Here is a 72,089-nt window from a genome sequence, read left to right as displayed (position 1 = left end):
CCAGGGATCCCAAAACGAGAACCGATACCGATATGATAACCAATTTTAAATCATGCATTGCTTTTGATTTTAATAGATAAGTTTCTATTATTTGTTTAAGTTGAAATATTGCATGATTTTTTGAATAGTTGATATTGAATTATTGATTTGATATAAGTTTGTAGATGTTGATAGCGTGTCTTACTTGAATACAACATTTGCAACTTGATTTATAACATGTTGAGTTAATATGCCTTAAGTTGCCTTGAGTCTTATTTGTTGAATGACTGTTAATATGCTTCAAGTTGAATTACTTGAGTTTATGCATGTTTATGTTCTTTTATACTGGGATTAAATTTTCACCAGAGTCTCTCCGGCTATTGTCTTATTTGTATGTGTGCATGACAATAGGTGGGACTAGAACGAGTCCGGGAAGACCATGAAGAATTGAGATCAAGAGAAAGTAGATTGGTGATCCGGGTTTAGATGAGTTGTTGTCAAGTGTTGTATCAACTTGAGATATAGTTGCTTGTATGCTATGAATTTAGCTTATGTTGTACTAAACTCTATTTGATGTAAAACTAGTAGACATCTCCTTATACATGTTATTTTGTTGATAACCTTTTTATTGAGATCTTGAAACATGAAGTTAGCATGAGCTTGCTAGATTGTGATGGAATATGAATAGTAGATGTAAACTCAAGAGTATTGGATGAAATGAAACTTGTTTCAATGCATGTTGGGAATTGAGTTTATGTCTATATATATTTGAGATTTGATATATCTTGTCTAGATGACTTGGTGCAGCAATGAAGCACTTGTACAGCAGCTGAAGCAACTTTTTCTTTTTCTGCATCGTTGGCCTGCGCACGGGCGAGCAGCAGCTCGCGCGAGCCAACTAGCAGGGTTACTGGCCCGTTGGCCTGCGCCCGCGCGAGAGGTGAGCCTCGCGCGTGTGCAGGGCACTTCTTATATATAAAAAAAAAAATTGTGGCTTTTGATGCTTAGCCTTAATTCATGAATTTGGATTAAATGTTTGATTTGAGAGATTAGCGCCCGGGTCGTCACAACAGGTGGTATTAGAGCGTAGGTTTTGGACTGAATTAGAATGAGCAGGGTAGATCGAGTCCGCTTGATTTCTTCATTCGCATGTGATTGAATTCTTTTTGAGATTACTTGAAGTACATGCGAATATTGTGTTATAATTCCAGAACTGTATGATCGCATGATTTTGTGATTTTAATTATCGAGCATGCTTTACTGTTTTTCAAATTATATGATGCTATAATTATGTGTTCAAATGGTAAGAATAGCATGTCGTACAGATGCAAGAATTACATGCTTTCCTTATTATCTGAGTTGATTGGAAGCGTGTATTATTCGAGAATGAATCAGAATTCGATCTCTTGAGAATGCACGAAAGTGTTGAGAAGAGGAGGATTGAGATAGAATTGGTTTACATGAGATTGTATTATTCACTAATCTGTTTGAAATATCAGATATGCCTCCTCGTTGAATGATGAATAGACAGACAGAGACAGTTCCTCAGCCAGAACAGATGAATGTAGCCCCGATAGTGCCACAAACATCTGAAGCTCCGAGAATAGAGCAAGGCAGTACATTGAGAGATATGAGGGATGTCACAGCGTCACCAATGGAGATACTTCTGAAAAGATTTCAATCTTTTAAGCCGCCAACTCTGAAAGGAACTGAGAATTCAGTTGAATGTGAAGGTTGGTTAGAGGATATTGAGATGATGTTTGATTCCCTTGATTATGCTGATGATAGAAGAATTAGACTGATTGGGTATCAATTGCAAGATGTTGCAAAGAGCTGGTGGATTACAACCAAGAAGGCTCTTGAGAATCGAGGTACAACGATTAATTGGAACGTGTTTAAAACTGAATTTTATCATTGATTCTTTCCAGTGTCGTACAGAAAATATAAGAATGCAGAGTTTGCCAATCTGAAACAAGGCAATCTGAATATCGAGGAATATGTTGCTAAGTTCTCTACTTTGCTAAAATTCGCTCCACATATAGCTGAGAACGAAGAGGCTAAAGCTGATCAGTTCATTAATGGACTGAATCCAAAGTATTTACACTGGTGAATGCTGGTAGACCAAAAAACTTTGCTGATGCACTTGATAAAGCAAAGGGAGCAGAGGCTGGTCTGATGAAACAACGAGAAGCATTGTTTGAGTTACAGTCTCAAAGAGAGCCACAAACACAGTTTCAGCAACCATTTCCCAGATCTGAGGAAGGTGGTAGTAGTAGTGGAAAGAAAGATTCTTTGAAAGCAAGAAGAAAGCAGTTTAAGAAATCAGGAGATAGTTCATCTAGCTCCAGTGGACAGAGATAGATGAGTTCTGAGTATGCAGGAGTTTATTGCAATAAATGTGGAGGGGGACATCCTAGTGATCAGTGCAGAGGTGTACTTGGGAGTTGTCATATATGCTATCAAGCAGGACATTTTGTCAGAGTATGTCCACAACGTGGTTTGAAAAGATCAGATAGTGCAAGGTCATCGAGAGAAGTGACTCAGCCGGAAAAGCGAACATCAGATAATGTTTAGCAGGTAATTGTTCTTGTTATGATTATTTTGTGTATGTGAGTGAGGATATTGGAGCATCCCATATTTTATCTGTGAACAAAATTTCCAGATTATGTGCATTACCTGTTGATGTATTATCTACTGTGGTATCTATTCTTGAGTTTTAAGAAAGTGATATCTGTCCGAACATTGTATACTACAGTTTGAAGGTAATTTGAGAGAGATAGATTGTATTGTGCTTGGTTTGTCAGATTTTTACTGAATTATCGGTTTAGATATGTTAACCAAGTACAGGGATGTCGTAGATTGATTCAGAAAGTTATGAGATTCAAAATTGAATTGATAGGAGGATGGGAATTCTACGGTAATAGTTCGACATTTCGAATTCCTTTGATATCTATTCTATCTATGATTTGATGATTGTAGAAAAGAGCAGAGAAAATTCCTTATTATGCAATCGATGTATTGGAAGCTAGCTCAGAATTGGTTGATTTGCCAATTATTATCGAATTGCTGATATTTTCCAGATGAAATTATGAGATTACTTCTAGTCTGTGCGATGGACTTCGATATGTAATTGATGCCAGGTATCTTATTGACTTCGAAAGTACCTTATAGAATGGCACCAACAGAACTGCAAGAATTGAAAGAAATACAGATTAGTGAGATTTTGTGCTAATTATCAGAAATTGAATAAGGCTACGATGATGAATTGTTATCTTTTTGCCTTGACTAGATGATTGATTTGAGCAAATACAGAATTTTTCGATAGAATTATTGGTTCTAAAGCCTAGACTGTCAATTAATTAGACTGAGCGAGATCAATTTAATGCTTTATGAACAGATTAGTAGTTCAGAATCAAAAGAAGATCAAATTGCGTTGAATTTTATTCTGAAACTATCTATATCGATATGAGATTGTGATATAATATTTGATAGTTCTTACAGATGGCATGAGATGTTGTATTTGAAGCTATATACCATATGATGAAATAGCGATGAGATATACAAGAAATGTTATTCCTTGCTATGAAAGATCACCAAAAGAATTTGATTCTGGAATTGATATTACTTGATGATGCAGAGATATTGAAATCTAGTGTGTCAGAGTAATATTTGGAGTTCGATGGTACTGATGTGCTATTGATCGTTAAGAGTTTGCGATTTACTTGAAGTAGATTTCGACAAATATAAGAATATGTGGTATTGGATATGATACAGATATGAGAAGATAGCTGAAAAAAAAAAGTTAATGACATGATGAGATGACAAGAATTATTCAAATCTATTGTCGAGTTGGAAACTTTAGATTTATTTGATAAATTGTGGCATCGATTGTCAGATATTTTGAGTATTTGGTTGTATGTGATTTCATTCTACCATTCTCTTTTCGATGGATTGTCTGAGTTGAATATCCAAAATTTGAGGAGATGCTAAGAATTCTAATACCTGATTCAGTATTAGCTGACTAATATTGTCACTTGGAGATTGTAATTCCTGGAAAAGCTATTTAATGGTATTGAATATTCTTCTGAATTGTGAAATGATTAGAAAATCAGAAATTCTCTGAATTGAGATAGTATTTCAGAACTATTAATTATCAGATCAGATATGATTTGAGAAATGACAGAGAAAGAGAAGCTTATTCAGAAGAGAATGAAGATAGTTGATGAACGAGAAGAAAAACATATGAATATCAGACACTGATCTTTGTGTTTTGAACAGGGAGACCGAGTATGTTTGCCGATTTCTATTGTTAGAAGCATGGTCTGATTTGACAAGCGACGAATATTATCTCCGAGAATTGTTGAATCTTATTACACTTCTGAAGAAATAGGCAATCTTGTCTATCGACTTATATTGTCTTTATTGCTTTCTGATATTCGCGATGTATTTTATGCCGCGAACGTATTAGAATGAGACTTATTATGTACTTCAGTCAGATGAGATTGAGTTTGATGAGACATTGATCTATGTCGAACCGCTGATACGAATATTTGATAAGAAAGAAAAGCAGCTCGGAATCGAATCAGTGGAGTCGTTGTAGAACTGAAAAAACTATTTGAGAAGTTGAATCCGTTATGAAACAGTGTATTCTGAGTTATTTCACTGAGGTGAATTCTTATTCAGTATTTCTATTATCTCAGTATCTTATGTGTAGACAGATTGTTTATGATTTCGAGGACGAAATCCGATCTTAGAGGGGGAGAATTGTAAGGCCCATTAATTGAATTAATCCGAAAATAATTGAATTTTAATCCGAGTATATTTAATTTGGAAATATTTAGAGTTTTGATTTAAATTCTAATATTCATAAATTATTTAGGATTGAAATTGAATTAAAAAGATTTGTCGAGGACCAATTTGCAAATAAGCAAGACTTGAGGGGCCAAAGGGCAAATATGCAAAATTGACTTGGACACTTGGATTTATATGAGTTTGTACGTGTAAATGAAGGAATTATTCATCACTTTCAGATGCCAAAAACGTGAGAAATCGAGAAGCCATCCTCAAGTTCATTTTTTATCTTTAAACGTCCATAACTTTTGCTCCGGTTGTCCGATTTCAATTCCGAAAATAGTTCCGGACTCCTTGCAAGAAGGGATATCATTTGATTTAAGTTTTGATGAGATTTATGATGTTTTGAAATTATGTTATGGGGGCAGAAGTAAGACTTGATCATAGTGTGGTGTTTTTAAGCTTCTATAGCTTGATACATCGCAATTGAATCGAAGAACGGACAACGATTGAGTTTGCTATGCAATTCCAGCTTTTATTCGAGATTATATGCTTCTGATATGTTGAATTATTGCTGGTATACATGCTGATATGTGTGTGTTTAGTGAAGAGGATTGATATATATTTGACGATATTGAAGTTAGATCGAAGAATAAGTGTCGTTGGTAATTGCTACAGATTTTCAGCAGCTTATTCGAAATTCTTAACATCCGATTATGTTGGTATATGCTATATTATTGCTGGTTTGAGGTCTATATGAAGTTGATATAAATGATAGACTTGATAGAAAAGAGTTACGGCTGCCGACTTTTAACCGCAATGCCGTCGAGTCAAGAATTGAGTTGATTTGTGATATCTTTGAGTTAGCTGGACATTGATGAGTTTCTTGCTGATGTTCTTGTATATATATGATGTGTTTTTAGATTGAAAAAAGGGGACATCGAGCTTGTAAAGTTCAGCATCGAACCGAGAAATAATTAATCAAAGTTTGTGCACTTTATGACTTGAAGAGTGATTCATGGTTGAGCAGATTTTGACAAGGGACTTGTTGTGTTGCTTGACTAGGTTTGAAGAGCTTGGTGTGGGCAGATTTTGAAGAGTTGAAGAACTTGAAACCAAGATTGAAAGGTATAAAACAACCTTTAAAGAAATGACTTGCACACTCAATATGAATCTATTGAGTATCCCTTTCTAAAACCACATACTTTGTGCTTCTATTGTTAATAGATGCTTATATGATTACTTACTTGATCTAGTTAGTTCGTATTGTTGGTCTTCAATTGATGCGTTTGAGTTTGTTGCATTCATATTGGGCCAATTTTCTTTCGAGTTTTGAGGGCTGAGTTGCCCAGATAAAATGATAGGACGTTTGGACATATATTGAGGAGTTTAGATGATTGAGTTGTCCCTAATGTTTGACGGTTTGGGTGATTGAGTCATCCCTAATGTTCGACGCTCAATATAGTGGACCAAAGTCTGGGAATAAGCACTCAACATCGCCTCGAATGGAGAGTAGGTGGATGGGTTGACGTGTTGCTTTCCCAGGGATCTCAAAACGAGAACCGATATCGATATGATAACCAATTTTAAATCATTCATTGCTTTTGATTTTAATAGATGAGTTTCTATTATTTGTTTAAGTTGCATGATTGTTTGAATAGTTGATATTGAATTATTGATTTGATATAAGTTTGTAGATGTTGATAGCATGTCTTACTTGAATACAACGTTTGCAACTTGATTTATAACATGTTGAGTTAATATGCCTTAAGTTGCCTTAGTCTTATTTGTTGAATGACTGTTAATATGCTTCAAGTTGAATTACTTGAGTTTATGCATGTTTATGTTGTTTTATACTGGGATTAAATTCTCACCGGAGTCTCTCCGGCTATTGTCTTGTTTGTATGTTTGCATGACAATAGGTGGGACTGGAACGAGTCCGGGAAGACCATGAAGAATTGAGATCAAGAGAAAGTAGAGTGGTGATCCGGGTTTAGATGAGTTGTTGTCAAGTGTTGTATCAACTTGAGATATTGTTGCTTGTATGCTATGAATTTAGCTTATGTTGTACTAAACTCTAGTTGATGTAAAACTAGTAGACATCTCCTTATACATGTTATTTTGTTGATAACTTTTTTATTGAGATCTTGAAACATGAAGTTAGCATGAGCTTGCTAGATTGTGATGGAATATGAATAGTAGATGTAAACTCAAGAGTATTGGATGAAATGAAACTTGTTTCAATGCATGTTGGGAATTGAGTTTATGTCTATATATATTTGAGATTTGATATATCTTGTCTAGATGACTTGGTGCAGCAATGAAGCACTTGGACAGCAGCTGAAGCAACTTTTTCTTTTTCTGCATCGTTGGCCTGCGCACGGGCAAGCAGCAGCTCGCGCCAACTAGCAGGGTTGCTGGCCCGTTGACCTGCGCCCGCGCGAGAGGTGAGCCTCGCGCGTGCGCAGGGCACTTCTTATAAAAAAAAAAAAAAACTTTTTGTGGCTTTTGATGCTTAGCCTTAATTCATGAATTTGGATTAAATGTTTGATTTGACAGATTAGCGCCCGGGTCGTCACAAAATATGTTCTCATTTCCATCTCACGAGTCCTAGTTGTTGATAAAGTTCTCCAAGGCTTTGAATTCTAATTTAATTTGTCCACACATTTGGAACCTATCAACAATATTAGTGAAGTATTTCTTTATTCTACTCCCATTGCATCGAAATCTAAGGCTCATGATCGTAGTATACGCTCGATGGTCTAAATTTATCCCAGTATTCCCATTGAATTGTGGTTGATATAAAACGCTAATTGAGTTTCACCATAGAAACCATCTCTTGTTGGAAACTCTTCGAAATTTGTAATATATCAAATCTTGATTTGAAGTTGATGCGAGGTTGACACTTAACATCTTTTGGATAATAATCTCAATCATGTGATTTATTTAATTGAACTCACATTCGTCCTTATTGGTACTTCTTCTATTGGAAGAATATGGTCTTAACTTAAACTAAATAAGACAATGATTGATGCGATCATGGATAGCTCGCATGTTGATCACGTGGCTAAGGATCTGTTTGAGATGCCAAGAGGAGCAATTACGAGAGGTCGAGTTAAGAAATTCAAAGATGTGCTTCAATCGTTGGTGATGAGATGCCAAGAGGACCAATTACGAGAGGTCGAGCTAAGATATTCAAAGATGCGCTTCAATAATTTGTGATGAATTGTCAAGAAGGCATTGGAATGCTTTGAGATCACTTTGAGGGATGTTACAATATTATTGAAGTCCAAAGATGTCAAGAAAGTGGAGAAAATGACAAATAAAATACAAAAATAAGTGACATATTCCGTGAAGCATGTGCGCCCGCGCCTTGTTCCACTCGCGCCTGCGCGTCCTTGCAATTTTGATGATTGGGGACAGAACTTTATGCGCGCCCGCGCCTGTCTGTCGCGCGCCCGCGCCTGTTCCGAGTGTTTTCAAGATTTCCAGACATAATCTTATGCGCGCCTGCGCCTGTCCGTCTAGCGCCCGCGCCTGCATTCTCTTTCACACAGTTTAGCATTTTTGTGTGTGTGCGAGACTTTTGATATTTTTGGCATTATTTTCCTATTTTGAGTATTTTATTCCTACTAGTAAACTTTTAAGAGATATCTTTGATATCTTTAGATATATTTTGAATTATTTCGTGATATATTTTATTATTTGTAGTTGTATTATAAATACAACAAAAGCATTCAATATTGATATAGAATTCAGATTTTGATATTGTTCAATTAAAATTCTCTCTAGAATTTTTATTAAGCTTTTGCTTACCCAAACATCAAACTTATCAAAGTTCTTAAACTTTGTGGCGTTTTCGATTGATTATCCTGGTGGGTTGTCAGAAATAGGTTTTTTGAAGGTCCCGTTGTGATCAGTTGTTTTTTTCGTGATTGTTTGTTGTTAGTTTCAAGTAAGCTAGAGGTGAATAATCCAAAACTTTTACTTATTTTCAAGATTGGACAATTTCTTGATTTTTTTTGTTATTGGATTGAGGGTACGATGTTAATATAGTCTTGTTTGCCTTCCATACATTAAGAATTCATATCATTTGGTATTAGAGCCAAGGTTTTGAATCAAGTAAGCATCTATCTTCATCTCTATCTGTTCTTCTTGTTCTTCGTTCTTCATCTTTAGTTCTTCATCTGAGTCTATTCGTTTCCAAATTTCTAAGTCGTTTTTGTGTCAATATTGTTGCCCAAGTTTTCGTGTCTTGTGCTACAAGTTATCTTAAAAAATTCAAAAAAAAGGGGAAAAAATTGGTCAAAAAAAGAGAAAGATCGAAAAGCTTCATAAAAAAAATATATAGCAGAAGCAAGAAAACTTGTGGTCAATTTTGTTCTCTGATTCATCCTTAGTTGCAAGTCCATAATTTTCGTCTTCTTGTTTTTGTCAATCGTCGAGATTCAATCTTCAAGTGTCTACAAGTTGTGAACTTGTGAGTTTGATTCACTTCTACATAAAGCAAAAAGCCTGCATAAATTGAGTGAAAAAAGAGTGATTGAGTGAATTTTTTTGGAGTGTCTAGTGAGAATTTGTGTGAGAAAATTTTTTATTACTAACGTTTTCTTGCAGGTACAATGAGTTCTTCTAGCCAAAATATTTCTCAAGGTCAAATGGATGAATTGACCAAGATGATGATGGCGGCTTTGGGGCCAATACATGATAAATTGGATAAGCTTGAAGTTAGTGGGGGTGGTAGTAAGAGTAAAAAAAAAAAAAAAATTGAAGAAGAGGATGATGGTGGTGAGGATGAAAAGAGTTTGGGTGAAAGTTGGGGTAGAAATAGGAGGGCTCATGAGGGTGAAAGAAATAGAAGGGAAGCTGTGAGAGGAAGATACATCGAAGGGGGTCGAGAGGATGGTAATATTACTGGGATTAAGATAAAAATTCCTTCGTTTCATGGGAAGTCTGATCCGGAGGCTTATTTAGAGTGGGAGATGAGAGTGGAGTCCATATTTGACTTCCACAACTACAATGATGCGAAAACAATAAAATTGGTGGTTGTTGAGTTTGTGGATTATGCTCTTATTTGGTGGGATCAATTTGTTATTTCCATGAGGCAAAATTGAGAGCGTCCTATTGAGACATGGGATGAGATTAAGCAAATTTTGTGGAATAAATTTGTGCCAAATTACTACTATCGTGACATGTTTAGACGACCACAAAATTTGAAGTAAGGTTCAAAGAGTGTTGAAGATTATTTCAAAGAGTTGGAAGTTACTATGATCCGGGCTAATATTGAAGAGGATCATGAAGCAACTATGACTCGTTTCTTATGTGATTTGAATAGGGAGATTCAAGACCAAGTGGAGCTTAGACATTGCATGGATCTTGAGGAGATGGTGCAAATTGCCATGAAAGTGGAACAACAACTCAAAAGAAGGGGCATGGGTCGAAATTCGATTGTTGGAGGTTCTTCTACTCCTTGGCGTCCAAACGTTGGTAAACGAGAGGATTTTAAGCCGTTGTCCAAGCCAAAAATTGATACCAAGCAAGAAACACCAAAGCAATGAGTGCAAGGTAAATCTGATACTCCTATTAATCGTTCTAGAGATATCAAATGCTTTAAATGTCAATGTGTTGGTCATATTGCTAGTCAATATCCAAATAAAAAAATTATGATCATGAATGCTTGTGGTGAGTTTGAGTCGGAGAGTGAGGAGGAGAATATGATGGTATGCCTGCGTTGGAGGATCCCGATGATGAGGGATATGATGCGGTGGTTGGAGAGTTGTTGGTGACTAGGAGAGTGTTGAATGTGAAACAAAAGGAGAAGGAAGAAAATCAAAGAAAAAATTTGTTTCATACTAGATGCTTTGTGAAAAATAAAGTGTGTAGTGTCATCATTGATGGGGTAGCTGTACCAATGTGTCAAGTAGCGAGCTTGTTGAAAAATTGAGTTTGCCTACTTCAAAGCATCATCAACCCTATAGATTGCAGTTGTATAATGATAGTTCTGAAGTGAGAGTGACTAGGCAAGTTGTGGTGCCTTTCTCAATTGGGAAATATGAAGATGAAGTGGTGTGTGATGTGGTGCCTATGCAAGCATGTCATATCTTGTTGGGTAGACCGTGACAATTTTATAGGAAGGTGACACATGATGGTTTTAAAAATTGTTATTCTTTTACTATAAAAAAAAATGAATCTGTTGTATTGTTGCCTATGACTCCAAAGTAAATATTGGAGGATCGGTTAAAAAAGAAAAAGAGAGAAGAGGCCGAAAAAAAGAGTGAACAAAAAAGTGAGATGATCTTAGAAAAAAAGAATGAAAGAAAAAAATATGAGAAAAAAATTGAGAGGAAAGAGGCCGATAAAAAAATATACATGGCCCAAAAGAGTGAGTTGCGAGAGATGTTAATTGCGCATACTCCACTTGTGTTTATTTTCTAGGGATAATTCATTAAAATGTCCCTAATGTTTCAACGTTGTCCCAATTATGTCCCTAAAGAATTCTTGGTACAGAAATTGTCCCTCACCTTTTACTATGTGTCTCAAAAATATCCTCCCGTTAATTCTCTCGGTTAGAACTAATGGAATCAACACGTGCTTATCATGTGATATTCGGGATAATTCATTAAAATGTCCCTAATGTTTCAACGTTGTCCCAATTATGTCCCTAAAGAATTCTTGGTACTGAAATTGTCCCTCACCAGTATTCCCATTGAATTGTGGTTGATATAAAACTCTAAGTTTCACCATAGAAACCATCTCTTGTTGGAAACTCTTCGAAATTTGTGATATATTAAATCTTGATTTGAATTTGATGCGAGGTTGACACTTAACAACTGTTGGATCATACTCTCGATCAAGTTATTTTATTTAATTGAACTTACATTCGTCCTTATAGGTACTTCTTCTATTGGAAGACTATGGTCTTAACTTAAACTAAATAAGACCATGATTTACCTACTTTGTAAATTCTGAATTGGCATTTTCAAATTCTAATATGTAGCCTAGTTTCCTAACCTCCACTTTAATGGATTCTAGTCTAAACTTTTGAAACTAGTATTCAGAGGTGATACTGATGGAAGGGAATTGAATAGATTTTTCATAATGGAACAACGAGAATATTGACTAGATTTATGATATTTGAAACAACTTAACGATAGACAAGAAATAAAAATTAATTTAATTTTGTATAATCAATATGATTATGACAACTAAGTAAAATAATTTGGATAATAGAAGTGCGTTATGGATTTTATCATGTAGACGAGGAAGTGAATACGAAAAGCTCGGATATGTGAATTGTCAAGAAAATTAACCATATTGGTTAAACAAATGAATCAGCTACGTCAAATGGTATGACCAAGTAACGTAATCAATTGTGAGGAAATAAATCTAGTTGAATAACGATCTACAAAACTTTATAGCTCAAAAATATGCCAGAATAACTCAATCAAACAAATAAAATTAGGATGATAAATATATTTAATAATAATAAAAAATTGGATTATCTAGACTATGAGTAAAACAAATTAGCAAATAGGTGAAGCTGATAATCATATAAAGTTTATTATATGACTAGATAACATGGTTGGGTAAAATAATAACAATCAAAAGGGATATATTCTAAAAAAAATGCAAGTCGAAAAGTAGCAAATTTTGATATGAATATCTGAAGTAAAACTGAAATGATTTATGTAGACTAAAACAAGAAAACTAAAAAAGACGATATTGTTAAACGGACTTATTGGATCAAGATGAACGATAGCTTGACAAAATAAAAGTGATAATCGGAGGCGAAAGAAAACAAAAAAAAATGTATACAAAATATGATATAGACAGATATAATGTTTAAACCTTTGGGCAAAATGAAAAGAAAAATCAATTTAATAGGTTAGTTGAGAGGGGAAAAATAACTTCATAAAGATGAATATATATATATATATATATATATATATATATATAAAAATTACATATGTATATATTTTTTTAAAGACTAATAAATTATTTTGTATCTGATCTTATTTAATCTCAAAAATAATTTTGATACAATTAATCTCTATAAAAGTTTCCTTATTGGCATATATATACTAGTTGAACCCAATTTACTTAATATTACTTGGCTCTATCAAGTTCCAAAAAAAATCCTCTCGGCATGTTTATTTTAGCCGGACTTTTCTTAATTCTGTCTACGAGGATTACGTACCCAAATTCCTACTAGATGAATCACTAATAGTTGAATTCCTCTCTAAATATATCACGAACCATATTTTTCAATAGTTCAAACCTAAATTGCTTTAACCGAGTTTTTCTTAACTAGAATCATCCTTAATTAGTTTACCCTTAGCTAAACACACAAGATATTGTGCGGCAGATCTATGAATTAAAATTCCTAATTTTGGTGATAAGCTTAGTCTGTCACATTTCAGGCATGTCTACTTCTATTGACTCTTCTTCATGTGCGTTCTTTGCGCTAACTGATGTTGATTTGTAGCCAACTTGATTTGAGTACTTGCACGTCCCATAACTCGTTCAAGGACAAAAGTGAAGTCCATTCTAGAATCAGATTACTCTTCACAAATCTATTCTATCAGCCAACTATTTTGTGTTATCGGATTCTTTCTCTCCCAACTGGTCTATTGTCCCAGCTGGTCTATCTGAACTAGGGCTGCTTCACAACTGAATTGTTTTTCAGCAAGAAGCTCCTCCCATCAGGATTATGGAACCTGGAGGCTCTGATACCACTTAAATGTCACGCACCGAAAATGAGCCTAGTTGACATCGGCGTTGTTTAACAATTTAACATTAAAACAACAAGCCTCATAGTACAAATCATGCCAAAAACCACTCTATTTCATAAACCATAACTGTTTTTAAAGAGAAAAACACAAGTGCGACAATGCGGAAGCGAAACTGAAATTTAAAATAAAAAAATTTCTTCAACTTGGACTGATCCGTCCTCACCAGCCCCAGAACATATTCTGTTCTTCGTAATCTAACTCATCTTCATTCTTATCTGGGGATGAAGGTAAGGGGTAAGTGTTTGGGGAAACACTCAAAAAATGGGGGCCGATCGAGCATGATAAACACCAAAATATATTTACATGTGCACATTTATATTTCATAATCTCGAAATAAAATAAGCATGATGAATCTGACACAAATACGAATCAAACATTGCACTGTTAATTATCTCATTTTTCATGGTTTACTGATCAGTCCCCTATATGTTACTCCTCTAAGGAGCGAGGCGAAAGGAACGGTTATTATAACCCACCGAATCAGGGCCATATCAAATCAAATCAAATCAAATCATCGGAAATTTCTTAGCCATTTCTAAATAGACTCTTAACAGTGCGTTTCAAATATTTCCAAATAACTCTAACATGCTTCAAATAATATCACAAATAGCCAACAAATATCATATCAAAGTGAAACGAATATACGCATCATGCCGATTGAATTTTCAAAAACATAAGTAATTTATTTTATGAAGCTTAACTCACACACAAAAATAAATATAAGTGTAGAAAATTATATCACACAAAATATAAATAGAAGCTCACTTACAGTATTTGATTTTTAAAAAAATCATGTTGGAGTAGACATTGTTGGAGAGCCTCGAACTGGAGCAAATCTTGAACTAAGTTCAAGACAAAATCTGCTCGGTCTTAAGGAAAATTAGCTTCTCGGTTTTGGACAGAAAAAGTGTAGCTCCTTGATCACGTTTCGGCGCAACTTTGGATAGATTTCTAGACATTGATTGTTGCTAAATCTCCAATGGATGCTGCAGGTGTTGGCTTCGAAACATAGACATATTTAATGGTTTCAAAGCTGGACAAAATTTGATCAAACTTTGGACAAGAAATACGCTCAAGATTTGGACAGAAACTTTGTTCAATACGATGCCGAGTTCTTCGAGATTTCTGGGCAGCAACTTGATGTTTTGAATTGCTGCTGTGATGCTCCAAACTTGGGACGAAAATAGGCTATATAAGACCTCTGATCTAAGGATTGAATTTGACTTCAAGATCCTGCTGAAATTTTCCAACTTCAGCAGTTCTTTGCTCACTAGAAAATGAAAGAAATGGTGCTCGAAAATGGCAGAATATCGTATGGGATTGTGGTGCTCGAACTTGTTAGTTTTCCATCATCTTAATCCACAATATATAGGCTTCAAGTAGGTACTTAAAAACCTCCCATTAACAGTCATTTATCCGCCATAATACTCATTAATCTCCATTACATGTATGTTACAATAGCTGTTACAAATTCTTGGCCTCTCATCAGTTTCAGATTTGAAAAGTTTTCCCCTCAATCCATCGGTTATGGTCTTCATTGCTTCTGGAAATTTAGATTCTTACACTTTTTGTCACATTCTCATCTTGCATCTCTTCTAACTCTTTATCTGGCACAGAAGACTCCACCTCAAACGGTAGTTTAATATTCTCACTAATCTGACTATACTTTCCATCTGTATTCATTTTATATCTCAGTTTGGTTTCATCAAACTTTACATCTCAGGTGTTGAAGCACTTTGGACCTCTTGACTTCAGGTTCCAAACTTTATAACCTTTCACACCATCCAGATACCCAGTTAATATACATCTGACTGCCCTTGCAAGTTTGAGTAGTTTGCAGGTGTCCCACTTCACTTTTCCATTGGTGTCTTGAAACCAATTGCACTGGATGGGCACCTATTGACCAAATAGCACGCAGTAGATAATGCTTCTTCCTAGAAGGACTTAGAAAGAGAAGCATTTATCAACATACATCTGACCCTTTCCAAAAGAGTTCTGTTCCTTCTCTCTTCCAGGCCATTCTGTTGTGGTGTTCTTGCCACTGTTCTGTGTCTGGTAATGTCTTTCATCTTACATAGCTTAACAAAATTATCTGATAAGTATTCCAGCCCATTATCTGCTCTAAGGTGTTTCACTCTTCGATCACTTTTGTTCTCAATTGTCGGCAGCCATTCTCTGAATTTGTCATAAGCTTCATCCTTAGTCTTTAAGATGAATATTCATACTCTCCTTGAGTAATCATCTATCAAAGACATGAAGTATCTGCCTCCACCATGAGTTTCTGTCCGAGAAAGACCCCATAGATCTAAATGAATGTAGGCCAATGGTTGCTCAGTTGTGTGACTTCCTTGACCAAATGATACTCTTTTTGATTTTCCAAGAGCACAGCTATCACACAACTCTAGTGATTCGATCTTATCTCCACCTAACAGACCCTGTTTAGACATCTCATGTAATCCTTTCTCACTTACATGTCCAAGCCTCAAATTTCATAGCTTGGTGTTGTCCGACTGTCCTTGAACACTTGTTGTACTTACTGTGACTGTCTCACCTTGTAGTACATATAGGAGGTTCCTTTTGACAGACATCATTATAACCAGAGACCCTTTAGATACTGAGAGACTTCCTGCTCCTGATTTGAATCCCTGAGCATCAAATGTTCCCAATGATATCAAGTTTCTCTTCAACTCGGGCACATACCTCACATTAGTGAGTACTCTGTCAATCCCATCATGCATCCTTATTTTGATATTTCTATAGCCCTTTATCCTGCTAGATTGAATGTTCCCCAACAGTATCATCCCCAGATCAGATTCTTCCAACTTTTCAAACCAAGATCTTATAGGACACATATGAAAGGAGCATCTTGAATCCAATATCCATTCGTGGTTTACATCTCTTTTACAAATCACCAATACTTCTGTTGAGTCATATCCATCTGAAACTACAGCCAAAGTACCATCTTCTTTGGTTTTTTTATTGTTGCTTTCCTTTCCTTTCTGGACAATCTCTTCTTATATGCCCAACCTTATGACATGCATAGCACTTCACATTCCCCAAATTTCTGTTTTGGTATCTTCCTTGACTCTTCGATCTTGATTTTGGCCTATATTTCCCATTGAATGTCCTCTTATCATTTCTTCCCCTTGCCGTAAGACCCTCTCCATGTGATTCAGTGTTTGTGTTTGACTTTCTCTGAAGTTCCTTGGATTGAATAGTAGACATAACTTCTTCCAATGTTATCGTATGTTCTCTTCCATAGAGCAACGCATCCCTGAAATTTTCATATGCTTTTGGAAGTGCATTCATAAGTATCAAAGCCCGATCTTCATCCTCAAGCTTTACTTCAATATTCTCCAAGTCATCCGATATCTTGGTGAATTCTTCGATATGGTCTTCAAGGTTCTTATCATCCTTGATCACAAACGAATACAACCTCTGTTTCATGTACAGACGGTTAACCAGAGATTTTGTCATGTATAGATTCTCAAGTTTAAGCCACACAACTGCAGCAGATTCTTCTCTCGCCACCTCCTGAAGAGGTCTGTCACCCAGACAGAGAATAATCGCACTATGTTCTTTTCGAGCAATTCATCTTTGTTCTTGATATCATCAGATATCTCCTCTTTCTTCTTAAGTGCTTCCACCAATCCTTGTTGTATCAGGATTGCTCGCATCTTAATTCTCTAGAGCGAAAAATCGTTCTTGCCCGTAAACTTCTCAATATCAAATTTCATTGATCCCACCATATTTGCTTAGTTTCCCACAGAAGGCGCCACTTGTTAGGAATCAATCAAAGTAAATTCAATATTCAAAGAATTCACCACGTAAACACAGAAACAAGAACAATAACACAATCCCAGATGAATAAGAACACACAACTCGGATCAAACACCAAAACACGCGAAAGAGATTTAAACAACATAAGTATTTACGTGGTTCGACAATGAATTTTTCTAAGTCCACGGAAGAGAAACACAACACTTTTATTAATCACGAACAGAAGAAATCCAAGCTCAAAACCAGAGCTTATTACAGAGAAAGATCAAAAAACTCTAACTCTAGATACAGACGCAATTCAAGCTTGTTATCCTTGAATTTTCCCATCACAATCTGCGCCTCAGTTTTCTCCTCTCTGAAATCTCTCTTTTCTTCTCTCTCAAATATTTTCTGGAGGTTGAATAATTTGATTTTCTCTTGTCTTGGTTGGCGTAGCTTCGATCTGTACATATAGAGAATTACACCAACTTTCTTCTTGTACTTTAGGTCAAGAGCAACTTACGGCCCAATTATAAACTCAACATGGTCCAACCCGATAAGTCTTCTCACTTCCGTCTGATCTGCTCTAGTACATTGATCTACCTCCAAGATTCACTCTAGCTTTACGGACAATTCATCTGACTTCTAACCAAGTCCCAGTACTCGAGCAATCGATCTGCCTGAACTCATCCGAAGACTTATCTGACCATCAACTTCGATCTGATCCCAGTATTCGATCTGACCATAAACTCATTTGATCATTGAACTCATCTAATTTGTACTCTTCGATCTGATCTCTTCTCTATTCTCATTCAATCTGATAGAAGCACACTTCAACAAGTATAGTCGTAATAATTTGAAATGAACTCCCATGCGTTACATCCAATCAGTTGATTATAATATTATGTGCAAATTGCTCAAAAATCCCCAATGCAAACATGTTTTGCTCTGCACTCCCTAGCCACTTTTTTGTATCACGTTTTTTGTTAATTTGTACCACATCTTGTATGGTTTTGTACCACATATTGTATTGTTTTGTACCAAATTTTATGACTAGGGACCCCAAAGCAAAACATGTTTGCATTTGGGGATTTTTGAGCAAATTACCCATATTATTCACATAAATTAGAAAAAATGGAATGAACCCAAAACCATGATTCTCTAAAATTTATAAAGTGCAGTAAATATATATAATATAATTAATTAAATAGAACTAAATCTGAATCCCAGACAATAACTCAAACAAACTCTCAAAAAAGCCAACACCTTCTTCAACTACCGCCTCCATGTATTCTTCTTCTTCTTCCTCCTCTTCGCTCTCTTCTTCGTCGTAGTGTCCATTTTCCTCTTCTCCGTGGCGGTGTTTTCTTCCATGGCCGCCGCCGCCCAATATCTTCTTTTTGATTTTGTGCATGAACTGCGTTAAATGGCCGCCATGCTCTTTCTCCTCTTTACATTTGCCGCCGGAGTTTTCTTCCTCCTTGTGGTGGAGAGCATCACCCACTTTGTTCTTTATTTTAGACTTGATCTTATGCATTGTTTGGTTTGATATATTATTAATTTTTGTATAACTTATCTCAATCAATTTCGCCTATTTTCGTCATATTATTTATCTATTTATTAATTAATAATTTTACATCAATTAAATCAAATAAATTATAATCTATCCATCAAATCAAATAATGTATTAACTATTTTTTTATTTATTTTTAATTTACATTATATTATTTATATATAGATTACTTATCCTATCACTCAAACCAAACGGTGCGTAATTATTCTTACACTTCTCGCTGTGAAATTATTATATATATTCCTCTGTTTTATTTTTGAGGAATTGAAGAAATGGAATGCATTAAATTTCAACAAGGCTTCACACTTATATAAGTGTTAAGTGTGCATTAAATTAAGTTTTTTTCATTTGAATTCAGTTTTGCTAAACGCGTGGAACTGATTCAAGAAATTCAAGAACCTGTATTCTGACCCAAAAAAAGTTATCATTTCAATAACTTAAAACAAAAAAAAAAAAAATTCCGAGTGGATGTTCTGACTTAATACTTTGAAAGTCAAATTTGTGTACAGGCAAAAAGTCCAAATTGCTTGCACATGGTGGTGACACCACGAATGAGCCGACTTCCAATATTACTCTCTTTATTTGTTTGTATAAAATAACACTTGCCCAATCTTTTTTGTATCGCATTTAGTCCGGAAAAGTACTCTGGATGAGTACTTAGTAATAAGATTAGGTAGTACTTTTCGTACCTTTTTTAAACAAAAAATAAAAAATTTATTTGTGTTCTTAATTTTTTTGAAGGGGAAAATTTTATGTTATCATGTATGTATTTATTTAATTTTTTTAATGATTTTTTGGTTTTATGTGTTATCAAATTTTAGTTTAGTATTTTTTTTAACTTTTTTTCTTTATACTTTTACTTTTGTTTTGACGTGATATGTAATGTTAATGTGTCATCGACTTGACAATGACGTACATCTTATCATATTAATATTCTTGATTAAAAAAATAATTTTTTTTAATAAAAAGAAATATACATGACTAATATCGAAATTTGATAATATAGAGGGGTTAAAATTGCAAAGAAACAAACATATATACAATTAAAATTGCATTTTTTTTTAATGGACGGTGAGCACTGATTTTGGAAGTTCAAAAGCGGAAAATGTTGAAAAAATTAAAACTAAGCCGCATTAATATTAAATTTAATATCTAAAATTAAACAAACAGATACGGAAATAATGATTTCAAGTTAGCCCAAATTGGATTGGTAATCAATTTAGTCAAAAATAGGTATTAGTGCCCAATAACTTTGTTTACTGAAAAAAATCTCTGCCATAATTTTTTTTTTAAAAAAAAACATGACACAAATATTTTATCTCAGACCCCGAAAATTACTATTTTTATATTATTCCCAAAATTAAAATTTTCAGATTGAATAATTCAATAGCTTTACCATTGAGGTGATACCTACCAATTACTATATTATATGCTAGATAATCATAACAAATTTGGTTTTTAAATATTTACATGCTTCCAACTTGTCAAGTTGAATGCCTCAAAAATTCCTTTTTAAAGAAAATAAATAAATAAACTTGTCAAGTTGCTATTTCTTAAACAAATTAATTAAGATTCACATAGGCAACGAATTGGTTGGGAAAATAATATAATTCCTCATTATAATGATTGGTCTTTTGGTCAAAATTATACCCATTCTTCTGCAAGATTGAGTCAAGAATTTGATGCGTATCAACTATTATATAGATATCCAATTGAGAGAAAAAAAATACATATATGATGAGATTAAATATAAATTGATTTAGTTATATATTTTTCCACACCCCTTCATAAATATTATAGAATAAGTGAATAACCACGAAGGGGTACTGTACGTGAAATAAATGTACAACGTAACCATGAAATAAATGTTAAATTAACATGGAGGGATATTTTTCACAACATTCATAATTATGCAATTCCCTCAGTACAATTTATTTTCGATTTATTGTTGGGGTGCAATAATTTATCATGATAGGAGAGCGATCGAAACACATCATTTGGAATTTTGTAAGGTTTAAAAATTTTGATTTGCATAATTAATTATCATCAGCTATATATCATGATATAAGATTCGTGAGTTCGATTATCATGGTTGATAATTAAGGAGTGCAACTCTTAAGGAAAGAGTGATTGTTGGAAAATGTAATAATTATTTCTACTAGAAGACCAATCGGAACGTGAAGTTTTGGATGTTGTAATGTTTGAAAGATTTGATTTGCAATATTAACAATTAGGGATGGCAATTGACAGGGTTTAAATTAACCTGACCCGTTTTAAACCCATTCGGATCTGAGGCCGGTTTAACACGGGCTCAAGTTAATTTAAACTCTATCCATTGTCATGATCTCTTGGTTCACACCCGGTCAAACGGGTCGAGGGGCGGTTCGAGATCAACGGGTTTGGGGAGCATCCCGTGTTTGGATGGATCCGTCCTCTATATATATATATATATATATATATATATATATATAGTGATACTGTATATTTATATGAAACAGTGATACTGTATATTTATATTTCATATAAATAAATACACACATATATATATAATATTTATTTCTATTATAAATAATAATTTTTATTTAAGTTTTTTTGAAAAAAATTAAATATTAATGGGTTTGTGGATCCTAATCTGGGTTGGACTGATCGGGTTGTGAGGCGAGACGGGCGTGTCCGGGTTTTTTTTTTTTTTTTTGACGGGGCAGGTCTTGGGTTTGGCGTGTTCGATTCTCTTTGTTTATAAGAGTGCAATTCATGGGAAAGATGATTGTTGAAGTATAATAATTATCGTTTTTAAGAGAATCATCGAAACATAATGTTTTGTTTATTTGTTATAATATTTAAAATATTTAAATTACAAATGTACATTTTAATTAAACGGCAAATAATCAATCATATCCTAATTATAACTATGAAATAAATTATGTGAAAATATCCTTTCCGTCAATGAAATTTTATAGTAACTAACTTTAAGTTATTAAGCACTCATTAATATTAAAATATAAATAGGGCTCGTCGCTAGGATGAAGACGCGGTCGTACAAAGTTGATTTTCAAAGTATAACGTACGTACTTGCAATTGGGTTTATTTAGTTCCTGAAAAAATTAATTTTAATTTAAAAAAGTGCTTGTTTTTTTTCAAATAAATATTTTATTGATCGAGTCGCTCGTTATATTCTCTCACAATAAGCTACGTACGTAAATATATAGATAGGATGGACTTCAATATATATATATATATATATATATATATATATATATATAAATAGGATGGGAAACATTGAATAAGAGGGTGTTTGGGAGAGCTTAAAAGCTCTTGCAAACACCTTATAAGTTGTTTTAGAGCTTTTAAGCTCTCAAATTTTGTTTGGAAAATTTTTTTAAAAACAGCTTATAAGTTGTCAAAATAAGCTGTTTGACAGCTTATAAGCTGTTTTTAAAAAATTAAGGGGTCGGGGAGGTATTTTTTTCAAAAAGATCTTATTTTCATATTCTATCTCTCTAAAATATCCTTGAATATTTTCATAAATCTCCATCATATCATCCACCCATTAAATATTAAATATTATTTTTAAAAAAAATTACAAATCACATAAATTTTCCTAAAGTAAAATATTAAAATAATTTTATTTTTTAATATATGTTTATTCTAAAACTATTTTCGTGTGTATATAACCCAAAATTTTATTTTCATAGAATTATACCCTTTTTGGTAATTTTGACAATAAAAAAATCTTATAATACCAAACTTATCAACATCTTTAAGTTTAAAATAAGTTTACCCAAACACTTTAACATCTTATTTTTAAAATAAGTTCTAACAACTTATAAGCTCGTAAAACAACTTTTAAGCACTATACGCTTATAAGCTCTTTTTAATAAGTTTAGTCAAACACCCTCTAAACCTAATGTAACTTGTCAATATTTATTTTTTGATCCAAGAAGTAATCAAAATTTGATTTGTGTTGAAATTTATGCCTCCAAATATTGATAATGTGGCACTTAAAAATGGCTAGCATGATCCACTAGCAAAAAAGATGAAAATTTTATATATTTAGTAAAAAAAAACTTATCAGATGAAGCAAAAACAAACTAACTTGTAGGACTATTTTTGCTATTTTTTTGAATATTTTAAAAATCACAGACAAACATCTCATTTATTGTTACCCCCTATTTCTTGATCAGTCGATTTACTATCGACCAGTATAATCCATAATGGATGTGTTAAAAAAAAAACATTTTTTCAAACATTTCATCATAGGTCAATTATAGAAACACAAATATTTTTACGAGATCGTCTCATAGATCAATTTTATGAGATACATTTTCGACTCAACTCGATTAATGAAAATATATTAATTTTTATGCAAAAAATATTACTTTTAATTATAAATATAAATCAATTAAGAAGTCTCATTGATCCGTCGTCTCAGGAGGGTAACGTATCATATGTATCTTTTAGTCTCTATATATCTATTCAAATTAACTACTAGACGACCGGGTAACGCATTGTTTAGGGTCATAATTAAAATGGACGCTTCAACAACTCCACGCGTTGACCGACTCAAATTAATAATGGAATTTCACATATTACATTCCGCTCTTGCTTTGCTTGTATAAAAGTGTGAGCTGAGGGCTCATCAAAACATATGCATACATTCTTATGCTATCTGAAAAAACATATAATATCAAACGTTGTATATAATCATATATATATAAGAATATATATTGTGAATAGAAATTAAAGAAAAAATGTCGTCGGGGATGCGAGAGAAGATCAAGTCGAAAATTAAAGACAAAGTAGACGATGTCTTCCACCACGGCCATAAGGAGGAGTCCGATGACCACAAACCCGAGGAATATTCCGGCGTCGAGAGTAAGGAGGAGCATGGCGGCGGTCACTTGACGGGTTTTATGCACAAGATATTGAATAAGAAGGCGAAGAAGAAACTATTTGCAGGCGGCGGGCATCACGGCCATGGTGGAGATCAAGAGGGCGAAGAAGAAGAAGAAGAAGAAGAAGAAGAAGAAGAAGAAGAAGAAGAAGAAGAAGAAGAGATCGAAGCTGGTGGGGCATTGGAGGGGTTCTTGGCCGCCGAAGAATTCGAAGGTGGCGCTGCAGCGGAGGCTTTGGCGGAGGAGGCTGGCGGTGCGGTGGAGGCGTTGGCGGAAAGTGGTGGTGGCATATTGACGTTTTTGTCTGAAGTTTTGTCTTCGATTCAGATTTAGTTCTCAGAAGTATCTTGTGGGTGTTTAATTAGTATGATCATATATATGAATTAATGCTGTCTTTCAATATTGTTCATACAAAGTTGTGTACGGGTTCGGATCCATCCGTTGGAATTTGAAGTGGATCACAAATCCAATAATTTATTGTATTAGATCAAGTTGCCTTTACAATTAGTAATACAGGTATTCGACCGCTCTATTAAAAAAAGATACAATCAATCCAGAAATTATTATGAAAATTTTATAAAAATGCAGTATAATTAATCATGCTTTGAAGAACTAACTGAATCCTAGACAATAACTCATTTGTTATGTCAACCCTATAATATTAATTATGCATATGTGATGTGAACCCTTGGATGAATGATTTTGATATTTCACAGAGGCGGACCCAGAAATTTTTTTGAGAGGATGCAATTAAGAGCGGATCCACGTGTTGCTCCGTCGGGTGGTAGCTTAGGTGACCACTTTGTTTTCTCTATTTTGTATACATTAAATTTAGTTTATTTTGTCAATATATCTGTTAACAATTTTAAAATTAAAAAGATACAAGCTAAATACATTAAAAAATTGAGAGATCAAAAAAATTTAATTCAAGTAAAAATAAAAATATAACTATGTTAAACAATGCAATTCATAAAAAAAAAAATTACGAATGCATAATTTATATCATTAAAAGACAAACAGAAAATTTAAAATATTGTCATCAATACTTAATAAAATATTATATTATTTGATAAGTCACTAAATAATTTTATTTTTCAATATATAACACCAATATGAATTAAAATTGACATGTACTATATTTTTTTTAATTAAATAAATAATACAAATATATAATAAAAATTAATATGAAAAATTGAGGGGGGGCCGTGCCCCCCTGGACCCTATATGGGTCCGTCCATGATTACCAATATGCATGGTAGAATTTCATTAACCCCAAAAATGATTATGAAAATTTTATAAAATGCAGTATAATTAATCATGTTTGGAAGAACTAACTGAATCCTAGACAATAACTCAGACAACTCTAAAAAATGCTAACGCCTTCTTCAAATTCTTCACCTTGTTCTTCTTCCGATTCTTCCTCCTCACCTTCTTCGTCGTAGTGCCCATTTTCCTCTAGTCTGTGACTGTGGTGTTTTCTTCCATGGCCTGTTAGTACCAAAAGCGGCATCTTGAGATAGAAAATATAGAAATAAAAAATAAAATAGACACCGAGATTTATATGGAAAATTCCTAAAAATTATTAGGGTAAAATCACAAGAAAGATGAAAAGATTTCACTATAATAATTTTCTCCTGTATTAAGATAGTATTGTTTTTCTTTGGAAACACAGTGAGACATGCAACTTCATCTGAAACATAATCATTGCATTCACATGCAACTTGTCAATATTTCTCCCACTTGAAGATTTGATTAAGTATCAAATATATCTCAACACATCCTTTCGATCTTGACATTCCTTGTTGCTTACGTTTCTGCTAGGCCACTTGAAAATCTACACTATTCAAACTTATTTGTGTTCACTAGCTTGTTCAGAAAATCAGATACATTGTTCTTTGTATGTGACGCCTTAAACACATATAAATCTCGTGTATTGAGATTAATGTTTTTAATGCATTAACATGTCCCATTTTTTTTTTTTTGATGACTACAAAACTAGGTTAAATATTTCTAACGATTTCAAGTGAGAAACTTGCAGGAATAATTAAAATTAATTAATTTGAAGATATATTATGCAAGTCTTTGGATATATTTTTCGAGATAAAAGAAAAATTTGGCGTTGCCTTACCACAGCACAACGGAAGATCCGCTATACTGAAGAACGGAATGAAAGAGTGGGTGCCCGGTGAGCCAACTTGTGGCTAAGGGCTTTGATGACTCTATGTATAAACAATCTTTTGTTTAATATAATTTACACTTTTATAATGACGTTCACTTTATCTTTCTTCATATTGTTATATTGTGATATAGTATTGTTGTTTTGATAAAGACCTTGAATATACTATAGTGTATGTAAGATGTGGTAGTACATGGGGATGACTATCATGAAACACATCTTATAGTCACTGTATATTCTAAACAGTTCCTAGTCGATTGAGCCGTCCGTAAATAAGGATAAGGATCGCTCGAGATTGAGACTAGCATTTGCGATGCCGAGTACCACGTTTCATTGGTATGGAACATAGAGATGTTCAAAGCATGCAAATGGATATTCATACGATGAATGATCGAACTACCCTATCCGGATTTTCCAAGTGGTTATCACTTATCGAGTGGATAAAAAGTCCGCGGTTTTGGTTGTACACCATTAGTCCTTACTACTTGAAACATCATTGAGACTCTATATGCTAGTACTGTGCTTTGACTCGTTTACCGACTCTATTGGGGTCATCAGGTGTCGGGATTGGGTACGGTTACGACACATATAGGAGTCGATGCTTTGTTGTCAAGGATTCACCACATACTTGCGAGTGTGGATATCCTATGCAATCTGAGGAGATATTAGTGTTACGAATCTCTGGCAAGAGTACATGATGTGTTTTAAGAAATGGTTTCTTAGTAACACATGCAATGTCACTATTTGATCTTCAAAATGCATTGAATAGTTATCGAATCTCGAACGACTCTCGATTTACCAATGGTTGTTGATTCGATCGGGATATATGGATGAAGGGACCGTACTGTACGCTAACCAAAATCTATTGGTTCTTGCAGGCACTATCAGTGATACCTAGGGAATCATGGGGCGATGTTGCTAGGCGCTCTTACCATGATTCGATGGGCAAGTCGAAAATTGTTGTTCCGAGTCACAAGGAGTTGTGAGCCCACGGCTAGCTGTATCCCTGAACCATTGAGGGTCACACAAGTAATGGATTTTTAATCCCCGTTGAGATAGTTAAATTTAAAGAGTTAAATTTAATGAACAAAGAAGTGGGACTTCTTATTTAAGAGTAGAGGGAGTAAGATTTCCTAAAATGACATAGGGATGGACAATTTTGAAAATTACTGAATTCGGATTCAAAAAATTTATCTTGACTTTAAAAGATGCAGAAATGGTTTCTGTGCACATTGGTGAAATTGGTTTATCAATCTGAGTCACGATAAATTTTATATTAATTTTTGAACATGCGGGCTTTGCTTGTCAGGCTTGAACTTATGACTAATGGGCCCTAAGCTGTTAGCAGCCCACATTATAAATAAGTTATTGCAGTACAGAAATTAAAAAATAGAGGTCACAATTTTCGAAAACCCTAGCTGTTTTTCTCTCTAAGTGGCCGCCCCCCCTCTTCCTCTCTGCTCGAAAATTCCAGCCTGTGAATTTTGAATTTGCAGTCTGGTTTAATGGATCAAATTCGTTAATTCTCTTCGTAGAAACTTCTGATAGATTTTTTAGTGCAATCTATCAGAGGGATTAAATTTCCGTTCGTGGACCTGATTGAAGAATTGTTCGTCCATCAGTTCCTGGGATATACAACAAGAGCAGAGTAATCTGTTGGTGTCCATAATCTCGTTTCGAGATTGGAGGTAAAAATTTAATTGTGATTTAATTTTTACACGCACAATTTAATCGTAAAGTTTTGATACCCATTATGGAATCGTTCCATATAAAAATTTTTAAACTTTCGCTGCACCGGGTATCAATTCTGATTGATCTGATCTCCGTTCTCCAACAGTGGTATCAAAGCCAGGTTGCTCAGATCAAGCGATTAAATTAATCGATTGTACAAAAATTTTTAAGCCTCGGTTTTTGAAACAAAATAAATTTTTTAAAAATAAATTTTTTTTTTCGGGCAAAACACGGGCAGCGATTGGATCGCTGCCCGGGGAGCAGCGATGGTCGCTGCCCAGGGCAGCGCACGGCGCTGCACAGGGTAGCGCTCGGCGCTGCCCAGCGCAGCGCAGCGCTGGGCAGTGCACGGCGCTGCCCTAGGGGCAGCGATAGGCTGCCCGACCCGAGCCCCTTTGGGGCGCGGGCAGCCCGGGAGCGTCCCGGGCGGCCCGGGAAAATTAATTTTTATTTTTAAATTAAAATTTTAATATGTTAAAATTCTATTTTTGGTCTGATCAAAAATTATTTTGATTGGTCCATGAGGCGTCGGATCGAATTGTTCGAGTCCGAAAATTTTAAAATTGATTTTTGGATAAATTTGAATTTTTGGAAAATTTATAGATTTTATCCGTTAAATCAGATTTTATGAAATTAATTATTTTTGGTACAATTGATGATAAGATATGATCTTATGGAAATATTGAGTAAAATATGATTTTATGTATAAAATTGGATTTTATATGTAAAATATGATTTTATTTGATAAAAAGATAAAATATGATTTTGTATGTAAAATAAGATTTTATATATGGAATATGATTTTATCCTTTTAATTTAATTGCCATTGCATGTTATCCAATAAATTAATTTTGAATTAAATATTATTGGATAAGGATGATCGATTGCCATGACCAATTTTGTAGGTGTATGTTAGGAATTTACATTTGTTTTTATTGTTGTTGGATTTATTAATGGGTCTGGTTTATGGCCCAATATGAATTGTCATATGTAATAAAAGTGGGTCTGGTTTATGGCCCGTTCCCACCTCTTAAAATGTATCCCCTACTTTTCATAGTTATTTATTGTAAATACATTAGACTTAGTGGGAGATGAAGATTTGAAGACGGAGGTGGGCCCAGTAGACAATAAAGACTGAAGAAATGTAAATTGGAAGCTCAATGTAATAGGATTGCATTGCATACCTGCATATTACCTAGGATTGGACTTAGACTCGTGATTGGCAACCACGGGTCGATTAGAAATGGAATCGATCATCCTATATAATATATGATATTATCGTTGTATGCATATTTTAGACTAAATTGTATGAATCCCGCAAGCATACAAATTTTAAATGATGAGACAAATTTTCAAAATTAAAATCCCTCATTTTAAATATGATTTAAAATTGATATCAAGATAAATAAAAAAAATTTAAAATTGTTTAAATGTTCCTACCTTCCATCAACGATCAATGTATGAGATGCTACCCGCGGATACGGTCCGGCTCATATTATTGGGGGGCCCGTTCATCGAAAAGCTGTACATTGGATCGACAAATGTTGTAAGTTGGGTGGAACTCCCATGGGATCGGCTCATATTATTGGGGGATCCACATGGCGACCGTTCATCACAACTTAATATTGATGGATCATCTTGACATGTCACAATAAATAGCGTCATATTATTGGGCCCTTATTGGACATGAGGTAAAAACGTGGAGGTTGCTTTGGAAGCAATTGGGCTCTACCTTTTGAAAATTATGGTTGGCTGATATTATTCGGGACCATAGTTTGTCAATTGGACTCCATGTTCCCACTAAGGAAAACAGTTTCCCGTTTTCACTAGAGGGTAGTGAAATCGTTAAAATAGTGGGAGTGAGATTCGGTCCGTGATCATGGGGTACGAGTGATTTGGCTCATACAGAAGTTGGTAACGCTTGATTTGGTATTGGAGCATGAACTCAATGTGGGCTTATTACTTCTCTCTCTTCCTTTTTCGTTTGACGGATTTGAGGTGAATTTCAATATGAACAAGATAGAGGTCTCCCTTGAAGAGATGGTCAATATGCTTGTAACATATGAAGCCACTTTAAAGAAGGATAAACCAGTTCTCTTGGTGGGCTCCTCTTCTTCAGCTAAGAAGGGGCCAAATACAAAGGGTAAGAAACATTCTGCCCCACCCAAGAAAACCGGACCCGAGAAGAAGAACAAGACAAAGGCTTCAAACATGGAAAAGTCCAAGGATGTTTGCCATCACTGCAAGAAACCCGGTCATTGGAAACGTAACTGCAAGGAATATCTAGAGCAGTTGCGAACTGCGAAGGGTATGTTCTATATTGAAATAAATGTTTCACTTAATACTACTTCTTGGGTATTGGATACCGGATGTGGATCTCACATTTGCAATGATTTGCAGGTGATGACAAGAAGTCGCAAGCTTAGAATGGGTGAGACCCAGCTGAGGCTCGGAAATGGTTCTAGAGTTGAAGCTAAAGCTGTGGGAGATGTTTATTTAATTTTGCAGAACGATTTTAAGTTACTTTTGAAAGATATTTTTTATTTGTGCCAAAGATTTCATTAAAACATTATTTCTATTTCTATGCTTGATAGAGATGGGTTTTCTTGTAATTTTGTGAATGGGATTTGCCATATTTACAAGAATGAATGTTTGATTTGAAGTGAACAATTTAAAAACGATCTATATAACTTAAAATTAAAAGACGTTCCAATAAATTATGTTGATAAACCGGTAACAACGAACAAAAGGAAAATTGATAGTCAAAACCCGGCAAACCTTTGGCATGCTAGGCTAGGTCATATTTCCTCAAGGAGGATGAAAAAGTTAGTGGGAGAGGGCATGTTTGATATGTCTGATATTAACTCTCTACCTACTTGTGAGTCCTGCCTGAAAGGAAAAATGACTAAATCTCCTTTTAAGGGGAAACCTGAGCGTAGTCAAAATCTGTTGGATTTGATCCATTCAGATGTTTGTGGTCCATTTAGAATTGGTACTCAATTTGGCCACACCTACTTCATTACCTTTACTGATGATTATTCGAGGTATGGGTATTTATATTTAATGAAATATAAGTCTGAAGCATTTGAAAAGTTCAAAGAATTCAAGGCTGAAGTAGAAAACAAGCTAGGTAAAAGCATTAAAGCACTTCGATCGAATCGAGGTGGAGAATACTTAAGTACCGAGTTTTTGGACTATCTGAAAGAGAATGGGATTCTCTCTCAGTGGACTCCTCCTATGACACCTCAGCTGAATGGTGTATCGGAGCGTCGTAATCGAACTTTGTTGGACATGGTTCGATCCATGATGAGCTTCAATGAGCTTCCACCTTCATTTTGGGGCTACGCGCTTGAAACGGCGGTATTGTTGTTGAACAACGTCCACACCAAAGCAGTGGATAAAACACCATACGAGTTATGGAATGGCAAAGCTCCTAAGTATTCGTACTTGAGGATTTGGGGATGTCCTGCTTACGTGAAGCAGACAGTGGAAGATAAGTTGGATAGTCGATCCACCTTATGTTATTTTGTAGGGTATCCGAAGAATTCAATCGGATATTATTTCTATCATCCTACTGAAACAAAAGTGTTTGTTTCAAGGAATGCCACCTTCTTGGAGAAGGAGTTCTTATTGGATAAGAAAGGCGAGATGATGGAACTCGAAGAAATTCAAGAAGAACCCGAAATACAAAATAATGATCCCATACCTCAAGAATCTTAAGAGGACACGCCTATACTTAGAAGATCCGAGAGGACTTCTAGACCTCCTATTCGATATGGTCTTCTTCTTGAAGGAGATCAAGATGAACCCGACGTTGGATGTGATCCAAAAAACTTCAAGGAAGCAATTTCTGATGCGGATTCAAATTTATGGCTTGAAGCTATGCAGTCGGAAATAGATTCGATGCATACAAACCAAGTTTGGTCTTTAGTAGATCCTCCCGATGGAATTGTGACAATAGGGTGTAAATGGATCTACAAGAGAAAGCTTGGGCCTGATGGTAAGGTATTGACCTACAAGGCACGATTGGTGGCGAAAGGTTATACTCAAAGACAAGGAGTTGACTATGATGAAACCTTTTCACCAGTTGCAATGTTCAAGTCCATAAGAATCCTTATTGCCATAGCTGCTTGGTATGACTATGAGATATGTCAAATGGATGTGAAGACTGCATTTCTTAATGGAAACATTAAGGAAGAGATCTATATGACGCAGCCTGAGGGATACACATCCATGGGAAGCGAGCATAAGGTATGCAAGCTTCAGAGATCGATCTATGGTCTCAAACAAGCATCAAGAAGTTGGAACCAAAAATTTGATGAAACAATAAAGGATTTTGGTTTCATCAAGAACCCGGAGGAACCATGCGTGTACAAGAAAGTAGTTAAGGATGCTGTGACATTCTTAGTACTTTATGTTGATGACATCTTACTCATTGGGAATGATGTAGGGATGTTGCAGTCAACAAAGATATGATTATCAGGTAGATTTTCGATGAAGGATTTGGGTGAGGCATCCTATATTCTAGGGATACAGATCTATAGAGATAGATCTAAGAGAATGATAGGACTCACTCAAGCAACCTACATCGACACCATATTGAAACGGTTTTCAATGGATGGGTCCAAGAGAGGACATCTACCTATGTGTCATGGAGTTTCTCTATCCAAGCCTATGTGTCCCAAGACTGATGAAGAGATAGAGAAAATGGCACATGTGCCATATGCGTCAGCCATAGGTAGTATCATGTATGGGATGATATCTACCAGACCGGATGTAGCATTTGCTCTGAGTGTCACAAGCAGATATCAAGCTAATCCCGGTCAAATGCATTGGAAAGCCGTGAAGGACATTCTTAAGTACTTACAAAGGACTAAGAATATGTTCATGGTATATGGAGGAAGAGAACTGAAATTGGAAGGCTATACCGGCTCTAGCTTCCAAAGTGACGTGGATGACTCGAAGTCAACCTCTGGATTTGTGTTCATGCTCAATGGCGGTGCTGTCTCTTGGAAGAGTTCCAAGCAGGACACCATAGCGGATTCCACCACTGAGGCAGAATACATTGCGGCATCAGCTGCTGCTAAAGAGGCCGTTTGGATGAGGAATTTCGTCCAAGAGTTGGGCGTCATTCCTGAAGTTGTTGGTCCAGTCCCGGTGTACTGTGACAACACGGGTGCCGTTGCTCAGGCAAAGGAACCAAGGTCTCATCAAAGATCCAAACACGTACTGAGGAAATACCACATCATCCGGGAGATCGTGGAAAGAGGAGACATCACTGTCGAGAGAGTGGCCTCTGCAGATAATATTGCTGATCCACTTACTAAGCCCTTGCCAGGACCATTATTTGACAAACATCGCGAAGCAATGAGACTGCGTAGTATGACTAGTTGGCTTTAGGGCAAGTGGGAGATTGAAAGAGTGGGTGCCCGGTGAGCCAACTTGTGGCTAAGGGCTTTGATGACTCTATGTATAAACAATCTTTTGTTTAATATAATTTACACTTTTATAATGGCGTTCACTTTATCTTTCTTCATATTGTTATATTGTGATATACTATTGTTGTTTTGATAAAGACCTTGAATATACTATAATGTATGTAAGATGTGGTAGTACATGGGGATGACTATCATGAAACACATCTTATAGTCACTGTATATTCTAAACAGTTTCTAGTCGATTGAGCCGTCCGTAAATAAGGATAAGGATCGCTCGAGATTGAAACTAGCATTTGCGATGCCGAGTACCACGTTTCATTGGTATGAAACATAGAGATGTTCAAAGCATGCAAATGAATATTCATACGATGAATGATCGAACTACCCTATCCGGATTTTCCAAGTGGTTATCACTTATCGAGTGGATAAAGTCCGCGGTTTTGGTTGTACACCATTAGTCCTTACTACTTGAAACATCATTGAGACTCTATATGCTAGTACTGTGCTTTGACTCGTTTACCGACTCTATTGGGGTCATCAGGTGTCGGGATTGGGTACGGTTATGACACATATAGGAGTCGATGCTTTGTTGTCAAGGATTCACCACATACTTGCGAGTGTGGATATCCTATGCAATCTTAGGAGATATTAGTGTTACGAATCTCTGGCAAGAGTACATGATGTGTTTTAAGAAATGGTTTCTTAGTAACACATGCAATGTCACTATTTGATCTTCAAAATGCATTGAATAGTTATCGAATCTCGAACGACTCTCGATTTATCAATGGTTGTTGATTCGATCGGGATATATGGATGAAGGGACCGTACTCTACGCTAACCAAAATCTATTGGTTCTTGCAGGCACTATCAGTGATACCTAGGGAATCATGGGGCGATGTTGCTAGGCGCTCTTACCATGATTCGATGGGCAAGTCGGAAATTGTTGTTCCGAGTCACAAGGAGTTGTGAGCCCACGACTAGCTGTATCCCTGAACCATTGAGGGTCACACAAGTAATGGATTTTTAATCCCCGTTGAGATAGTTAAATTTAAAGAGTTAAATTTAATGAACAAAGAAGTGAGACTTCTTATTTAAGAGTAGAGGGAGTAAGATTTCCTAAAATGACATAGGGATGGGCAATTTTGGAAATCACTGAATTCGGATTCAAAAAATTTATCTTGACTTTAAAAGATGCAGAAATGGTTTCTGTGCACATTGGTGGAATTGGTTTATCAATCTGAGTCACGATGAATTTTATATTAATTTCTGAACATGCGGGCTTTGCTTGTCAGGCTTGAACTTATGACTAATGGGCCCTAAGCTGTTAGCAGCCCACATTATAAATAAGTTATTGCAGTACAGAAATTAAAAAATAGAGGTCACAATTTTCGAAAACCCTAGCTGTTTTTCTCTCTAAGTGGCCGCCCCCCCTCTTCCTCTCTGCTCGAAAATTCCAGCCTGTGAATTTTGAATTTGCAGTCTGGTTTAACGGATAAAATTCGTTAATTCTCTTCGTAGAAACTTCTGATAGATTTTTTAGTGCAATCTATCAGAGGGATTAAATTTCCGTTCATGGACCTGATTGAAGAATTGTTCGTCCATCAGTTCTTGGGATATACAACAAGAGCAGAGTAATCTGTTGGTGTCCATAATCTCGTTTCGAGATTGGAGGTAAAAATTTAATTGTGATTTAATTTTTACACGCACAATTTAATCGTAAAGTTTTGATACCCATTATGAAATCGTTCCATATAAAAATTTTTAAACTTCCGCTGCACCGGGTATCAATTCTGATTGATCTGATCTCCGTTCTCCAACACGGAAGCAGACCGGAAGCATGCACAACGGAAGCTCCGATGTGACAACGGAAGCTCCGATAGGCACCAAAAATCAAGGGATGTTTTCGAGATCTGTTGGCCGAAAAAATTTAATGTAGCAGCAACGGAAGCTTCAATGCAGTACCGGAAGTTTTGATCTCACCTAGCGCGAAGTTTTTTTTAATTTAAATCTGCTCAACAACGGAAGCTCCGATGAAGTACCGAAAGCTCCGATAGCAACCGAATTGCAACTATAAGTAGACGCATTCCGAGGCCATTTGAAGCATCCCATTCCATTCGAGTCTCGCATCCTCTCTAAACAATATTGAAAGCAATTCTTCAAGCATTCAAGCCTATTTCAAGTCCCACAATCTATATCGACTTGTAATAAGTGCTTGAAAAAATTGTTGTTGTATTCTCGAGTATGAAGCCCGAGTTGTTATTGTTGTTGCGGCTATCCTTGGGGCCCTTAAGGCCAAGTGTAATGAGTTTTGTCGGCGCGGTGATCGTGTTGAGTTGTACGACTATCCTTGGAGCCATCAAAACCAAGATGTTCGAAGTGCTAGTGGATCCTTGGTTAATCGACCTTAACCAAGAAGGGGAGACGTAGACGATTTATTTTATATAGTATTGTTTGATGTTTGTTGTATCAAATATTCGAATATTGAGGATTGAATGTTGTCATTGCATGTATTTTATACCTCGTTATGTATTGAATAAATTTCGAGTTGAAATTTGGTTTGTAGAGCAAAAGCTGGTTTTTAATTACAGAACTGGTCTTGCTCGAGCGGCGGTTTGAGCTCGCTCGAGCGAGCATTTTTTTTTGTGTGCGAGGCAGAGTTTTTCTCGCTCGAGCGGGTGTGTTCCACCGCTCGAGCGAGCGGTCTTCAAGAAGGCGGGCAGAGTTTTGCTCGCTAGAGCGGGTGTTCTTTACCGCTCAAGCGAGGATCTGTCCAAATGAATTTTTTTTTATTTTCTTTCAATCTTGAATCTTGTATGCTTATTTGATTGTTTAATCCGAGAATAGATGTTTAGAATCGAGGTCTCACATACGGAAACGTAGATCAAATGTAAATCCAAAAGCCACCCGACATAATACAACCGGTCACCAAAACATAAACTCAAAATAATTGTTATACAACCATACTGAACTGCATCTGGAAACCCAAGAGATAAAAATAAAGAGAAAACAAGACGAATAACCTCCATAAACGTTCACTGGCTCCGCCTCTAAACTTGTTCGAGTGTCTTGACAGGTTCGAAAAACCTCAACCCGCCGAAAAATTAAAAAATTAAAAAATAATTTTTAAAATATGATTTTTTTTTTAAAAAAATCATATATATACAATTATAAATGATATATATTTAAAATTCATCAACCATATACATAAATCTTTATAAATAATATAAGTTATCAAAATTAATCAATAATACATAAATTATTAAAGTTTAATAAACATATATAAATCATTCTAAAAAATTATAATCATTCAAAACTTATTAACCATAAATCTTACAATATTAGTAAAGAAAACACTACGTAGTAATCGAATTAAAATTGGTTCGATGATGACAAAGACAAAGTATCTAAAATACCCTCAAAAAATAAAAACAAAAACAAAAACAAAAACAAAAATATCTATCTCTATTTTAAGCTTTATGTGTCCATGCTTTTTTCTTCGTTTTTGTGCCTCCAATTTAATTTTAAATTTAAATATGTTGAAATAAAAATATATATAAAAACATAATAATAAATATTCATGTTTTAACAACACATACATTGCGTGTGTGTTGATACGACTAGTAAAATATTAAAAATGCTAACTATAATATTATTTTAAAAATTCTTCAAAAAAAATTGAACGGACCGACTTGCCCCTCCGCACTGTGACCCACGGTCCAAACTGATCGGTCCGTTTGAGCCCAACTCTAAACGGGCCCGTCAGCTCACGAATTGACGGCTCTACCCAAGAGCTAAGTTCTGAAAATAAGTGGCTTTTCATCATGGTATTTTGGATTTTCATGAGTTAAATTTCGGATACATATCACAAACGTGTTATCGATTTTTTCCTTTTACGTCGTGGTAACAAAACCTACAGCTGCTATAATTTGTTATTTATTGATAAATTTATGAACTAACGCAATATTCTGTAAACTAAGCTACTCAATTAAACTATATTAAGTGAGTCATGTATGACAAGCTCGTTTTTAAATTTGTTAAGAGAAACAAACTCTTAATCATTAATCAAACACTTATCTATTCTATGAACTCAGATTAAAAAGACAATCAATAGCTAAAAAAAATCAAAATTATTAATTCGAAATTGCTTTTAAATTAATAATGTTGATTTGGGGCTTTGATAGGATCTTGGGATCTTGGTGCGATCTGGGGATGCACAATAATAATGGATAACGACCGAATTTGAGATCACGTGGGTCATTAGTCATATACGAGACAAGATTCGTCACTCATATTTTCTATTCATTCATGAGATCAGACTCACATGTACAGCCTGTGCGTGTTAGAATATTTTAATTTTTTTTTTTTGAAATTGATTGCACAGTCCCTTTTCGCATATAAAATATTGTTTGTGTGGTCTTTATTAAGCTGGAGTAGATCTTAGAAAGTTATTAATAAATGTATGGTAAATAATAGAAAGTTATTAAAAAGGTAAATTTTGTAAAAAAAAAAAAAAAGGTTCTCATTTCACTTATTTCATGAATGTTCAGTAATGAACATATTAAATAGAGATAGATTAATAAAATAAAAAATAAAACAATAATAAATATGAAAATTGAATTATATATTTAAAATGGACCAAAAAAAAGTGAACAAGATAAATGGACCAATCATACTCCATTTCACATTTTTATTTCATTATTAATTGACAAATATACGCTTATCTATATATATATATATAAAATTTTGATTGATTCTCCAAAATCGAAACTTATACTTTCCCATATTAACGATTAATCTTAATATTATATTCAAAGTTTTTGATATTTTAATTTAATAGTACATATAATCAAATTTTGTACAATTTCACTTTAAGTTTAAATCTTTAATATATTAATATTTATATCTCAAGTTCTTCCGAAAGTTCATATGATTAAATCAAATTAATAATTTAATATTAAATAAAAATATACTTATAATTAACTAGAGTTAATTATCTCATATTTTATTTTTAATTTTAAAATTATTATTTATTTTATTTAAATTCATTAAAAATTTTCAAAATGGGAGAAAAAATTTGATAAAGTTCTAGATGGAAGTATTTTTTTTATTCACGTATTGATTATACTATTTTTTTAAAAAATAAATTATATTCATTTACTAATTATTAACTTGATGTTACTTGTTTGAAATAAATTAAACTTATTTAATTTAATTGGCAATCAAATCAAGAAATATACTATAAATTTTTAGTTACATAAATTATTTGAGATATTTTTAAAATAAAAGCGTTCATAATAATGCAATGATATTTGAAGATGATTTATGATATAAAACATTTCTAATTTGAAAATTATTTGCTCTTTTATATATGAAATTTGTATTTTATAATTTATATTAAATATAATATTTTGTCATTAAATAAAATAAAATAGGAAAAATGTGTAAAATTTAAAAAAATATATTTCCATCACAAAATTAGAAAAAAACATGTAAGGATAGGATCGTTCGACCCTACAGAGGGGGTATTACCCCCTCTGTATTTGAATGGTCCGAATTGGCCAATTTCCATCCGGGCCCCATAATTTTCATGTGGAGCCCGGATGAAAATTGGCTTACCCCCTCTGCAGGGTCGAATGGCCCGTAAAGATAATAATGTCAATCTATAAAATAATTATATAAAATGGAATGTGATTAACACTTTTTGGAATATAAATAATACGCTTAGAAAAAATTCCAATGCAAGAGAGAAAAATATAGATCATAGATGTATTTACATGTGTATTCAACCTAAAAAACAATTGATTTTGGGGGATAAAACAAATTATGTTTAGAAATAGAGTGGTTGTTTTTTAAATATAAAGTGGTCAGAAAATTATAACTTAGCACCTAGGGCAGTGCACATTATTATTATTATTATTATTATTATTATTATTATTATTATTATTATTATTATTATTATTATTATTATTATTATTATTATTATTATTATTATTATTATTATTATTATTTTTAAATAAGTGATTTTTTAAATAGCATGTCCTCAAAAAAATTATATATATTATATAGTAGAGCTCTTAATTTGCATACCTGCATAAATAATTAAAATATACAAACAATTGTTTACGAATAGTGTGGTTCCCGTTGAATAAACTGATCTAGTATCGATTCGTAAATAATGTTCAATTTGAAATTTTTTTGTATTTACATTGTAAAATTAGTGCCACAAACTTTCTATTTACAACAAATGTTAGTTTTTAAATACACTAGAAATCATTGTTTGTATACCTAATTATAGTTTAGTTGATTGGTACAAAAATTTGTAAATCCTCAGTCCTAATGTTTGTGCCCAAATTAGTAAAACAAGTGCTAGAGTACGAAAATATTGTTTTATTTTTATATATTTTTTTAAAAAAAAATCATTTGAGTCGCTTCGTACTAGCAATTCATTGTGCCCAAATTAGTAAAACAAGTACTAGAGTAGCAAAATATTGTTTTATTTTTATATTTTAAAAAAAAATCATTTGAGTGGCTTCGTACTAGCAGTTCATATTTCATGTCAGAATCTGAATGTTTTGTGCTCACATTAGTAATTAAATAAGTGCTAGTGTAGCAAATATTATCATTGTGTTTGGATATCTAAAAAATAGGATTTGGAATTAGAATTGAAATTGGAATTGGAATTGGAATTAGAATTGAAATTGGATTTTAAATATATGGAATTGGAATTCCATTTTGGTATTTGGAAAAAAAAGTTAAAATATATTTTGGAATTTGATGATATAAACTTTATATAAATGATATTTTGTAAAAAAAAATTGAAAAAAAACTTAAAATTTATAACCAACGTATATATATTTATTATTAAAATATATTTATTATTTTTATAAACTCAAATCCCATGAAATCCGATCAATTTTATAAGAATTTTAGTTAGTTAAATGAAATCTCATGAAATCCCATCAAATACCAATCCCGTTTTGAAATCTTGTTTTGCCAAACACTAAAATGGTATTTTCAATTTCAAATCCCACCAAATCCAATGCAATTCCGTGATTCCAAACACAGTGTATATATTATAAATCCATACTTTAATAGGGGGAAGCGATAATTGAAAAACAACTTATGGAGTGCAGAACAATTTAACAAAAACACAAACTACCATAAAAAGCTAGAAATACAAAGGAGAGCAAGCCATTTTGCTTGTTCTAAAAAGAAGAGCATTCACAATGGTTGAAGTTAATGCGAAGAATATAGTGCTCGAATGGGTTCGGGGATGGACAGAGGGAGACATTTCAGGGAGAATTGGGCAGATTTTGGGGATCATCAAGTTGTTTTTTGTGGTTCCATTGCTCAGAATCAGCCTGTATATTTGCTTTTTAATGTCACTCTTTTTGTCCTTGGAGTGGGTTCATTTAATGGTCTTGAGTGTACTTGTGAAGCTATTCTGGAAAACACCCCATAAGAGATTTAAGTTTCAAGAGATTGAGGATGATTTGGAGTGTGGGAATGAGGCCTTTCCCTTCGTTCTTGTTCAGATACCGGTTGCCAATGAAATTGAGGTGTGTTTTTATTGTTTTCTTTTTCGATTCATACTGTTATTGCGATATTTTCTTGTGAATTTATATCCTTAAGATGGCTCGTTTTAGCTGATCATATCTATAATAAAAATTAATATTTTTCAATTGATAAATTCGAATAAAAGATCCGTCACCTTGCGATTGTCGTCGTACATGAATTTTGAAAATATGACATTTTTTTTAATGATAGTCAAGAAGCCTTTTGGAAAATGATTGCTCAAAGGAGTTTCTCATGTCACACTCTTGAACATTTCATGTTTTGCTTCCAACACTTAACTTTCGGTCTTTTCTCGAAATCTTTTTTGTTGGCACTTTTATGATCATGAGGAATTTTATAAATTGACATTAAAAAAAATGCAAGTGCTTACAAATTTAAGACCATCTCACTTGAATTGAAAGAAAGCTAATTTGTTGTGCGTGACTCCTTATTACAAAGCTTATTAATTATCAAGGCACTGTTTGGTTCATGGATTAAATGACGATGGATTAATAATATAAGAATTTAAAATCAATATAATTGGATTAGACAATGATACATGTCACTAATCCTTGGAAGAACTTGAGCCAAACATTGGACAAAACAATGATTATTAATCTTATTCATACCAAACGAAGCCTTAAAATAAAAGCAGCGAAAAAGACCAGTTAAAGGCTATCGTTGAATTAATATCGATAAAATGGTTGTTATGCATATTATATGTTAGATTTATAAGATGCACATATCAAATACTCTAGAACTCGTCCATATCGACTTGTTATTGGTACCTATTTCTCAAATTAGGACCGTCAATTTTATTATTTTATATAAACTACGTACAAAAAAAATTATGGAACCTATGTGGATGTATATCCACCTAGAAAGAAGCAAGGCTTCGTTTAGGATATAATCTCGTAATTATGACATGTAATAAATTTGATTCTTCATGCTTATTTGACTTGCTAAATTTGAACTTATAATGTTTAGTTTCTATATTGTTTGTTCGTTCCTTTTCTTTTCTTTTCTTGATCTTTTTTCTTTTTGTGCCCCTCGATCTTTGTGATGAGGAACAAAAGTGTTGTAAATGAAATAATTTTTGTCTTTTGGGGGTTGGGTTTGGTAGGTTTACAAGCTCTCAATTGGCGCAGCGTCTAAACTCTCGTGGCCTGCAGATAGGCTATGGATTCAAGTACTCGATGACTCCTCTGATCAAGCAAACAAGGTACAATTAATACACATATATGCATATTCTCCATGTGTTTCAACTCATTATTTGCTTCTTTGCAAGGTAATATTATAAGCATACTAGCTAGGATAGTGTTAGAGCTTCTAAGAAATACTTATCAGCTTTTTCTTAAAAACATTTTGAAATTTTGTGAAATTTTATTAAGAAAAAGCTGAGAAGTATTTACTAAAAGCACTCTCAAACATTATTTAGGTAAATCTGAGTAGATCTAAGACCTCTTATGGATAATCCTATGGTATTTTAATCACAAAATTATGCTCCCAATTACGTTAGTATTAGTAGATCATTCATGATTGTTCCACAATACAGATACCCTATCAGATGAGTATAATAGAAAAGGGAAGCACATTGAATTCAAAAACTGTTAAAGTTCAGGTGGAAAATAATATAGATCACAAAGATCAAATTTTTTATGAAGTAGTAGCTGAGCATGAGGGGCAAGAACCGGTTGAGTCTAATGTTTCCAAACCAAGGCGATCGACTCTAGATGGAAAACCAAGTTGACTGTCAGATTATGTCAATAACACATTATTGCATATTGTTTAATGATAGAGGATGGTGAGCAGTTTCCATGAAGCTACTCAAAGCTCGGATTCGTCCATGTGGATGACATCAATGCAAGAAGAATCAGGAGCCTTAGACATGAATAAAACAAGGGATCTTGTTACACTACCACGAGGGAGGAAAGCCATTGCTAACAGATGAATCTATAAGATCAAGATCATGATAGATTGGTGGTAAAAGTGTAGGCTCAGAAAGAAGACAATGACTTGAATGAGATATTTTATTCCCTGGTCCACCTTACCAAAATCGGAGTAGTATTGTTGTTATGTACAATGTTGAACATACATCTAGAAGACTTCAAAGTGAAAACGGTTTTTTCTTCATGGAGATCTTGAAAAAGAAATCTATATGCTTTCGCTAGAAGCTTTTGTGGAACGAAGACAGAGAATTTGGTTTGCACGTTACACAAATTAATCTTTGTATGGTCTCAAACAGGCATCAATGTGGGAATAAGAGATTTGATTATATGATGAGACTTGGATACAACGAGTGTTCTAAAAGGTGGCGTCTAGGTGCTAGGCGGTTGTCCATCGCCTCGATTTTTAGACAGTTAAAGTTTCTGAGAGTTATTACATACGACCGCCTAATCATCGCCTAGACGCCTCAAAATCCGCCTAGGCGGCCGCCTAGATTAACATATCATATTTTATATTTTTTTAATTTTAATTTTTTTAAAAAAATTATTTGACATATTTTTTCATCAGTTTGTATCGCATGAAAACGATAAATATGTCATGTATTTCGAGTTGAATTTGATAACGAGGAATTATTGGAGAAATATTAAGATGAATAAGAATAATTAGGTATTTAGACTTGAAAAAACACCACTTAGGCTGATGAATTAGATAAAGATGAATTATTGGAGAAATTTTAAGATGGATTGAACTAGAATAATAAGTTATTTAGGCTAAAAAGAAAAAAACCACCTAGGTCCCACCTAGGCGGCCGCTTAAGAATCTAGGCGCTAGGCGGTGGGTGTGACCGCCGCCTACCACCTACCGTTTTTTGGAACCTGGAGTACAACAGACTTAATGAGACCTCTGTGCATATTTCAAGTGCTCTGGTGATGATGATTATATTATTTTTGCTCTTTTATGTGGACGAAAATTGGCTAGGGAATTTGAAACGAAAGGCTTGAAATCAGTAATTAAACAATAGTACTTCAAGGATGCAAGTTGATCGTGATGATACAAATAACAAAAGATTTGGCTTTCCAGAAAAACTATTTAAAGAAAGTTTTGTACCACTTCAACATGCAAGATAGTAAGCCTCCAAAGTTATCTTCAAGTTATCCTCCAAAAATGTGACCTAGCAACGAAGCATAGATGATAGAAATGTGTCAAGTACCAAATACATAAGTAGTGTGAAGTTTACTATTCGTTACGATCTGTTCAAGACCAAACATTGGCACTTGAAGTAGTTAGCCAGTACATGGTAAATCCCAGACTTGATAATGGAGTACAATTAAGAGGATCCTTAGATACATTAAGACACCTTAATTGTTGTATTATGTTTTTAAAGAATCGGATTTTATACTTAGGGGCTATGTGAATTCAGAATATGCAGGGGATCCGGATAAGAGAAAAATCGATACCAGTCACGTGTTTATACTTGCAACGGGTGCAGTCACAGCTGAGTTTCAATATTTAAAAAAAAAATTGTAGCATTACCTGCAACAGAGGCATAATATATGACTGCTATGCAAACTTGCAAATAGACAAATATGGGTTGGAGAAGCTTGGATACAAACAAGAAGAGATTTCTCTATTTTGTGATTTTCAGAAGGCCTTGCAAATTATGAGGAATCAATCTTACTTTTAATTCTAGGACTAATCACAATGGCAAGGAAAAGACATTTTCTAAGTTTGCACCCGCGGGTAGCTCTTTAAATAGAACTCATGATCCTCTTCCCTAATTTCTGATGTCCAATTCTCAAGTTCTCTTCTTCCAGTTCAAAATATTCAAGTGATTTAATTGTTATTTTCATAATAATTCTGAGTTATTTTTTTTTCCTATAACAAGATATATAGCAACTTTTTCTGTTTGGAAACTAACACATAGAGTTGTTATAACCCATAAAATATTATATATATTAATTTTTTCATGTTGTACGTGATTTTTACTCTAATTACAACCAGAGATTTTCCATGTATATTTTTGTTTCCAACTTTTATCCTTCATTTTCATATTTCCATCTTTAAATCCCGCGCCTGGGAACTACAGCACAACCCTCATTCCCTAAAAGAGGCCAACTTGAACAATCCAATTTGGCATGATCGAGAATGATGATAACACGTTACACAAGTTATAATCATATATATATTTTGTACATCCGAAATTCGGAATTAAATTTTTTTTCCCCTGTACGGAATCTAATCAAACAAACCCACTTATATTTGTGAATATTAATTTTCTAGATTTTGATTTTTGACAGAGCATATATGCATAAGTTAAGTTGTATTTATTCTATGTTTTGTAGGATATGATTCAGAAAGAATGTAGTAGGTGGGCAAATGAGGGCATTAATATTTGGTACCATGCGAGGGAGACTAGGGAGGGTTTCAAAGCAGGAGCTCTTAAGCAAGGCATGGAGCAAGATTATGCGAAACAGTGTAAATATGTAGCCATTTTCGACGTTGATTTTCAACCCGAACCGGACTTTCTGAGGCGAGCCATCCCATTTCTCGTGCACAACCCTGAACTTGGCTTGGTGCAAGCTCGTTGGAGATTCGGTAAGTCGATGGTGCATGTCCCTAAAGTTAATTTGACCAAAAACAATATTGTATTACTTGGATATTGAGACGTTCCAAGATGATCTCCTGAATCAAAATTCCGAAGAAAAAAAAAATTATAAAATTCTTGGACTATTTTTTTTAGTGAATGCAGATACATGCATGTTCACAAGATTGCAAGAAATGTCATTGGACTTCCATTTCACATTTGAACAAGAAGTGGGATCATCCGCTTTCGGGTTTTTCGGATTCAATGGTGAGTACTTAATAATGAATGATGTTATCTGCGGTTGTTAAAATTTCAAATTTGTCAACATCACAATGAAACCCCGAGATTGCTACAACTCTTCTATGGAAAAAAATGATTTATTAACTCCTATGTGTTTTCAAATTTTGAGTACACACGTCCTCATGTTTTCAAATTTTGAGCATACATGACCCCGATGCATGCTCAAATGTGAAAACACGGTGATTTAATAGTCACATAGGTTTTCAGCAATTTCGTGGTAGTGTGTGCGATTAACCTAAAAAAATTTCATATTAACTTTCATACCATCAACATGCATGTTCGGAGTTCGATATCATACACAATTAATTAACACGGACACTGCAGGTGAAAATAAATATGATCATATATATATATATATATAAAATACAATTATCTGCAGGAAGTGGTGGAATATGGAGAATTGATGCAATAAATGAGGCTGGTGGGTGGGATTGTGCAACCACAACAGAAGACTTAGATCTTGCTGTACGGGCCGCACTCAAGGGTTGGAAATTTCTTTACCTAGGAGAACTTCAGGTTCATATATATTTACATAAATAAATCTAATATTTTAACTTATAAGGTGTTTGGCTCAATTTAGTTATAACTTCTTTAAACAGTTTATAAGTTGTTCGACAACTTATAAAATTTAAAAAATGTTTGATAAGAGCTTGTAAACCTATCTTAACGCCTGATGATGATGATGATTATAATGGGAAAATTATATAAGGGGCTTGTAAAGTATTAATTAACATAAATTAGCCAAACAAATCAAATTTCTTGTCTTGTTCGTTTTGTTTAAAAGAGGATGATGATGATGATGATGATAATAGTGTTATTATTTCGTTTAATTTTTTTCAATTAATTGCAATGACAGGTGAAAAGTGAACTTCCTAGTACTTTCAAAGCATACCGTTCTCAGCAGTATCGGTGGTCTTGTGGTCCAAGCAATTTATTCAGGACCAGGTTTATTCAAATTGCTACGAACAAGGTTAATTTTGATTAAAAATAATAATTATTTGAGGTAAATTAAAACCCAGAAAATTGTTATATTTCTACATAATAATAATGCGTCTATTATTGTTTTTATATTTACAGAAGATGTCACCAGGGCTGAAACTTTACATGATCTTCAATTTCTTCTTCGTCCGAAAGATCACTTGCCATACCATAATATTCTTATCTTACTGTGTAATTTCTCCATTGACGATTCTGATCCCCGAAGTCGATAACCCGAAAGCGAAGGCTGTTTTTGTTCCTTTACTCATCGCAGCACTTAACACAATTGTTGCAACTCCAAGGTATGTGTACTCGAGACAATTTTACGAATATATATGTGTGAAATGAGTCAACTCGACTTATATTTATAATGAAAAATTATACTTTTGGTATAAATAATAATATATTTTCATGAGTCAGATTAAATAAGAAATTTGTCTTAGAAAATTAACCCATGAGCCCATCTCATAACAATTTTTATGTTAATATATATAGTGTTCCTTCCCTTCTCTTAATTGTGAAAAAAAAAATTATGAACAATTTTTTAAAATGGTATATGCATGCATGCATGGTTTATAGTGGAGACAACGTTCTGAATACTTTTGCTATGCTTCGTCAAGACGAAACATTATTAGGTTTTTTTTGAAACAAATAAACAAAAGATCTTTCATGGATTTTCAACTTGTGCATGCTTCGATTTTTTTTTCTTATTTTTTTTTTAAAAATCACATGAATGAACATCTTTTTACTACGTACTCTTCAGAATCAGTCTATTATTTTTTAAAAAAAGGGAAAACAACATTTTTTTTATCTTGTATGTTTGTCTGTTTACGATTTTAATTTTTATTTTGGCAAGTTTCAATTTTTGTCTTGCATCTTCCAATTCTTTACGATTTTAGTATTTTTCATCGAGATCTAAATGCGGATGTGATATTACATATGTCAATGTCGCATTGGTGTCATGTCAGCGCCACATCGGAAAAATGACTAAAATTTACCCAAAAAACAAATATTACATGTTAAAAATAAAATTTGACAACATAGACGTTGACGATACATGACTTTTTGAATCATTGAAATTGACCTCAAAACTTCCATTGCTCCCATTTCTTGTGGAGATTCTGATCAGGTCACTCTATCTTATTCTACATTGGATCCTTCTTGAAATCTCAATGTCTTTTCACCGAACAAAGGCTATATTCGCCGGGTTGTTCAGAGCTAGAAGTGCCAACGAATGGGTTGTGACCAGAAAATTTGGAGATTCACTACTCAACAATAAAATTAACATTGATTCAACCGAATCAAAATACCATGAAGTTCGATCCAACGTCCAAACAGACAGGTTATTTTTTAAAACTTATACTTAATTAACTATATAATTGAGTATCAATCCATTACATAATTGTATGTAATTGTTATTTGACATGCAAACGCTACCTAATTAGTGTCTCTTGTTTTCAGATTTTTGCTACCGGAGCTTGGGATCGCGATGGTTCTATTAACATGTGGATGCTATGGCTTCGTTTATGGAAAAGAATACTACTATTTCGTATTCGTGTTCTTTCAAGCAATCTTCTTTACAATTGCTGGATTCAGCTACTTTGGCCTGCAAAATTTAGATTGATTATCATAGCACGGGAGAGGCTCGATCGAAAAGGAATATTTTATGAATTTGAGGGTGATAGAGTTCGTAGACTTTGAGAGTGTTAGAAGAATTATATTGCTGTTAAAAAACAAATTGCAACTTTTACAAGATATATATTTTCTAGAATAATCATTTGAACATTGAATTAAAGGCAATTTCGGGAGTTTGAATAGCATTTCTTAATTACTCGCGTACGTTCTTGGTTTTCATTGTTTTCTGAACAATATACCCTTTCAAAGCTCAACCACATCGAAGACTTGAGCTTGAAATTTTTATGTTCTCTGTGATGAAGAGCTGCAGTTCAATTTTGTAAACAGGAAAGTCGTGAGTGTGTGTGTATATATATATATATTGATATATCTCAATAAAATGATCTCTTTGAATAAGCTGACGAAACTCCTCCAACAGAAGATGAACTGCTGCTGGCCTAAAACCACGAACAAGAGTGTTAAAGGGGGCCGGAAGGTGTTCTGACGTATCCCCTTCGACGCTCAAGTCAAACGCTAGGATAGAGAAAATACAGTGAGTGGTGTGTTGGTAGCGCTTAGTCGTGTCACGCCCAAATTAACCCAACTCAGATTAACTAAATAAACATGTAGTAGCGAGAGTAGGGATCGTTCCCACGAGGAAAGTGAAATTTATTTGTGCTCTTAAAAATACTGAAAATAAATAAAAGTGATTTTTGGATTTTAAAAAAATAACTACTAATAAATTAAAACAAATCAAAATAAATTCTTCCAAGTCTTGGTATCAGTCGACTACACCCTTGAAATTATTCATTCGATCATCGATTCCCTAAAAATAATTAATTCTCATTGAATATTCACCATTGGAAATTTAATTCCTGTTTCACCTAAATTTTAGTTAACTAGACACAAGCGTTCTAAGTTAACCCTTACCAATGAATTAATCCAATACAAGCGATTAGATTTAAACCCACGGTAGCATTCAAACTAGAAAAACTGATGAATCTAGACAACACATACACAAGCGGATGTATTTAGCCTAGTCAATTGTTATCCCTACAATTCATAAACTCACAAGCGGATGATTATTAATTGTAGTTGCTTCGCAAATTAGATGATTCAAACAATTACGGATTTGAATTCTAATTTAACATTAGATTGTATAGCAAAATCACAGGCCTTATAATCTCACACACAAGCATGGCAATCAATTCAGAACAACTCTTGATACGCAAATAAAATCAAACAATGAAAATCTGAATCTCACAAGATAAATAAAATCAAGGGTTCGTCTTCCTCAACCAAGAATAAAAACTAGAAAATTAAAAATTAAGAACAAGAAAGATAAAGCTTAGCCGCCAGATGAATTCTCTGCGTCTGTAGCCGTCTCCCAAATCTCTTCCGCGTTCGATACCCCCCGAATCCCCCCTATTGTGTCTTTGAAATCTCTTTTATATGTTCTCCGCGCGACAATTTTGAAAAATTAATATCTTCAGTTCTAGCCGTCGGATCGACATGAAATTTGGACAGCAGCTTCAAAACATCTTGAACTTCATTCTGAACAATGGAGATTGGATTTGGATCTTTTTAAAATTAAAAATTATTTTTCGACCAAAGCTGCTCCGAAATTCACTCTTCAAAAATTCATTTTCCTACAAAATTAACCGGGAGAGTGAAATACACACACATGCACTAAAACACATAACCACACAAAAACAATATGAATGCACACAAAATAAATATAAAAATAACACAAAATAATGCATACAAAATGCACTTATCAACACCCCCATACTTAAACCTTGCTCGCCCTCGAGCAAGACATATAAAAACACAATGCAATGACACAAGTATGAATGAATCATGTTCAAGATAGCCTCTGATGAGCTCTACTTCAATTTCCCAAAAACCAAAACAACTTTCGATTGTCCACAATACACTGTCAGTTGAACGCAAACGTGTGTGTGTGCCATGTTATTCCAGTTTCGTGCAACTTCAAAAGAATCCATCCTAAGACTGTTTAGCGACCAATGACAATTCAATGCAAGTATCACAATCCAGCACTCTGTCATCTCAACAATCCCAAACAAAAACATGCACTTTCTTGAGATTTAAACATACCTCTTGATTTTTGAAATTAATTTTTTTATGCACCAATAATTACCCGCAGACTTAGCTATGGAACAATAATTAGAATTTCAATCATTGTCCAAGCCCGGATGGAGCTAAAATCCCATTTAACCCGCAAACTTAGCTATGGATGAATGATTAGGATTTCAATCATTGTCCAAGCCCGGATGGAATTAACTTATATTTCTCTTCTTTTTTTTCATTTTTTTTATAGGTACGCCCCAAAATCATGCATGTAATTTCCAACAACTATCAAGAATCCAAAACACTATCATGATCAACAAACATTTATTGTCGTGCAATGGTCAAACAAACACGAATCTCATCAATTACATCGCTACACTACACTAGTCTAACATGCGTGCTTAATATTATTCACGAGACAACCAGCAACTTTTCATGTTCAATTAAAAGCAAAATTTTTTTCCAAAAAACTATTTTCTTTTCAACTCGATCATCATTGGCTAACATGAATCATTCGACTCGCATCGGTAACACAAACAACAACAAAAGGATATGCATGATTACGAACAAAACACAAAAACTAAACAAAATGAATGCAAACAGAATGAACACAAAACATGATAACTAAACACCCCCCATACTTATCTAAATCATTGCTCTCAATGCTTCAGAACAATGAACAAAATGCAAAAAAACACACAAATGCAAAGATGAACAAAAACACAATGAAAACAAAAATAACCCTCCCCTGTTTTTCGATTCATCCTCTTCCTTCTTGACAGTAATAGCTGGGGCAGTAGCAGCAGACTGAGTATATCGGCAGCCATGGACAGCTGGCATAGAAAAGAAACAAAAAACAAAATAAAAATAAAAATAAAAATACATAAAAAGAAACTAAAAAGCAAAGTAAAGAACACTGGGTTGCCTCCCAGCCAGCGCTAAATTTATAGTCTATAGCCCGACTATATCCCTCTTAAGTAGTGACATTCAAGGTGGTTCATCCACCGTCTTGGAAAAACTCACATCAGTCCTACACTTGCATGCTTCAACTCTATAGCGATTTTTCCATGGACCAATTCCTGCGGACAACTGAACCTGCTGACATTCATCACCAATATTATGAAACACATCAATAAATTTGACAGCAGAGCCAGATTTTAGATTTGGCCTATCAGTAGCCAACTTAAGCATATTAAACACCACTTGCTTATTATTCAATCTCAATATTAACTCTCCCTTCTCAACATCAACTAACGCTCTACTAGCAGCAAGAAAAAGACGCCTAAATCATAGGCACCTCACAATCCTCATCCATGTCAAGGATAACAAAATCTTCAGGATAAATCAACTTGTCTATCTTGACTAGGACATTCTCTACTATCCCTCTCGGATATTTAATAGATCCATTAGCAAATTTGAGAGAGATATTCAATATTTTCTATGCCTAATTTTTGAGCAAGAGAATAAGGCATTAAATTTATGCTCGATCCTAAATCACACAAAACATTAAAAAAGGATAAACTTCCAATTTTACAGGGTATAGAAAAACTCTCTGGATCTTGAGATTTTGGTGGAAGCATATTTTTCCGCACTGCCGAGCACTCCTCATTCATTGTAACATGCGTCAGATCATTCAGCTTCTTTTTATTCTTCAGCAAGTCCTTCAGAAATTTTGCATAGTTCGACATCTGAGCTAGAGCGTCTGCAAAATGTATGTTAATATGTAGTTTCTTGAAAATTTTAATAAAATTTTTAAATTGAGAATCAAATAACAGTTGCTTAGATCTATGGGGAAAAGGTAAGGTAGAAATATCAACATTATCATTAACTTCAAATTTTGAAGTTTTACCTTTCTTACCTGCCGTGGAGGAATTTTTAGCACGCACATACTCCTTGACTTCTGAAATTTTCGGCCCCTCCATCTTCTCTTCGTCCCTCTGCTGCTCCTCAGACTGTGCTCGAGTCATGACCATGATAGCATTCACGCCTCTGGGGTTTGTTTCGGTGTTACTTGGTAAAGCTCCAGCAGGGCGAGTTGACAATTAGGTTGCTATCTGACCCATCTGAATTTCTAATTTCTGCAGCATACTTTCCTGATTCTGTAAGCGAGCCTCAGTTCCAGCCACATATTTCATCATGATCTCCTCAAAACTCAGCTTCTTCTCCTCTTGCTTGGGCTGCCAGTTTTGATTATAGTTGTTGTTGTAGGAGTTGTACGACTGCCTTCCTTGATTTCCTGCAAAATTAGCCGCTTCAACTTCAAAAAACTGCTGCTCTTCTTGCAGATTCCCTTGTGCGTGATTCACTGACGCTACTTTCATGAGTGCCACCTGATGTGTCAGAGCGTCGATCTTCGCATTCAGGGCCATCAAAGCATCGACCTCTAGAATTCCAGCCTTCTTTTACTTCTTCACATCCGGCCACCCTATATTACTTTCAGCCATGTTTCCAATGATCTCCCAGGCATCAGCTGGCATTTTCCTGAACAAGCATCCATTAACCGCAGCATCCAGCATAGATCGAACCGACTGATCGGCTCCGTTGTAAAACGTTGAGTCTGTTGGCTTTGTGTGAGATTATGTTGAGGACACATCCTCACCATCTTCTTAAACCTGGTCCATGCTGCATGTAAAGATTCACCCTCCTTTTGCTTGAAAGATATATTATCTGAAAACAATTTTGCCATCTTCGTAGGAGGGAAGTACTTGTTCAAGAAGATTTGAACAAGCTCAGTCCAGGTGGTGATAGATCCTGTAGGTAGATCATCGAGCCACTCAGTCGCTTCACCTTGTAGAGAGAATGAGAATAACCGCAGTCTTACTGTATCAAAGGTTACCTCATTAACTTTGAACGTGTCGCAGATCGACAGGAATCGCTCCAGATGAGCGTAGGGGTCTTCCACAGATGTGCCCCCAAATATTCCTTGCAGTAGGATCAGCTGAATGGTAGAGAGTTTCAGCTCAAAATTGTTCACCTCAACAGCGGGGCAAACGATGCTAGATCCATAACCTTCAACTGGTGGACTAATCAGATCCCAAACAGTACGGTTGTCCGCCATGTCTTCTTCTGATTCAGATTATGTTTCAAGTACTAGATTAAGATTCTTCCTTGCTTTTTGGATCTTGCTGAGCGTGCGTTCGATCTCCAAATCAAGTGTTAGAAGCTCCTTAGATCGAATGTTATGCATGCACAACAAGCTAGTACCTGAAAATAACTAAGAAAAGAAGAAAATTCAGAATTTTTAATAAAATAAAAACAGTCTAATCTCAAGCGAAATAAAATTCTGATATCAAAACAGTCCCCGGCAACGGCGCCAAAAACTTGGCCGCTAAAATCGGTGTGATAAAAATCAACTGGCAAGTGTACCAGGTCAAGTAATAGTAAAGTGAATGAAATTCGGATGTCGAACCCACATGGACTGTATATATATGAATACCAAAATATATTTATTCCTACTTAATATAGACTAATGAATAAAAGTGATTCATATTTTAAACTAATAATTAAAATTGCAAATAAAATTAAGTTAACTAAAATGCAGCAGGAAAATTTGGATTTAATTAAAATTTGGGAAAAGCTAGATCAAGGACTCACGTAGGTACCAGACAATTCATGTAACAAGCAGTCGATCTAAGACATCAGACTTAATCTTAATTCACGAGAATTTTCCTAATTTGTTCAAAGGACTATTTCTAGAAAAATCAAACCTATTCAAATATTGACGGATTAATCTTTCGTAATTCTAATCAAATTTGAATGCATTATGAACTGTGAAAATTCAGTAAACACCTAAATCGCACATTGAAACCAAATTCTATTTTTAGTTGGTTTTACAACATGTTGAATATTAAAGTGTTCAAAATAGAAACCTCCTCTGTCGAATTGAAATCAATTCACATGCAAGAAAATAACTGGCCAAGAAATTCACAAGACAAATATAAATTCGATAATCAATAAAATAAAATCAAGTCTGAAAATCTCAAATAAAAGTTTTCTACATAAATTGTCTGGCCCAATCACGTGGCCTTGATCAAAAAAGAAAACTACTTAATAAATAAATTCATGATTTAAACAAAGTTTTTAATCATGAATAATCAAAAGAAAATAAGAAAAGAAGAAGAAATCTTCTCCCAAGCAGTAGCAGTAGCCGCCCTCTCCCGTTCTCTGCGTTTGAAATTCTGGAACCCTTAAAATTAATTAAGATTTTCTATTTATAGTTCCCGGATCCCGTACCAATTTTTTTCCTTCATGAAATATAATTCTCAAAAAAAATATTTCTGACGTCGGAACACGCGCGCGCGCCTGGAAGGGTCCTTGCGCGCGCAGTATAATAAAACAGTGTCCTTGGTCTCCTCTCGCCCGCGCGCGATTTTCTCTCGAATCTCTGGAATTTTTTTTGGCGCTCGCGCGAGCTAATGCCCTCGCTCGGGCGCGCCTTTTCTTTTCTTCATGTGGTGAACACTTGTGCGATTGCTCCTCTTTTCAGCGCTAAACACATGCGCTAAACACCTTGCATTGTTGCGCGATTGCGCTTCTTTCATGTGCTAACAACATGCGCGTTTGCGATTCATTCATGCGCTAAATTCTCTTCCAACATCACACAATTTAGTGCAATCGCGCTACCTCAAACTTCAACAGCGCAACTTTCAACCTGCTCCGCGCGACAATTTTGAAAAATTCATATCTTGAGTTCTAGCCATCGGATCGACCTGAAATTTGGACAACAGCTTCAAAAATATTGAACTTCATTCTGAACGGTGGAGATCGGATTTGGATCTCTCTAAAATTAAAAATGATTTTTCAACCCAAGATGCTCCGAAATTCACTCTTCAAAAATTCATTTTCCTACAAAATTAACCGGGAGAGTGAAATACACACACATGCACTAAAACACATAACCACACATAAAAACAATATGAAGGCACATAAAATAAATATAAAAATAACACAAACTAATGCATACAAAATTCACTTATCACTCATCATAAGTCAAAGGAAGCTTCTTGACCAAGGACTTGAAAAACTCTCCTCCCCTCAACCCTTGGGTGAAAGAGTTTACCAAGGTATCGGCCGTAGCCGCAGGTACTTCCAGAGCTGCTGTATTGAACCACTGAACATACTCCCTCAATGGTTCCACCTCAGATTGATTCAAATTAAATAAACTGAGAGAATTCTTCAAATATTTTTTGCTACTCGCAAATTGGTGTAAAAAGGCTGAGCTGAAGTCATTGAAACTTCGGATGCTACCAGGCTATAAGAGGTTGAACCATTGCTGAGCTGACCTCACCAGAGTAGTGAGGAAGACCCGGCATTTAATTGCATCTGAATATCGATGCAACAGGGCTGCATTTTCACACCTTCCCAAATGTTCCTTTGGATCTGAGCTCCCATCATACTCCCCTAGGGTAGGATGCTTCAAATTCGCAGGAAGTTCTTCATCTAGAATTACCCGAGCGAAAAGGCTTTCCCTTTGTATAGGACCAGGCCGACCTCCAACTTGCCGACCCAATCTCCTGATCTCCTCCCACATCGCATCCATTTGGTTTGGCTGACCTCTGGGTGGGGGAGGAGGAGGTGGCGGATTCTGACCCATACCCGTTTGCACCGTTTGAGTAATGAACTGACTGAGCTGACCTACAGTCATGTCCGCCACATTCCCTACTCCTCCTCCTCCTCCTCCTTCTCCTCCTCTTCCTCTTCCTCTTCCTCTTCATCTTCCTCTTCCTCTTCCTGACATATCTATGACTTAGCTCAATATTCCCACAGACGGCGCCAATTGATATACCTCAATAAAATGATCTCCTTGAATGAGCTGACGAAACTCCTCCAACATAAGATGAACTGTTGCTGGCCTAAAAACACGAACAAGAGTGTTAAAGGGGGGCCGGAAGATGTTACGGCGTATCCCCTCCGACGCTCAAGTCAGACGCTAGGATAGCAAAAATATAGAGAGTGTTGTGTGCACACAAGTGAAAAAATTAGGATCCAAATAATGAAAATAAACCTAGTATTTATAGGAGAGGGATCTGGATCTTACGCTTACCTTCCTTATCAAGAACTTGAGAATCCCGGGATCACAATCCCGAATATATAGGCGGAGATCTCATCTGAATCTCATTCGATAAAGGAAATATTGACCTGTACATTTTATCCGAGCTGAACTGTCATCACTAGGACTCTTTATTGCTGCTCTCCCTGGAGTCATATGGAAAGAGGTGAATGAGTCATTGCTGAACCATTGAAGTCACCTTAAACACTGATCCTAATATCCTAGCTAGCTCCCCAAGGTTGCCAAACCAATCTACTAAGTTAACTCCCTACTAACATCAGGGCCAATATGAGCTCCCAAACTTCCAAGCTGAGCTCCCGACCCAAGCTGGGAATTATGGTGGGGGAGCTTGGCCGAGCTCCCGATCTCCCAAGTCCGAGATCCCGACCCGAGCTGGGAGTTAGGGTGGGGAAGCTTGGTCGAGCTCCCTTGGCCGAGCTCCCGAGCTCCCGACCCGAGCTGGGAATTATGGTGGGGGAGCTTGGCCGAATTCTCGAGCTCCCGAGGCCAAGCTCTCGACCCGAGCTGGGAGTTATGGTGGGGGAGCTTGGCCGAGCTCCCGATCTCCCAAGGCCGAGCTCCCGACCCGAGCTAGGAGTTAGGGTGGGGAAGCTTGGTCGAGCTCCCTTGGCCGAGCACCTGAGCTTCCGACCCGAGCTGGGAATTATGGTGGGGGAGCTTGGCCGAGCTCCTGAGCTGGTCCTAGTTTATTAGGGACGAGCTTTTATCTTAGGTTCATCGAGGAGCTGAGGTGATTTCCTCCTCCGTGTATCATATATATATAAGTAGAAGTGGTTATACCTCATATTTTTATTTTATTTTTTTAGCAGAAAGCTTCATATTTCAATACAATGAAAATTTCCCTCTATTTTGGTCGTTGCTGCATCTCAACGTTGTATCAAAGATAGTACTAAATTCTGCTCGGATAGTACTTTATCTATTTACTCATGCATCTAAACTGTTTAGAGAAAGATCTTGATTATATTCTTGAAAGGATAATTGGTTAATTAGGTGTTTAGAAAGGAGGGTTGAATAAATTCTTACAACAATTTTTTCTTCAAAATTGAACTCAGTTGGGTTGGCAATCGAATTTTAATATTCTCAAGTGTCTATATATGTCAGTTGGCTAACAAAATATGTGCAGAAATAAATCTTTGACAGATTAGAAAAAATATTAAAATGATTTGGAAGAATATAACTCAAAGTAAACCCTCTCTGAAATCACTTACTAATAAAAACTTAAACATGCAATTGAATTTTTAACAACAATAATAAGATAAATCAGCGGATACTGGAATACATAGAAAACCCAAATTGAAAGTATCAAACTGAAGTACTGGTAATTAAGGTACAGTCATATCGAAACCAGTGTATCGTAATATGAAAGGAATTAATTATTCCTTGATATCTTTCCATGTTTTGAAAAATTATAATAATGTGTTTTGACTTTCTAGGATTGATAGTTAATACTGTATTTTCTATTTATATGTTTGATATATTTTAAATTTGATATATTTTAAACTAGGAATTGTTATAATTTGAATTGAGATAATATAATATTCCTAGATTTAAAATATGGTTGATTGTGTTAATTATTTTGTAGGAGATAATTATGCAGTTATCATAATATATCTTTATCTCCTAATTTAATTTAATTTTATTTCCTTATCATTGTAGATTCAAGTTTGAATTAAGGAAACAAGATCAAACATCCTTTTGAAGATAAGTTTACACGCTTAAATAGAAGAAGAGCGTAGAGATTCAAGAGTCTTGGAGAAAAACGAGAGAGTGCGCAGAAAAGAGAGATTAAGCCGTAGATGATGATTTGAGCGTACAAAATAAAAGAGAGACGAGAGAGAGCTTAAGTGTTGAAGACAAGGAACTCGATTTTCTGGAGTGCTTTTACGTTGAAGAGTTCTTGTTGATCGTTGATGATTTGTTTTTCGTAGATGTTGTGAAGAGTTTGAGAGCATTAAAGATTGAAGAATGTAGCTCTCGTATTTTGGCATCTAAGGGCTAACTCTATTCTCTTGATTTTCTTGTGTACCTTCAGTAGAATTTTAGGAGTTGGTTTATTTGTTTTATTCTTTATTTTCTCACATGTTTTGAGAAAATTGAGTTTGACAATAATTCACTAGTTTTAGAATTTTTAAAATTCTTTGATTTATTTTCTAGTGAATGTTTTGCCCTGAGGCGCTGCAAGAGTATTGTATACTCTTGCTTAAATATTTGAGTCTGATTATTTGGTTATTTATTTATTTTATTCACGCTTTCATAAATTCTAATGCATGTTATTGAAGATGTTGTCAACACCTAGTGACAACATCTGAATCTGTTTGTATGTGCAACCTTTTATTACTTTAGTACTTGTGCATATTTACTCTTGAGTATTTTTACTGTTGGTTTATTATTGGTTTGGTATTACTATTCACGTTTTAATATTTTCGCTGCATGTTGTGTAGGATGTTGTCAACATCTAGTGACAACATCTGATTCTGATAATGTTGGGTTTTGGAACACAAGCAATCCTGATTTTGATGATAACAAAACTTGTTATTGTGTTTCTAACATATTTACTCTAAGTGTGAATTTGATAACTCAAGATGGAAGCTAAAACTCGAAGTTAGCAAAATTGAATCTCTGGCGATCTCTATTATTTTGATGATATCTCATAGATAAGAGATGCAAATGATTATCCGCCAAAACGAATACAAAGAAAACTCAATTTGAAACATATTGTATTTCATGTCAGTTGAAAAAAAAATGGATTTTAACTTGGTCAAACTGACGTTGCAATACCAAACTGAATTGCATCAGTTTAGCAAAAAATACACCATCAGTTTACCTCAAGTAGTTCTGGTATATTGGTCATATCTTGCAGCTCAATTATCCGAATGGAACGATTCACCATGCGTTGAAAATATAAGACAATGATCTACAAATCTAATTCACAAGTCAAAGACTGAATCGGATCCTAAGGAGATGCTAAACTACGTTGAAGTTACTGGTTTGGAACAGAAATTCTGCAGAGCAGAATTTCTGAAACAGTCTATTTTATTAAGCATAACTTTCGCATATGAACTCCGAATTAAGTGATTATAGATTCCATAGAAATCTAAGAGAAAGAGCTACAACTTTCATGTTTATCAATTTTCTCATAAATCAACGAATCATGAGATATATCACTAAACTGATTTTGGGCTCAACCGAATTTTGAGCAGCTCTGGTATTTCAAGAATACCTTTTGCATATGAACTCCGAATTACTGATTCTTGTGGAGTTGGAAAGCTAAGATCAAGGGCTATAACTTTTGTATACATCACGTTTCCCAGATATCAATGGATCATGCAAAACGGCATCTAGTTTAGCAATTTAGTTTACCTCACTAAACTGCTACGAAACAAAAGCTTGATCAACTGTTGCGAAAATGAGTTTGCTCAACTGCTACAGCACCCAAGCTACTCCAAGTTCAGTTTAGGACTGAAGTTCAGTTTAGCAAGATCAGTTTCGCTGAAGATCAGTTTAGTGGAATTCACTTTAGCTCCAGAAAAAGTACAGAAACAGTACAAAAGTATTTTAACGGCTCTATTTATGTGTTTAACGACTATATCACTCTTGGAGCCTATGAATACAACATCTTGGAGTTCAAACACAAGCTTTTGAAGGAGATTCAAAGCATGGGCAGCCTACTTGAAGAAATTAGCTAAGTTGAGAGCAAAGCCCAAGGTGTAAAGAACAAGAAGAAATATAAGCGTTCACTGCCAAGTTCTTCACACCAAACAAATTTTATAGAACACTCTTCCTTGTTCGAAATCTTTGTATATCAGTTGAATAGAACCCAACTCGCTCACATATTCAAGAGATGTATTCATAGATTAGTTGAGTGAAAGTCTTAACACAAAGACGTTAAAGATTGTGTTTGTAGTCTTGGCATAAAGACGTTAAAAATTATGTGGATTGTGAAGTTTCAGCTTAAAATCATTTGAGTGGCTAAGAGTTCTTGTTTAGGCAGTAGGTAAGTCCTAAACCAGATTGGGTTTGTACAAATGGGTTGTATAAATCAAAGTCTTCTTGTGGATACTTTCGAGGAGAAAGAAGGGGTGACGTAGAAATTGTTGAAATCTCCGAACATACATAAACAAATCCTTGTCTCTTTATTTCTAGCATTTATTCATTGCTACTGTTTTGGATTACATTGTTGAAGCATTTTATGTGTTTGATAAAGTACCTAAATATTGCATTCAAAGTGTTTGATAAAATGCTTTAACTAAACCGTTTTCATTATTTAAACTTGCATCCTTTTAAAATGATTTACAAAATGTTAAATTAGTTTCTAAGAAGTATTATTTCGAGTGTATTCCACTTGGTTTGAAAACCAAACTCGATTTAATATATCGATGTTAAATATTTCAAGAACCGAGCTATTGTAGCTCAAAATATTTTAAAAGTGTGTATTCACCCCCCCTCTACACACCATATTCGATCATATCAGATAATTTTTATGTACCCTGATATTTCTTACAAGTGGTATCAGAGACTACTCTTGATACACTAAGAGATGATTCTGAATTATTTTTCAGTAATATTATGGATTCAACAACAGCAAACTCATTATTCAAACCTCAAGAAGTATTTCAGTCTGATCTGGAAGATGACTCGATCTCACTCATCACAAAGAAGTTTGGTGATTATCTGAAAAGATGAGGGAGACAAAGAAGACCGATCAGAAACTCAAAGCTACACGTTTTTCGGCTGCTGACAAACCTCTGAGAATAGGCGGGCCTGATCAATCACCAAGGAAATTTCTTGATCCTCAAAAGCCTCTACTTATGCTGGAAGGAAAGAAAGATCCTATTGCAAAGAAGATTGACACGGTTCAATGTCATGAATGTAAAGGCTATGGTCATTATGCCAATGAATGTGCAAATACGCTTTGGAAAGAGATGAACACATCTTTGAGTGGTGAAGATTCTGAAGAAGATAAAGAACAGACTGGAGAAGAAAGTCACACAGCCCTGACACCTTTGATGGAAAGAAAGAAGCCGATGCTAGCCAATCCTTTAAGTGTTGCCGCAGGTGTTGGCACACCTGGCCACAACATCTCCCAAAGGTCAGTATGTTTAAATTCTTTTACTGTTGATAATGTGAGTAATTCTGATGAAGGTGATGAAAGAATATCTTTGGAATATGTGAAAATGCAATATGAAGAGCTATATGCTGACTGGACTGAAATAAATAAAACGAATATTATTCTTTCAAAAGAAAATACTGACTTAAAGGCTGCTGTGTCAATACTTGAAGTTGTTCTGAGTAAGAAGGACCTGTAATTGTGTCAGGTAAAGGAAGAACTCGAGAAAGCCAAGGCTACATTGGCCAAGTTTAATTCAAGCACAACCAAGCTTGATTCTTTGCTCATGATGGAAAGAGATGGTAAGTCAGGTTTGGATTTTGAGAATAGTAAATTTGAAGTTGGTGAATGTTCAAAAGATCCTGTGTTTGTTAAAGAAAGTAGTTGTCCAGGAAGCTTAACAGAAAAGGTCACAACAAACTATCCTCCAAAGCCAAAGCCACAGACTACTGCTCCTATAAAGTCTGGAAGAAAACGTAAGTTTGTTTGTCACTACTGTCATAGACCTGGTCATATCAAACCATACTTTTTTAAACTGCAGGAAGGCTACAGGCAAAGATCTGCATCTAAGGTGTTGCCCAAGGTGTTGCCAAACACCTCACACAACATCTCCGAGGACAGATCTACTGTAAGAAAAGTTTGGGTACCAAAAGCTGATATACACTGTTATATGATATATACTGCTTTGAAAACTAATGTTTCAGGTGCTTGGTACTTTGATAGCGGTAGCTCACACCATATGACAGGTTCTAAGAAGTTTTTCACAGATTATGTTGAATAAAAGAGTGGGAAAGTGACTTATGAAGGAGGTTCAAAGGGAAATATCATTGGAAAAGACACACTGAATATTGTTGGTTTGCCTAAACTTCGCAATGTGCTACATGTTGAAGGACTGACTGCAAATTTAATAAGCATTAGCCAACTTTGTGATGATAATTTTCTTGTGCAGTTTGATAAGAAATCATGAAATTTTTTTGATAGTTCTAACATGTGTGTGATGACATGTACGAGGTCATCTCATAATTGCTACCAACATGGAGAAGAGATAGTTTGTAGGCATACAAAGGTAGATGAATTTAACCTTTGGCATCAAAAGTTGGGACATGAAAACTTCAAGACTTTGAAGAACTTAAGTAATCTTGATGATGTTAGAGGTATATCTAATTTAAAATCTGGAATTCCATTTGTTTGTGAGGCATGTCAAAAAGAAGCAGACCAGGGTGTCACACCAGATGTTGCCAACATCTGAGAAAACACTCTGTCTTCAACTTGTACATATGGACTCGATGGATCCAATGGATGTGGAAAGCTGTGGAGGTAAGAAATATTCTTTTGTTTATGTAGAAGTTTTTTCACTATATACTTGGGTAAGATTTGTGAGAAAAAAATCAGATATATTTGATGTTTTTAAGAATTTGCTCACAAGGATTGTGAATCTTCGCAACTTGAAGGTGACCAGAATTCGCACTGTTATGGTAAGGAATTCTAAAACTCTTCTTTTGCAAGTTTGTGTGATAAGAAAATATTTCTCATGAATTATTTGCTCCTAAAACCCCACAAAAAATTGGAATAGCTAAACTTTGCAAGAGATGGCAAGAGTGATGTTAAGTTCGAAAACTTTTTTAGGCTGAAGCCTTGAACACTGCATGTCATATTTCAAATTGAGTATACTTGAGGAATGGTTCTACTATGACTTCCTATGAAATTCTCATGGGAAAGAGGCCGAACCTTAAGTATTTTCATTTTTTTAGGTGTGTATGTTACGTTTTGAATGATATTGATCATTTTACAAAATTAGATGATAAAAGTGACGAGTGTTTGTTCTTAGGTTATTCTTCAGATATTCAAGATTACATAATGTTTAACTTAAGAACTCGAACAATTTTTGAGTCTATTAATGTTGTTTTTGATGATTTTGCAGATCTAAAGAAGAAAACTGCTGAGGATAAAGTTCATGATCTGCTTGAAAATTCTGAAAATTAAGATGTTGTCCAAGGTGTTACAACACATGTGACAACACCTCCTACAAAATCTACATAAACAAAAATTGAACAGTCCACTGATGAAAATGAGGATGAGGATAGCGAGGTAAATGAAGTTGATAAGAATATTCCTAGAAAAATTCAGAAGAACCATACAACTTCACAGGTCATTGGAGATATACATGGAGATATACAAACCCGAAAGAAAGAAAAGGTGGATTATCGGAAGATGGTTGGACTAATTTGCATGATCTCTACGTATTCTCAGGTAAGATTTTCGTGCTTTGTCTCAAACAGTGTACCCAAAAGGTTGAAAAAGACATTGTATGGATTGAAACAAGCACCCCGTGCTTGATATGGAAGATTAACCGAATACTTGCTCAATCTTGAATTCAAAAGAGGTGAGGTTGATAAGACATTGTTTGTGAAAAAGTCTCAAGGTAATATTCTTATTTGCCATGTTTATGTAGATGAAATTATTTTTGTGCTTCTTGTGAAAAACTTGTTAATGAATTTGTGAAGTGCAGGTCTTCTACATTTGAGATGAGTATGGTTGGTGAATTGAGTTATTTCTTGAGATTGCAGATGAAACAAATTCATGATGACATTTTTTTGTGTCAAAAAAAGTATGATAGAAATCTTGTGAAAAAGTATTTGAATGAAAATTATAAACACATGCATACACCTATGGGGTCTAGTGAGAAACTGTCGAGGGAAGATGTTGTCGAAGGTGTTGACAACACCCTGTACAGAAGCATGATTGGAAGTCTCTTGTTTTGTTCTTGTGCTACTGGGCCATATATCATGTTTAGTTGTATGTTTGTGTACTGTGATAATTCAAGCGCTATTGATATAAGCAAAAATCCAGTACAACACTCTCGAAACAAACACATAGACATTTGACATCACTTCATTAGAGATTTGGTCGAGAAAGGCATGATCTGTATGGAGTTTATTGGAACCAATAACTAATTAGTAGATATATTCACTAAAGCATTGGATTTCGAGAGATTTTTCAATTTATAAAGGAAGTCTCTCAGCGTGTGTGCATTATAAACAGACATAGATGTTGTCTCGAGTGTTGCCAGCACCTGAGAACAAAACCTAACATACATGAAAATTTTTAGGATCTTTAGACATTCTGCATTCATGCATTCATACTGTTTTGTGAAGTGTTTGAATCTTTGTAACCATCGACCAGTCTACACTCAGATTTATATGCAAAATTATTTTTACAGCCTAATTGTTGTTACTTTAATTGGAGCTCTGACTAAATCACTAATTAGTTGAGGGATGTTTGTGTATTCCATAACCTTGTCCTATGTGAACAGTGATTTTGCAAATTCAGAAGCTCAACTTGATGAAATTCTCAATGACAATTCATTTGATCATCAAGCTAAATGGAAATTTAGAAGAAAATGAAAAATCTACCTAAAGGAGTCCTTTAAAGACCGTTCCTTTAGTGTGTAGGCTACCACTTCTGTTGCAATAATTCTATATAGTTGTCTGTTCATTAAAAATTTCTAAAAATCTTGAGTGTTGCTGCAAGATGTTGCCAATATTGTTGATAACACTTCACTTGTAAACATTCATTTGTGTGTGTTATCATTTTAATTCATTGTTACACTTTTTTTTAGGCATAATTAGGACATGCATATTTATTTTATGGTGAATATATCTTGCTGAAAAGTTTGAAGTTCAAAAATAAGTGAAATGTAGTGATTTTCTCTATCCACTAATATTTCGAATTGTTTAGTGATCGAAATTGTTTTAGTGGAGTTAAATTCGATGTGGAGTTTATTTATGGAATTTTTGTGAATTTCAATTGACTTGTTTTATTACCATAATTCTCCAATTTGTTGTCATAATGATTTTAAACTCCCTTTTATCGTTGGCAATTGTTACTGTTAGGGAACATTAACCTTGACCGAGTGATTAAGAGGTAAAGGGGATGTTGTTTAGATTTGATCTTATCATCAGAATATTTTATGGCCTTTTTACTCTTGCTCACCCTCACCACATTATCACTTCTACAAAATTTTGTCGGTCCTTGCATTATTGCCTAATTATTCTCTTCTTATTCTAACTATTCAAAATTTCATGACAGATGAGAATTTTGAGTCACATGATATCTGAACAGAGATGGGCTACAAAGAAGATGTTGAGCCAGATGTTGACAAACACCTCTGACAACATCATAGAGGATGATTTTTTTTTAAAATTGAGATATTTGATGGTCATTGTTACTGTTGCTGATCCATCTTTGATGGTCATTTTTACTGATGCTGATCCATCCCTTGCATTCTATGATGAAGGCTCTGAGGAATCTGGCTCAGAAGCAGATGTTGCATCAGATGCTGCTGACATTCCTGATGACATCTTAGATGAGGAGTATTTGAATATGGTAGAATTTTTCAAAATTCGGAATTTGATGGCTACTGTCACTGTTGCTGCACCTTTCTATAGGAAGCCGGTGTTGCTGTTTCTGCAGAAGATGTTTCTGAAGGTGTTTCTGACACCCTGGACAACACCTTGGATGAAGACTACCGAGTAAGCCAATAATATTCCACTATTTTTTATACTGAGAATGCTGCAAACGATTGGCAACACTATGCCAATTGTGACTTCTTTGAGGACCACATCATTTATTTGGAAGCATATGGCGCACAAAATCTGGTAAGAATTTTCCAACTCAGAAATATGTTCGCTACTGTGACATATGCTATTCTTTATTGTAGACCTATGGTCTTGGAATTCTACTGAAATTTGACTAAAGCTGTGCCGAACCATCTTTCGCAAAATTTGGGAAAATTCATGTGAGGGTTCAGATTTTCGAGTTTAGTCCTACTGTGATTAATGATTCTTTATCTCATCTGAGGTGGAAGAAAATGTGCAGTCTGCTATGATAAAATAGCTTATGTTCTTCACAAGACTACAATGAAGACTTGAACTCCTTCAAGCAACTCAACCTTTGTCACCAAGCATCAAGTTGTGGTGTTGTTTACTATAGGAACTAGAGTAGTTTTTAACTTTTGAAAGCTTGTGTTTTACTACAGTTATGCAATATGCAAACTGTGGGTTGGTATCTTACATGCTCATGTTTCCTTCTTTGATATATGCTATGCTAGTATCTCAATATTTTGAAAAAAAATGATGATGAGCCTTTATTTGCTGTTGTTGAGGTCCTTAAGTTTGCACCTGCTCTACTTCGAGGGAACAGAAAGTTGGATCTTCCTTGGTCTGAATTAGATGTTGTAGCAGATGTTGCGGCAGATGTTGGCAACATTGCTCCTTTCAATAAAGTTTTTGTTCCTACTTTAACTCAACAGCTGGATTCTGTCTTTATTCATTCCCAGATGCTGCATGTTGAACAGAATATTTTACAAGCCAAAACAGACATTGCTTACTATGAAGCTCTTCTGTCTCAATATCGATTTTTTCCTGGTGTAGGTACCTCTTCTGGACAAAAAGGGGGGAGAAGATGTTGGATCTGGTGGCTCTGGATTTGATGGAGAATAAGCTAGTTTTGGCGAAGCAAATGATGGATCGTCACAGAGCAATCAATTTTTTTTGTGGTTTAAGTTTATTTTGTGGTTTATTTTGCTCTGCACTGATTTGTCTTATGTTTTTGCTCTGATCTGGTTCTAATCAATGTTAGCTTGTTTGATTATGACTCTCTGATTTGTTCTAAGTTTTTTTTTTGCTCTGACTTAAGTGTTGTGAGGAGATGTTGGAAACATACTCGACAACATCCAAGCTTTGACTAAGGGGGAGAATGTATTTTCGAATTCAGTGAGAGAATTGATATTCAGGGGAGTTGTGATGTGTGATGAATTGATTAAATATGTTTTGTGATTCACTTCTGAACATGTATTAAATATTTTCTGATCTCGCCAAGTGTTGTGTGCAGATGTTGCCAACATTCTTGACAACACTCGGAAGTGAAAGATCAAATTCAGGGGGAGAACTGAATTGAGAAGTTTGAACTCAGGGGGAGTTCTGAGAATTAAAATTCAGGGGGAGTTGCTGAGTTGCTTTTAGATGTTTTGTCCAGAAAGGCAAAAAGGGGGAGATTGAAAGGAATTAATTATTCCTTGATATCTTTCCATGTTTTGAAAAATTATAATAATGTGTTTTGCCTTTTTAGGATTGATAGTTAATATTGTGTTTTCTATCTATATGTTTGATATATTTTAAACTAAGAATTGTTTAGATTTGAATTGAGATAATATAATATTCCTATATTTAAAATATGGTTGATTGTGTTAATTATTTTGTAGGAGATATTATGCAGTTATCATAATATATATTTATCTCCTAATTTAATTTAATTTTGTTTCCTTATCATTGTAGATTCAAGTTTGAATTAAGGAAATAATATCAAGCATCCTTTTGAAGATAAGTTGACACGCTTAAATAGAAGAAGAGCGTAGAGACTCAAATGGTTTGGATAAAAACAAGAGAGAGCGCAGAAAAGAGAGATCAAGCCGTAGATGATGATTTGAGCGTACAAAATAAAAGAGAGACGAGAGAGAGCTTAAGTGTTGAAGACAAGGAACTCGACTTTCTGGAGTGCTTTCACGTTGAAGAGTTCTTGTTGATCGTTGATGATTTGTTTTCCGTAGATGCCGTGAATAGTTTGAGAGCATTGAAGATTGAAGAATGTAGCTCTCGTATTTTGGCATCTAAGGGCCAACTCTATTCTCTTGATTTTCTTGTGTACCTTCAGTAGAATTTTAGAAGTTGGTTTATTTGTTTTATTCTTTATTTTCTCACATGTTTTGAGAAAATTGAGTTTGACAATAATTCACTAGTTTTAGGGATTGTAAAACTCTTTGATTTATTTTCTAGTGAAAGTTTTACCCTGATTATTTGGTTATTTATTTATTTTATTCATTCTTTCATAAATTCTAATTCATGTTATTGAAGATGTTGTCAACACCTAGTGACAACATCTGAATCTGTTTGTATGTGTAACCTTTTATTACTTTAGTACTTGTGCATATTTACTCTTGAGTATTTTTACTGTTGGTTTACTGTTGGTTTGCTGTTACTATTCACGTTTTAATATTTTTGCTGCATGTTGTGTAGGTTGTTGTCAACATCTAGTGACAACATCTGATTCTGATAATTTTTATGTACCCTGATATTTCTTACATAATAAAACCCAAGGTAAAAACAATTGAATCTCAACGGCGCTGCTCCTCGGGGCTCAATTCTGTCAGCGTCATCCAACCTGAGGCCTGTCCCGTGGAGTGGGGGTGTCTGAGATAAAAACAAGGACATGAGCGCTAACGACCAGTACAATATGAGTATACAAACCTATCTGTGCTTGCATATGACATGGACTAGGTAACTGGATCAACAAGAAAAAAATCATGCTCAGCTTGGAGGCGTCAGAGTGCATAGTACCAACTCGGAAATACTCCTCTGGATAACTAGCACAAACATCCGGATGTGGATCTAAAATATCCTGAAAATATCACAGCCCTCCCGACCCGTCGGCCACTGTGACTCATAATGTCCAATCTTACATAAACTAGGAGTGAGCGACCCTACTATAAATGGCTATCCGAATAAGATACGGCTTAACGTGATACATGGACATGCAACATATGAATAGTAATACTTGCATATCATGGCAGATAAAATGCAACATATAAGAATGCATGCTCAGCTGGATATCTCAGTCTGTACTTACGTACCTTTATAAGTCAAGTATAGGTGAACAGCCTGGTATCCAAGTCTATAAGCAAATGTATTCTGAATTTGACAAAAAACAATCATAAAATAAATTGTACACAGATTCTTCCTTGTGAGAGAACTTATAGAAAGAAGATTAAATTGAATGTTTGGGACAAATAACACGTCACTGATTAGTGCAATTTTTGCACTTATATTTTATATGAATTAACTTGGCTTTTGTTATGTATCAAGCGATATTATACATCTTTTCTTGTTGTTTGTGTAGTTGCATAAATCTAGGTGACAATAAATTTTTGGTGAGAAAATGATGTGAAAATGATGGAATATGGAAGTCAAACAAAGAAAACTTGGATTTTACGCGGCGCACCCGCGCCCTGTAGCTTACTTTTTCAAAAACCTGTGCATCCGTGTAGCGCCCCTGCTCCATGCCCCAACGCACCCGCGCTGTCAATTATTAATCACAGCTCACCCGTGCCAGGAGACTAGAGCACCCGCGCCCTGTTCGTCTTATTTTTGGAACTTTTCTCTCGAGGTTTAAAAAAGAATTTGGGGCATATATTAAAACATATTGGAGGGTTTGCGAGAACTCGGAGAGAAGGAAGACTGCTTGAAGGCTTTGGAGTGCACAAGAGCTAAAGAACTCGGTACGAAGGCGGAAGACGGCGGCATCCGGCTACGGAGAAGCTCATTCTACTTCGTTCTAGTTTCTCTTTGAAACTCTATTTTTCTAGTTTGATGAAGTGTTTGAAAAACTTGTTTTATTTGATCTTTAAATTTATCATGAACTAATTTCTTAGTCTAGAGGTAGACGGATCTTGACTTGAAACCATGATTTGGATATTTTGATTTATATATTTGAATTCTTCGCATAGTTTATTTGTGTTTTCCTGATTTTAATGATTTCAATTTATTGGTCATAGATTGAATGATTTATTATTTGGAATCTGTCACTCGAAAGAGTGAATTTTGAATACGACATAGGAAAATACATCATTGGTGTTTATATTCTTCGAGAGGCATATAACTCCATAGAAGTTGTTAAAAGAATCACTGAGCTGTTTACCGGATTTAATAGTTTAACTTGGATAGAAATATTGAGTTTGCTATTAGATACAAATTTCTTCTTAACACTTGAGAAAGAGAGTAGAAAATAATATGGATTCTTGATTAATGAACTAGAAAAATTTGTAATTAAACAATCATTAGAAATAAGTATGGTGGATAGTCAAGTGAAGTCGAACCTCTAGAATTCATCTCTTATTGAATTTCCGTCTTGCGAATTCGTTGTTATTTAATTTTATTTCTTGCAAAATTTTAGTTTTATTAAATTCAACCCTTATTCGTAGCTCTACATAGGATTAAGAATTGATTAGTTGCAAATATTTACTATAATATCATTTTATTCATTCTCTGTGGGATCGACTTGGACTCATTTTTTGTATTAAACTTAACACCGTACGCTTGCGAGCGAAAAAACATGCAACAATCACTAAATATAAGGGCACGAGAAAGATGAACGCTAACTATGTGAGTGACTGGAACAGAGAGATTATTTGGTAAAGTGACTTTTGATGATATGGATTTACAAGAATGAAAAAGTTCCAAGCTGAAACAGATATGGTGTGTGGCTCCCGCGTCCATCACCCAATCTGAATACAAGATTGAAGAAAAAGATTTAGATAAGGAATGAATATATACCATTGAAGCAAGACACCATAGGCTCTTGTTGTTGTGATGTCGAAGTAGGTTTGGCTACAACATGGAGCTTAGGAACTCAATGAGTTGTTGGAATTGATTTGGAGTCAAATCAGCAGAAGAAACTATAAGGCCCGAAAATATTAAGTTATTAATTACGAGATTTCAGATTTAAATTCCGAATATGAAAAAATATGAATTTGAGATTTTACGGAATTAAATATTTAAATTTTGGGTCGAAATATGTAATTTGAGGGTTTATGGATTTTAAGATTTTAATATCCGAAATTCTTAAATTAAAAGATTAGAATATTTGAATTGATTATTTATGGGATTTAAGATTTAAATTCCGAGTTTCGGGAATTAAAGAAGCTTTAATTAAAAGGTGAAACTCGCGCAGGAATCAAATTGCAATTATCGAAGTTTCCGGGGTAAGGCCCGAGATTATTTAATTTTAATCTGAAATATTTAATTTGAAATTTTTTAGAGTTTAGAATTAAATTCTAATATTCTTAAATTATTTAAGATTGAAATTGAATCAAATCGCTTGTATGGGGACTGATTTGCAATTATGCCAAAGTTGGAGGACCAAAGGGCAATTCCCATGCAAGTGGGAATCACACGTGGGATGTATATATTCATTGTGAATATTTCATTCAGAATGTTTGTCAAGAAGCCGAGAGCAAGGTTGGAAGAAATTGTCCTAAGCAAATGTCACATTTTAAGTCCCGATAAAATTCGATCTGCCCGGTAGAATTTTCGATTGATCGTATATTTGCGATCACGGCTTCGAGTGCGATGTTTTGATAATTTTTAAGAAGTTTTACTATGTTTGAATTTTAAGTTATTGTTAGAATTAATATTTGATTGTATAAACATGTTCTAGTATATACGACGATGACATATCTAAGACGGATCGAGAAAAGATTGTCGTTTGGACATGTTTTCAATTTTTGAAAGAATTTGAGAAATTCTGATTTTTGTGATTTGTTGGTCACGTGTATAAGTTAAATAATTGGTGATGATATAATGTGTAAATAATGGCATTATTGATGTCCAAGCTTTCGAAAATACCGAGTTCGATCCGTTACTCAACCGGTTCGAGATTTTGACTTGTTACAAAGTCTAAATGTGTAGAGCTGATCTTCACATATATGATTGATGAATTGAATATGAGATTGAGTTAAGAATGTAGACATGATGATGTTCAAGTTGTTAGATTTATTGAACTTGAAGCATTGTGTCGTCGGTTTGAATTCCGATAGTCTTATCACTATATAAGCATGAAAGAAACATCGATTCAGATTGGAAATTGATGTGTAGCTAT

At 34.7% G+C, this 72,089-nt stretch overlaps 1 protein-coding gene across 1 annotated transcript; it reads left to right on the top strand.

Annotated features, from left to right (window-relative positions):
* The first annotated feature begins 40,303 nt into the window (after nt 1-40,303).
* LOC140891425 (glucomannan 4-beta-mannosyltransferase 2-like) lies at nt 40,304-48,181 on the top strand. The gene is made up of 9 exons (XM_073299903.1): nt 40,304-40,693; nt 41,812-41,910; nt 44,978-45,230; nt 45,376-45,486; nt 45,899-46,035; nt 46,376-46,489; nt 46,597-46,799; nt 47,627-47,839; nt 47,959-48,181. Exons 1-9 carry the CDS (start codon nt 40,361-40,363, stop codon nt 48,119-48,121), a joined length of 1,626 nt encoding a protein of 541 aa, XP_073156004.1. The 5' UTR covers nt 40,304-40,360; the 3' UTR covers nt 48,122-48,181.
* The last annotated feature ends 23,908 nt before the right edge of the window (nt 48,182-72,089 follow it).

This window comes from Henckelia pumila, chromosome 3 (assembly GCF_033568475.1).
Source record: "Henckelia pumila isolate YLH828 chromosome 3, ASM3356847v2, whole genome shotgun sequence".
Taxonomy (NCBI): domain Eukaryota; kingdom Viridiplantae; phylum Streptophyta; class Magnoliopsida; order Lamiales; family Gesneriaceae; genus Henckelia; species Henckelia pumila.
This window is presented reverse-complemented; position numbering and strand designations above follow the sequence as displayed.

Bases quoted from the DNA above. Each gene is read 5' to 3' on its own strand.
- LOC140891425 (XM_073299903.1), top strand. From the start codon at position 40,361: ATGGTTGAAGTTAATGCGAAGAATATAGTGCTCGAATGGGTTCGGGGA. The intron at 46,490-46,596 runs GTTAATTTTGAT...TTATATTTACAG, and splicing joins TTCAAATTGCTACGAACAAG to AAGATGTCACCAGGGCTGAA. The intron at 46,800-47,626 runs GTATGTGTACTC...GATTCTGATCAG, and splicing joins ACAATTGTTGCAACTCCAAG to GTCACTCTATCTTATTCTAC.